The 63,538-nt window shown below is 48.2% G+C and overlaps 1 protein-coding gene across 1 annotated transcript; it reads left to right on the top strand.

Annotated features, from left to right (window-relative positions):
* Positions 1-8,104: 8,104 nt before the first annotated feature.
* On the top strand, positions 8,105-60,220 carry KCNK12 (potassium two pore domain channel subfamily K member 12). Its single transcript, XM_081068416.1, has 2 exons — positions 8,105-9,710; positions 54,957-60,220. Exons 1-2 carry the CDS (start codon positions 9,320-9,322, stop codon positions 55,856-55,858), a joined length of 1,293 nt encoding a protein of 430 aa, XP_080924542.1. The 5' UTR covers positions 8,105-9,319; the 3' UTR covers positions 55,859-60,220.
* Positions 60,221-63,538: the final 3,318 nt, after the last annotated feature.

Genomic DNA, 63,538 nt, shown 5'->3' on the forward strand with positions numbered 1-63,538 from the left:
TCCCTTTGCATGGCTGCTCTCTGGCACTCATATGCCCTCCCGCTGGTCCATGCAAGCACATCTCAGCCCCGCCTCGATCAACTCTCTTCATAGGCATTTTCACAGACCCATGCAGTTCTCCTTCGGCTATCGTAACGTTTGTTTTTCATTTACTTGTATGATTTTTGATTCTCCAGTGGCCAAAAGCTCTGTGGAGGCAGGAACAAAGTCAATTTTAGCTCTTGTAGCCAGCACCTCGCAACATACCTGGTATGTAGTTGTTGCCCCAAAATATTTGTTGGAAAAAGAAATGAGCAAATACGGGGCTCTTTCCCTGAACCTGGGCCCCTTTGAGACATAGTTTCCATTCAGGGCAGTGGGAGGAGGAAAGAGTCTTGGGAATCTTGGCATTTTCATGGGGGTCTTCCCCACCCCTGCCTGGGCTTTTCTCCTGATAAAATCTGCTTATGAGAAATACCAAGGGCGGCCACAGTTCCCAAGGTGAATCCAGCCAGTGCTTCGCTGGCTTATTACTCTCAGGTTACAGTATATTATACTTTTTTACGTATAACATAATGAGGACTCATATAATGAAAAAATACTTTCCAGATTGCAATCAACCTGTAAAAGTGCATTTATTCAGCACCTTCCTCCATCAACAAGCCAGGAAGAGACTGGAACTTTCTGGAAAATCTTTCCAGAGCTGGTCTCTTTCTTCTTCCTTTTCATTCTCATCTCTCTGCCTGACAAATCTCAATTGTTCTACTACACAGCGTGAGTTGCTAAATGCTGAACAGAGGGTCTGCTTACCACCACTGGGAGGACAGGCTCCCTCCCTGGGGCTTCAGGCCCACATCCTCAGGGGCCCTGGAGATAATACAGACATGTATTCATGGCTGTGCTCCTGGGAGAGCCAAAATCCAGGTTCCTAGGCCTCCAGGAACCTCCCTGATAGCAGGGCAGGGAGTCTGGGATAGAAACAGAATTTTCTTCAAACTCTGAAGAGGTGTCTTGTATGAGTCACTCATAAAAAGGTTTTTAATGACATCACCCCTTTGCCCCTGAGCTGAGCATCCAGGATACTTAGATACAATTACAATTCTGCAGCAAGAAAGAGGATGTTTATTGGTAGATTGGCTCAAACAATAACCCATCGGTGGCATGAAGAAAGGGAGGGCTGAGGGCAAATAGCCAAGGCCATGTGGCAAGTGAGTGGGAAAACTGGCCCTAGACCTCACTTTGCATTTCTTTTGCCTTTCCTCACAACACAGGAATTATGGCCAAATATTTTTTCAGACTCTTAGTCTGTAAGGCCCGTTTAAATTGATCCAAGGGCCCAAGCCCAACTTCCACAAATGCCAGGGTGCAAGAGATTCACCTGGGAAGTCTGCTGAGCCTGCAAATTCCCAGGTCCGATGCCCAGCTATTGGGATTCTGCAGTTCTCAGCTGGAGCCTTCGACACAGCGTATTCAGTTAGAGCCCCAGGAAACTTGGGTGCAGGAAGCCCCAGGACCACACAGAGAGAGAATACAGTCCACTTCAAGCCCAGCTAGTCCAATGGATGTTTGGGTTGGTGGAGATTGCAAGTGCACTGGGGATGTGAGTAGCTCTGACTGCCTCTCTGGGATCTAAGCTTCTTTATCTGTGATTTCAACTGTCCTCAATGCACTCCCACCCTCCTTCCTGCCCCGACCTAAAATAAAGGCAATTTGTAATGAGTCAGAATCCTTAGCAGCATATTGTCTGGCACAGAGTAGAGGTTTGAAAATATTTGTTGCATAGATGGAAGGAAAGGAGGGAGGGGAGAAGGAAAGAAGGAAGGAAAAAAGGAAAAGAGGAAGGAAGGAGGGAGGAATAAGGGTAGGCTCACCACACATACACATTCATTTATAGAGAAGACTTTCTCTCCACAAGGAACACTGCTTCACCCAAAAGCCCTACCTGGAAAGGGATCCCCAAGACTCTTCTCCCCATCCCATCCCCACACCTACCTCCATTAATCCTACCCCCACCAATATTATCCCCAGTCACACACCCCTCCTCCAATCTCCCTACCCACCAAGCCTCATTTCTGGGCTCTTAGTAAGGGAAACAGTTAACTGTGATCCATCTTCAGGGAGGTTTAATTGATGTCTAATGAACAAATCTCTTGTCTTTGCACGTGCTCCGCAACCCGCAAGCCAAGTTAATAATATGAAGAATGGTTTGGTTATAAGAACAATTGCTTCCCAAAACTGCCTGGTCTCCAATGCCACCTTCCACTCCTCTCTTCTCTTGGGTTCAACCCTCTTTCTTAGAGATGCTTAGCTGAAACAAATGTTCTAATCTTGAAGATTGGTTCAATAGTCTCAAACCTCTGACTCATTTGAACAATGAAATATTAGCCATGGCAACTCCACACCATTCTGTCCTTGTGCCCTCCTTCTCTGTTTTGTTTTTCCTTTTGGTTCTGGTAAACTAATGTTTTTGAATTAGAAAATTTGGTGACATTTTAGCTCTCCCAACTGCAAAAACATGTAAGAATCAAGTGGAGGGTGGGGAAAATGCCCTTACAGGAAAGTCAACCACAATGAGACCACAGGACACAAGGTACCTGAGAGAATAGGGGAGATTGAGGCATGAAAAGGAAAAATTGAAACCGATGAAGGAGTCAGGCCTGTTAATTGTCTCACAGCATTTGAAGGTCTAAATTCTTACCTCAGACTGATTTCAAGCTGGGACTTCTGAATATTAGGAATATTAGTGAAAGATAATGGGAAACAGTGGGTTAAATACATAAAGGTTAATTCTGTCCCATAAAGAAGACTGGAGATGTGCTTTCCTCTGTTATGCAAGCTCATTTCATCATCTTTCTCCTCCACAATGTGGCTTCCATCTTCAAAGTCACCTCATAATTCAAAATGGCAGCTGGAGCCCCAGCCATCACATCCACATTCTAGTAAGCATGACTAAGGAAGGATAAATGGTAGAAGGGCAAAAGGGCACCCCTTTCTGTGGAATTAGCCTCCTTTACACAGCCTTCCTGAAAGTACTACATACTATGTTACTAGAACTTAAAAATACAGTCTCACCTAACTACAAGGAAGGCTGGAAAATGTAGTGTTTTAACTGGGCACATTGACACCCCAAATAAAACGGGTGTTCTGTTACTGAAATAGAGGGAGAAAATGAATTTGGGTGGGATCTAGCCATCTCATTGAGAAGCCAAACCCAAACACTTATTGATATTTTAATGGAGATGGAAAGAGTTATGAAAAAATACAGGGTGGGAAAAAGAGGGAGGAACCTAAAAAATCCAAGGACACCTGCAATGTGAAATTCAGCTGAAACTTCATTTGGGAAGACGCTATGCCAGCAAATAATACCCTCTCTCTATGTATGAAAGTAATGTAAGCTCCAGGTTTACTAATTAATCCCAGCTACCTGGAACAGTTTTGGGCACATAGTATATGCTCAAAAACATGTTTGAATTGAAATATTTAAAATTTTTTTGAACAACCTATATTAAATAAAAAAGTAAGTTGAAAGTAGTATGTACAGTATTCCATGATTTTAATAGCATTAACTATGTGCAGATAGATTAGATAGATAGATGATAGATAGATAGATAGATAGATAGATAGATAGATAGATAGATAGATAGATAGATTGACAGATAGAGCCAGCCAATGAGGCAAGAAACTCATTAAAATGACTGATAACAGTAATTCTGGATGACGGGATGGAATTTGGGGTAATTTGTGTTTTCTTCTTTTTTGCTTTTTTGAATTTTCCAATTATTCTAAGTTAATTATATCTTACTTATATAGTCTTTAAAAAGTTATATCAAAATCCATTTGGGACAAACTGGATACTTGTATGGTCTTACTTGTAGAACAAAAAATATAGATCAGATTTTAAAATTAGAAAGTTGAAATAGATATTTAAAAATTACTTCTTTTTTTATTAGTTTCAGAGGTACAAAACAACATGTTGATTAGATATGTATCCACTCACGAAGTGATAACCCCAACAAGTCTATTACCCATCTGATACTGTACATAGCTATGAGAAAAAAATCACTTCTTAATAAAGAGTGGTTTGGACTGGAATAGAGGGCTCATGGAGGCATTCAGACAAGGAACCCATAGCTTTCTGGAAAAGAGAGAGCGGAGGCACAAAATGATCCCCAGTGGTCTCGTGCCCACTCCTCACCATAGGATTCTGGGCTTCATTTCCTAGCTCCTTGTAAATAGACAGGCATCAGTGGCTTTATTAATCCTCAAGCTTCATAGTGACATAAAGATAATGTGGTGCATTCTTTTGAAAGACAGATATGAAAATGAACCCAGGCAAGTTTTAATACTAGAGCCCCTGAACTCTACATCCAATGTGTTCCTTGCTGATCCCTCTTTTCCTCTGCAGATACCCCTCACTGTGGCGGTGTCTGTGGGGAGACAGAAAGTTTGCCATAAAGTTGGCTTCAGTAGGCCTAAGTCCACTATTTTAGATGTCTGATTCTCACTCTGGAAGAAAAGCACTCCCCTTTGGGTTTCACGGGGTCAATTATTGCATGCACTGAAGTCCTACTGAGAGGCTGAGAGGCCAGCCAATGAGGTTGTGGATTATAAAACACAAAGACTCTTCCCTCTCCTCTCACCCACATCCACTGACTGCTTGCCACAGTGACTTGAACACAACATGCTTCCACATTTGCACCCAGGTCAATTCCCTCTCTTCCAGTCCACATGAACCCTACCTGACCTTCAGGACCAGTCTGCACCTTTCTCTGACCTCCCCTGATCAGCTCCTATCTGCTATGTATGGCATAGTCCTTACTGCTTCATATATGTATACTTTGTCTCCTCAACCAGACCTCAAGCTCCTGTGGGAAGAGCAGAGCATATAGAGCTCATCTCACACACACACACACACACACACACACACACACACACACACACACAGAGTTCATAACATGCTACACAACTAACTGCTACACAACTAACTTTCAATGAGTAATGCAGATATTGAATATTAGTAGAGTTCTGAGATCAGGAAGATCAAAGACATTTGGAAGCACCCTGGACATTTTTAATCTGCTACTTGGAATGCATAATTCTTTTCATCAAAATTTTACCTACACCATTTAATTCTTAAGAGAAAGTATTTTTGGAGCAAGCACCTTTAACTTCATAATCAATTTTCTCTTTAGCAAAGCTAAATTGTTTCTATTTTTTAATTTTTTTCTGGGATAAATTCTTTTCTGTTCTTTTTTTTTCTCCAAAAAATATTGGTTCAATTAGCTGCATTTGTTTTTTAACAGGTTTATTGAGATATAATTCACCTACCATACACTTCACCCATTTAGCACATAAAATGTGATGCTTTTTAGCATAGTCAGAACTATGCACATCATCACCACAATCAATTTTAGAACATTTTTATCATCTTCATACCTGTTAGCAGTCACTTCCATTCCTCTTTAATATGCCAGCCCTTAGCTACCACGAAGTTCCTTCTGTCTTTATGGATTTGCTTACTCTGGACATCTCATACAAATGAAATCGTATGTCATCTTTTGTGACTTGCTTCTTTCACTTAGTAAAATGCTTTCAAGATTCACTCATGTTTTAGCATATATAAGTACTTCATTCTCTTTTGCTGAATATTTAATTGTATGGTTATACCACATAGTAGTTATTCATTCACAAGTTGATGGATATATAGCTGTTTCCACTATTTATTAATAGTTATTATGGATTATGCTGCTGTGAACATCTATGTACAAGTTTTTGTACGATGTATATTTTAAATTATTTTGAGTATATACCTAGGAGTGGAATTGCCAGTTGATTGCATTTGACCTTACCTCATTTTCCTAGTTAACACTCCTGCCATTGTGTTCTCTTTTATAAAAAACAGAAAGAACAAGAAAAAGAGACAGAAAGAGAAAGACAGAGGCCATACCTGCTCAGGTGTCTTCCCCGAAGTTCCCAAGAGCGTAGCAGAATCAAATGATCTACAAGTTGAAATGATGGCATCGAAGTGGTTGAGTCAAAATATCCTATAAAGGAAAAGTTTACAAATGAAAGGTCTAACCTGAGCTATATATTTGAAAAGCTAGAGAGGAGGAGAAAGATGGCACTGCAGTTTTACAGCTTTGGGGGAGCCATTGGAGACTGCGGTCTAGGGACATCAGTCACATAATCGGATCAAATGGGCATGATTACAGCCATGACTGGCAGGGGCAGGCACGCTGGACCTAAGTGAGGATACACTGAGCTAGCAAGCCCCCATCTTTAGGAACCTGTAGGAGCAATTCCGGGCTGGGGTAAAGGCTTCGAGGATAGCTAGCTGGAAGTCAGTGAGTTAAACGTTGATTCAGTGGGCAAAATTGGCATTCATCATGGGTCTGGTTCCCCAAAGAACCTGTACCTATGTGCAGGGAACTCATCATTTTGCTATTACATAAATTGATTAGGTCATTCAGAGTGGAGATTGATGCCAGGGGTTCACTGCTAATCAAGCTAGAATAACAAGCTGGAAGACAAGGTAGGCCTTCTGCCAACTGGGCAAAGAGCTGGTCCAGAGGCATGAAACACTGCAGTGAAGTACTCTGTCCCTGCCCTGGGAGTCTGAGCAAAGAAAGCCACAGAGAGGTCTGTCAGTGCACCTGGAAAGTCCAGAGCCAACTCCTGGAATGACACGTCTCAGGGCTTCTGTCAGTGCTTCTGACCAGTGAAGTGGAATCCAGACCCAGAGATCCATGGCTGGACAATCTCCCCTGCCTGCAGGAGCTTGTAGAGATGGGGGTATTGTAGGAATGGGGAACAGGCTGGGCTGACACCAGGGTAGGGCCCAGGATAGGCAAAGTCTTAGAGAGAGAGAAAGCCGCTGAAGTGCATTTTGCCAATACTAACAATAGTCTGCATTGGCAATAATTTGTGTCTGTATAAGGTTCCCACCAAGCTCTGGAAACAAAGGAGGAGAGGGCTCCCCTTTCTCCTGGATGAGATGTTCTTCCACACACACAGATTCCCCTGCCTCTTTCTAAGAAGATCACTGCAAAACTCACCACATGCTACCCAGTGCCAGGAAGCTTACTTTGGGGGTGGAGTCTTTCCCCATCGGTCCCCTCCCATCTCCAGTTGGCTCCATCTACAAACTGGAGAAGCATTTCCAGGATGATTCAAGGCTCTAGTGTATGTTGGTTTGGGAAAATCAACATCCCAAGTCAGATGCCTTTCGACTTTCCCATAGCTCTCAGTGCTCCCTCCCCCACACCCAGTCTCCACCTGGGGCATGCGGTCAGAGGACCCTGGTTTCCAGTCCACAAAATGCTCAATGAGTGGTGGAGGCCCATTCAGGGACCACTTTGAGCACCCTGACCCTTAGGGGATTGATGCCACTGCCACCACTTTGGGTCAACCTTAGTTTGAGTGTTTTCTATGGCGGAGGCCAGGTATTTAAGGTGGAGGGCCAGGTCTGCGTTTTGCCACAGTTCACCCAGCGAGGGTACGTAAGCACAGTCGCATTACCTTTTATTTTCTGTTATCTATGTCATCTCATCATCACCAGGGGCCCCCCGCTTGTGGAAGGGGAATGGGCCAGCTGTCCGAAGAGGATGGGTTTCTTTCTGTACCAAGGGCGTCCTCACCACAGAACTTTGTGGCCCCGTCTAAGGTGGCCTGAGACCCACTGGCAGAGAAGCTTCCGCGACAGCGAAGAGCACCCTTGGTGTTTCCCGGTCGCGGAAGGGCAGAAGGGGTGACGATTTCCCCCGGCGCTCAAGAGCACCCCATCCTCCCCGCCTCCAGCCTGGGTGGAGGGGAGCCAGCTAGGTAGCTCCCCTTACATTTCCTCTACCCACCCTGTCGCAGCCAGGTTCTCATCCAGACTCCCCAACGCTGGGCTGGAGGTGCCAGGGAGCCAAACTGGCCAGAGGAGGTCCAAGCAGACGGTGGGCCTAAAGGCTTCCTCGTCCGGGGGCACCTTGGTTCCCTACTGGCTCTAGCCTCCTCCTGTCTCCATTCTGCAGCATCCCCGCCCTGTCAGCACGCTGCTTCAGCGATCCCACCGGCCTCCGACTGGGGAGACACGCAGCACGTAGAAAGGGAAACAGTGCGTTTGGGGAGCACAGCCCGGCAGGGTGACCGGCCTCGCGGGGCGCCGCGGGCCCCGCAGCCCTAGAGCCTCCTGCGGCGGCTGCGGCACAGATGCGCTGTCCGCGGTGCTGACGCCGGCCGCCCGCTCAGGGAGAGCCGGGGAGACGCCCTCATTCCTGGGTCGCCGGAGCCCAGTGACCCCGCCCCCACGCCTCTCCAAGCGGGATCATTTCCCCAAAAGAACCATCTGAGACCAGGCGCTGCGGATGGATCCAGGAAGAAGCGAGTAAGAGGGAACTTAAACTTCAGACTGGAGCCAGAGAAACCCCCGTGTCGGCGGAGTCGTGTGGTGCCGCCCCCAGCCCCTGAGACCGCAGGGCACCATCAAGTTGAGCAAAGTTTGGCGGCAGCTTGGAGATAAGGGAGGGATTCTGGAACCGAAGTGCAGGGAGGGGCCGAGCGGGGTTCCCCGGTGGGGTGGTAGCCAGCACTGCGGTCCGGACACCTGCTTCGGTGCCCCGCATTCGTGCCGCCAGAACGACCCGCAGGAGCCGCAGCAGCGCAACTCCCCACCCCTTTCCGCCCTGCCTTACTCCCCCCAACCCCACACCCCGCCCCGGGCGCCGGTGACTCCGCCTCTCCGTGCCGCGCGGCTCTCCGGCGAGCGATGGAAAGGGAGCGCTTCCCCCGACTCGGCTCGGTTCTGAGGCTCGGAAGCCGACGCCGCTAAGTCAGGCCCGGGGGCGGGAGCTGGACTGCTCGTGCAGCCGAGCCCGGGAGCCGCAGAGCCGGGAGCGCCTCATGGGACGCCCCCGGGGCCTCTCTGTGCGCCCTGCCGCCGCGGCCCCGTCCTAGGCGCCCGGGCGCCCCAGCCCGCCCCCCGCAGCCCGCGGCCTGTCTGGCGAGGAGCATGAGGCCCGCGGCCCCGCCGACGCCAGCCACCAGGAGGCAGGGGCCTAGCATCAGACCCCCGCGCCCGAGGGCGGCGGCTGAGGAGACGCGGGAGCCCGCGAGGCGTCGGGGCGGGGAGAGGCGCGCCCCGGCCCGGGCGCCGGAAGGCCCGCGGGACCCGTGTGCGGCCTGAGCGCCGAGGAGCAGGCGGAGGCACCCAGCCGTCCGGGCTCCGGGAAGGCGGCGAGGGGCTCCGCGGCGCCCCCGACCACGGGCCACCATCCTCACGCTTCTGCTCCCGTGGGGGGGATGTCGCGGCCCGGGCCACGAGCGCCGCCCCGGCCCTGGGGCTGAGCTCCGGACCATGTCCTCCCGCAGCCCTCGGCCCCCGCCCCGCCGCTGCCGCCGCCGCCTGCCGCGCCCCTCCTGCTGCTGCTGCTGCTGTCGCCGCTCGCACCTCAACGAGGACACGGGCCGCTTCGTGCTGCTGGCGGCGCTCATCGGCCTCTACCTGGTGGCGGGCGCCACCGTCTTCTCGGCGCTGGAGAGCCCGGGCGAGGCGGAGGCGCGGGCGCGCTGGGGCGCCACGCTGCGCAACTTCAGCGCGGCGCACGGCGTGGCCGAGCCCGAGCTGCGCGCCTTCCTCCGGCACTACGAGGCCGCGCTGGCCGCCGGCGTCCGGGCCGACGCGCTGCGCCCGCGCTGGGACTTCCCCGGCGCCTTCTACTTCGTGGGCACGGTGGTGTCAACCATAGGTGAGCGGCGCGCCCCGCGCGCGTTTCCTCCCCGCGCCTGTCTCCCGCCGCCCTTCCTGCGCCCCTCCGCTCCCCCTTCTCTTCTGATAGCCCATCGCCTACTTTAGTCTCACCCGCTCCTCTCCTCCCGTCCCCCTCCTCCTGCCCTTCTCTCTCTTAACTGGATTTCGACGCGGAAGGTGGCGTGAAAGGGCCATCCTGGCGCTCACCCAGGTGACTCGCCTGGCAGTGCGGCCAAATGGGGAGAAGTGTCCTGCGGGCACTGGGCAGACCGGGGGTCGCCCGCGCGCCAGCACTTGCCCGCTCCGACCCTCTGTGCGCCTCAGTTTTCTCCTCCTGTGAGCACAGGTGCCAAAGGCCTGCGGCTGCCTTCCTATTTCTCACACCCCCTGGGTCTCAGTGTCCTTTTACAAATGATTTGGAAAGCCCCTTCTCTCTTCACTTCCACTCACAGCTTTTTTATCTCCCCTTTCTCTCTCCCTTTCCCCTTTCCACTTCCCTTTCCCCCTCTCCCGCTTTCTCTTTCCCCCCTTTTTCCATGCGTTCTCTCCTCAACAACCTCTAGCCCTTTTCCCCAGGGAAATGCGACCACTTTCCCCAAATCTTTTTGCGAGATCTCCTTCCCACACGCTTCCCCTACAGTCTACACCGCCCCCTCCTCAAAGAAAAGCCCGTGAGACTTGGAGGCCAGGACTTCAGCCACTCTTGTTTTGCCCCCCAGTCCCTTGGCTTTCTACCCCTTCTCCTCGCCACCCCCCCCCCGCCCCCCCCCCATCGTCTCCTTCAATTTCTTCACCTCTCTTTGTTGTCTTGTCATTCTTTCCAACCAATAGTTGCACCAAGGGGTAGCTGGGGTGGAGGGAAGGGTAGTTTCTCTATACTTTCCATCATCCCTTTCCCTAATTTTTGGCATAAACAGTTCATGGTTTCATACACAACCTTGCAAAAAATGCGTTGTAAATACTCCTTGAAGCTCTCCCCTTCTCCCACTTTCATCCCTCTTCTGAGCTTCTCCTGGAGGGCTCCTGGACCCACCACTGCTCCACATTCCACATCTACCATCTCTTCTTGTCCTCTCACCTACTTTTGCCATCCCCTCCTCTCTCCCTGGGCCCTGGGTGTCGCATGAAACAGACCTCCTTCCCAGTTACTGTACAGAGTGCATCACTTATACAAGATTTTCACTTGGGCAAGATTTTATGTGTGTCCCATCCACTCCTGCTTGGAGTCCCAGGGTAGGAGAAGGCATTTGACTGGTGGGACCCCTCGTCACCCCAAGGCACAGTGTCCCGGTGGTTTTGGAGGAAGAGGCTGGATTCACTGGGTTGAGAAGTGAGGGATTTCATAGGCACACCTTCCCTTGGGTGGCTTCTGGGCTGGCTTGATACGCTGCTTAGAGACAGGGACATGGATTAACTGACCAGCATAAGCCATCGTCAGATGGCTGCTGGGAGGCAGAAAGATGGCAGCCATGTGCAGGATAGAGCAGATAGAGAGGTCTCTCTGAGTGTGTATGTATAGTCCACTAAAGGGCTTCCTTTCCTTTAGTGATTTTTCATGTGTCATGCTTTATATGATTACTTTAAATAAAAAAGGCAAATATGGCCCAATTCCAAACCACACATAAATTGGATAAAAATACGCTTTAAAAGCTATATCATGTTGTTATGGTGATTGAAGATATAAAATGACCCCTTCAAAAAAATCCCCTTCTAAGGGCTGCATCAAGTTGCTATAGCAACTAGAGTTTTTTTTAAGTGCTTTAAAAGTACTAGGATGCTTAGTCCTGGAGGATGACATCATGTGTTCATAGCTCATTATTGATTTGCACTCTTCCTCTTGTAAGCACCCTTTTGCTCTCTTCCACCTAGAGGCACACCTGTGCACATATGGGTTGTGCACAGCCACAGCATTTCTCTCCCAGTGACATGCTCTGGCTTTGGGTTCCTAATGGAACTCAAAGGCAAAGGGAAAGCAGTGTCCTCTTCCCCTATGGGCTGTGAGTTTTTCCAGATGGAGCCCTATTCCAGTGACCTGTGGTCTCTTTGTCTCTCTGATGAACTCCTATCAATTTCTTCATTCACTGCCCAGCCACAGCTTCTAAAGCTTCCCTCAGCTCTTTGCACAAAATCAAGTCAGTGTATTGGCAAATTGTTCCAAGCCCCAGCCTTTAATCTCCTGGCAGGAATGGCTGTTATTTAGTCAAGTGGAAAGGAACTACGTTCTCTTTCTTGATTTGTGTTTTTGGATGTAGCCAAGCAGTGTAGGAGGGCTGAAGCATGTGGCTGTGTTACGAATGACCCAGCACATTGTTTCCAAAATCTGCTACAGGAAAACATTCATCTCTGAGGGAGCTGCACTAAGACAAGACTAGCTTGTGGACAGCTCAGCATTGAACTAGCCTTTTGCAGGGGTACCAAGATAGTAGCACAAGTAGCAGGGTCTCTGTCTGTTATCTACCTACTGTCATGGTCTGGGGTAGTGGTTCAAATTGGTCAGATAAGTTCTGCTGAATTCCAAAATAGCACGATTGTCATTTTAGCCTTCTCTTGTAAAATGCACTTGGTTGACATTTAAGTAAAGACTTACTTATGTCAGTTTCTCTTCTGCTTATATAGTTCCTTCCCCTTAAATGCCCTGAGACAATTATCATTATTACTGGATTCAGCTTTTATGGATTCAGCAACTCAGGGAGCCAAAGAGTCCAAAATGGACAGTCAGGATCCTCATCCAGTAAAGAGGAAAATTAGCATGCACTCAGTTTTATTTGATCAGTGAATGTCACAGCGTGAATGGCCCATGCAACAGTGTGGACATTTTTCTCTGTGTGTGTGTATTGTGTAGACCCAGCTAAATGACTCATCTAGAGTTTAGTATAGAAACCCTTCCTTCATTCATTCCATAAATATGATGTATTGTGCATGTCAGATCCGGTGCTATATTTTGAAAAGTTAAAGTTTATTCTACAAGGCAAAGGTTAAAGCACCTTCCAGTATGGGCCGTTGGTGGCATATCTTGGCTATCCTTACTAAAGATGGTTAGAACAAGGAGGGAGCCTTTTGTCCAATCCCATGTGATGCAGTGTTAGGAGACTTGTCTCAACTCACAGTTAATTAGGTGTTTAGCTGGGTCTAGAATCCAAGTTAGGCAATGTTTGTTCTACAGATTTCATGCGTATAATTAGTAGTCACATTCTTGTTTGAGACTGAAGTATTTAATAGTGTGTGTGTGTGAGAGAGAGAGAGAGAGAGAGAGAGAGAGAGAGAGAGAGAGAGAGAGAGAGAAGAGGGGAGGGGAGAGGAGAGAAGAGAGGAGAAGAAGAGAGAAGAGGGCTGGGCAGAAAGACCGATCTGTTATCAGGCCAACAACTGATTAAGTCCAGAGAAAACTCGAAGGAACAGACTTATCTTAGAGGTTATACTGACTAAAAGCATCTGGCAGGTCTTAGATATCTGGGAAGACAAGATCTAACCAAGAAGGTCAGAGACTGGAATGCTAACAAGTGGGAGACTTTCTGGTAACTGCTGGTCCGAGGACAGAAGCCACTTGCTCTCCTGCAGCCTTCTTTTGCATGTGTGTGTAGGGGATGGGGAGAAAGAACAGGAATGGGCCTTCAGCTAAAGGGAGGCATAGAGGAAAAGTTCAGGTGTGGCTGTGAGTACTGAGGGTTAGATGGAACATCATGAGGAGATGCAGTATTTGTCCTGACATTTGGCTTGAACAGAGTCCCACATCCAGAGCTAGGCCGTTTGTGTGTCTACATGGCACAGAACCAGTGAGAAAATTGCCAGTGATTGTCCTGCAGTAGCTAAGCCTGTATAGAAAGTCAACCTGAATAGCTCAAGCAAAATAAAAATCTACCTTGTGGTCTAAATTATTCAATTGATTGCTTACACTGAACTAAAATCCTGGGTAATTATTATTTCTCCCACTTATGCTATGTGACCTATCCCCAAGGGGTTGAAATCAAGTTTGTTTTCATGTGAATGTGCCCTTTTACTCGTCCCTCCACTGAACAAAATCCAAGACAAGCATAACTCATTATATATGCACATGTGGCCTTTGGCGTGCCGTTATCTGCAGCCCCTGTGAGCTCCTAGAGAGAAAGATTGCAGCTTGTGTTCGTTTAGTACTAAGCAATATTCTTGGAGGCAGTGCTCTAGCTCAAAAATATTTAAGCAATCCAAAGAGTATTAATCTATCATTTGACATCCTAAAGGATGTTTTACTGGTTTACTTTGAAAAGATTAAAAGGAAACTCTCCACTGGGGTTTTAATTATGCAACTGCTGTCAGACTTACACATAAGGAAGAACATATTTGAAAGTCTTTCTCAAATGGCAGCTTGATATAAACAGAAATATTTTTGCTTCCTTTTATTAGGTTTTCTGGCAGCATATTTCAGCTATACAGCTAAAACCATGCCGCTATAGATGGGAGGGTGTAGCTATAAGAGTTGTCACTTTTGGCACTGCATAATTTAGCTTGCTACTTTCAGATTTAGGCACACTTAATTATTCAGCTGCGAGATTAGTAACAAGTCCTAACTTTTTTCCTCTTTTGTAACGTGGATTTAATTTTTTTTGTTGTTGTTTTTGCTTCAAAGGAAACATTATAAGACCGAAATGTCACTACCTCATTTACATTGGGACTTTCTTCTAACATGTGTGCAATCCAGCTGGAAGTGGTTCTAATACCAGGAGTGAAATACATTACCCAGGAGAAGAGCACCTTTCCTCACTTATTTCCCTCACCAACTATTTTGTATTGAAAGATGATGCTATGACAACTTTGAAGGACATTTAGGGAAAAGAATATAGCATTCAATTTGAAACATGGAGAGCAGGAAATGTGTTCTCATTCACTGCTCCATCCTCAGCCCCCAGCACTGGACCCAGCACATAGTAAACACTCGATAATTATTTATTCAATGACTAAGACAACAAGTCATTCATGGTCCAACTGCCCTAACCTAACTCTTCCTTTGTGCCCTAACCTAACTCCTTCCTTCCCCTGCAGTTCTTTGTCATACCTTTTGTAGGGAAAAGGAAGGAAATAAACTGGTCTGTGCCAAACTGCTTCCCTTTTGTTAAAATGTTATCATCAATGTGTCCATGTTTACACATAGCCTTCACATGCTAATTTTAGTGGGTGCACAATACGCGTCCCATTTGGTGAATGTTCTATAATTTACTGCCCCTATTGCTGAGTAGCTGGGTGAGTCCCTGTTGGGGACTATTTTGAGTAATGCCACAGTGCTCATCTTTATGCAGATAGCCTTTTCTTTCTGTAATATCTTCTTGGGTTGAATTCCTAGCAGTGAAATTGCTGAGTGAATGGCTACAGCTGTCTTCATGCCTCCGTGGCCGACCTCTTTGGAGCGAGGGGCTGCCTGGTCTCTCCCAAGCTGAGCCTACACCTCTACAAAGCCTAGCAGAGATTGGACCGTTATCCAGCTAATTGTTCCATGGAAACAGGCCACAAATCCACTTGGTTCTCTCCAGGTTGTACTCAGTCCCAGGGGCTGAGCTGCCCCTTCCCACACCCCACCCCCACCAAGGCTGTGGCTTCAGGGTCTTTAGTCTCCCTTGCTTTAAAGAAAAAGCCACTTCCTTTGGGAAGTTTTGGGTGAGTGGAAAAGGGCAGGAAGGATCAACAGGCTGGAGCAGTTTCCAGAATGCGAGAGAAGTGTACCTGGACCCTTTTCCCTGCTGTCCCCTGTGCTCTAGGGACAGTCTGCCCCTACTCCTGGGCCAAGCCAGCTGAGGGAGAGCAGTTTTCCTTTCTGTCCTGACTGTGCCCAGGGGCCCCAGCCTGGAATAGCCCAGAATCGTGCCACATTGAGCAAAGATCTACCCCTAGGGTATTGTAGCTGGATAGCACCATAGAATCCTCCAGGACTGTTCCCAAGTATTTAGACCATTTTGTCAACAAAAGCCAACACACAGCCCAGTTAGAAAACAGACAGGAGCAGAGCTGCTCTAACTAGGGGTGGGGGCCAGAGCCTTGCCCATTGGGCCTCCCCTGGGATGCCGTGTACTCCCCAAAGCCTTCTTTTAGGAGCCCTAGATATCCTCCAAGACCAACTTGAAGAAGCTAACTTAGTCTTGTTCCTCATTTTACAAAAGGTTCAGAGAGGGGGAGACATTGCCTAAAGTTACACAGCAAGTCAGAGGGGCGTTTTCTGAGATCTGGAGCTCACCTGTATGGACTCTGAGGTCCGTGACCTCAAGCCTTGAGCTCTTGCCCTGCCCTGGAAGAGTTTCCTGAATACTGCCAAGGTCTCTCTCTCTCTCTCTCTCTCTCTCTCTCTCTCTCTCTTTCTCTCTCTCCCCCGCCCCTGCAAATGATGGGACAAGTATAGACCCAGATCCTCCAACCATGGTTCTTCTGAGCAGGTCCCAGGCTTCCCAGCAGGGGAGCGTTAAACAGTACATCCAGGAGAAAGAGAAGAGCTTGTAGAGAGGAGGTGGGGCTTCTGAGGAGCGGCACAGTCAGTGCAGTGCCTTGGAGGTGTCCTCCAGGGAAAAGCTCCTGCTCCATGTGAAGGTGGTGCCAGGGCCTTAGGTCTGTGTTGGAAGATGGAGTCCAGAGCCCCCACCAAATGCAGTGGGACTCTCCCTGCCCTTGTGTGGCTGCCTCAGACTCAGGAGCTGGGAGAGAACAAAAGGCCATTGTGTTCCTGGGGTCACCCCCCGCCCTGGGTCTCCCTCTGTCTTTTGGTCCTCCCTTTGCTTCTGCCTAGCTCCACTGACTTTCCCAGGATCCAGGGCTGGGACAGGGGCTGCCAGCCAGACAACCAGAATGTGTGAGGCTGAGAGGGGCCCACTGGGCAGTCTCAGCCTCTGACCTCACCCAAGAGAATGGCAGGATTTTTATGCAGGGAAGGTTGGGGAGGCAGAGGGTCTTGAGGATATGAGGTCATAGAACCTTCCATGGGATGAAGAAAAGCCTTTTCACAGTACATGGGAGATGCTGGAAGAGAGTGGGGACAGAACCAAAGACTGTTGGCCCTCACCCCAAGCCAGCTCTTGGCTGCCACCACTGCTGTCAAGCGCTGGCCCCAGAAGTTCTGTTCTAAAACCTGCCTTCCCCTGGCCAATCGCCAGGTCGAGCTCTTCCTCAGGAGAAGCTAGGCCTCCTCTGGCAGCCACAGGTGGCTTAGCTGGAGGCTGCTCTGGACTCTGTCTGTGAGTGTCGCCTCCTCCCTAAGCTTGAGTTCCAGTCCCAACTCTGCCACTTACAAGCTGTGCGCTCTGGGCGAGTGGACGTACCTCTCCTTACCCAGGTTTGCCCTGTAAAGTGAGGATAACGATGGTTCCTGCCACATGGGGTAACTTGAAGGACTGAGTGAGCTAGTCTGTGTACAGGCCTGGCAAGCCTTCCGTAAGCGTTAGCTGCCCAGAGCTGGGCTAGCCCCGTTGGTGAGCGCTGTGCTGCTCGCTGCACAGGAGGGAAATCGAGGCACTGTTCATCCCCTGCAGTTCACCCAGCCACAGCACTCTGTGCACAACCCTCTGGGTCGCTCCCACCCCTGCAGTGTGGCACCCATCGCACTCTCAGTGGCCACTGTCTCTGGGGTGTTTTGCTGTCTGACACTGTTACATAACTGGCCTGGGAGGGTGCTTTTTAAACGGCGTTTTCTTTGGTTCCTCTACTAGAATGTCTTAATAATTCCTCACATACGTATGTGTGCCCTGCAATCTTTTTAAAGAACATAGCTGGCAAATAACTGAACAAGTGATTAAGTGGAGGGTTAAACCAGTATGCTTCTCTGCTCCCCACACCCAGGACAGGGCCCTGGGAAGCCACCGCCTGCCCACCATCTTGGATTCCAGGTGGGCTGGGGCCCCTTGGCCATGCTTGGACTTAGGGAGAGGTGGTGGAGCTGAGCCCAGCAGCGAGGCCAGAGGTGGCGGAGGCCAGGCCCCCAGCGCCACAGGTGGATCTGACGTAAGGACTGCAGTGCAGGTCTCGGGGGGTGGCACTGGGGCAAACAGTCCCATTGTGGTGGGAGCCAGGGTGCTGCTCCGGGTCCCAGGCCCAGACTTCACCCCTCACCTTTCACCCAGGGGCTACCACAGCTCCCCTGATGAGTGGAGAAAGCATTGTCCATTAGAGGCCTCCTGGAGCAGGACAGGGGCTGCAGGCCCTGCCCGCACCTCCTCTTACCAGACCCCACCATGCTGGCAGCAGGACCTTTGTCTGGGGAGCAAGGGCATGATTGAAACATCACTGGTGGCACTGCCTCCCCACACACACGTGTCCTGCTTGCCAGTTTCCTGTGTTTCACCCATGGTCCTCCGCACCTCCCCCAAACCCTGGAACAGCAATGAGGATGCTATTACCCTATTTCACAGATGGAGAGAGAGACTCAGAGAGATTAAGCAACCTGCCTGGGGTCCCACCACAAGCGAGTCAATGGCAGGATAGAGGATTCAGGGCTCCTGACTGCCCAGCATCCTCTCTGCTGCCCCTGAGCGTTACCTCAGCGGGGGCAGAATCACAGCCCAGTCAGGTCTGTTGGGGGGGAGGGCTGGAGGAGGAGAAGATGAGGTTGTGAGAGAAGCACTGGAGCACAGTTTAGGGACTTCTATTTGGCTGTGTTGTGCTCCTTGCAGCCGCAATGGCTACTCTGCACCGAGGGCTGCCTGCTTTCCATCCTTCCCATCCCTGCACCTCTCTGCAAGGGAGGCTGCCAGGCAGACGGAAGAGGGTAGACGAGCATGGTGCTTTGTGCAGAGCTCACTAGAGCTCTGGAGCCTGTGTTGAAGGGAGCTTTGAAGCCCCACTGCACCAAGCGCCTGCCCAGAGAGGGAGCCCTGAGGGCCCTCAGCCGTGCACTTGGAATAGCAGCAGTGGACATGGAGAGGAGAAGAGAAAACCAAACAACCAGAAGGTCTGCACTGGAGCACACCAGCCAGGAAAGTCTGAGGGCACATCCAGCTCAGGACTGGGTTTTCCGAGGGCCAGCTGGTTTGTGAGAGACTCTGCCCAAGGTCACGTCCTGGCGGCAAACCTGCCCAGATGTTAGGGAAATGATGAAACCAAGAACCTGCCAATGTACCACCCTCTCTACCATGGTTCCCCGAAAATAAGACCTAGCCAGAGAGTCAGCTCTAATGTGTCTTTTGGAGCAAAAATTAATATAAGACCCGGTCTTATTTTACTATAATGTAAGACCAGGTATGATATGATGATATGATATGATATGACCGGGTCTTATATTAATTTTTGCTCCAAAAGACACATTAGAGCTGATTGTCCGGCTAGGTCTTATTTTTGGGGAAACAGGGTAGTCTCTCTTAGCTTCTGGCCATGCCCCTTCACCCCCTGCCCCACTCCACCCCTCACACTCCCCGCCACAGCCCCAACCAGTAAACTCAGGCACTTTAAGCTTCTGGGCCATTGCTTGTGCTGTTCTCTCCACCTGGAACGTGCTTCCCATGCTCTTAATTTTTCTACTGAGTAAAGTTGGTCTTCAAGGCCCAGCTCAAATGGGGCCTCTAGAGTGAGGCGTTTCGTGAAGCCCCTCTTTCTGCCCCCAGAGCTGTGATAATTCCTTGTTTCTACGCCAGTTTTCCTGGCAAGCATGCAGGCCTCTGTTCAGTGAGGTAAGTTATGTCGGAAGCTGGCACGGGACCCAGTACACAGTAGGTGTCAGAAATCCCTTTCCTTTCCTCCTCTTTCAGGTCAGGAGCTAGGTCTCAGCAGTGCTTGTCACTGCCACATGAATAACAGGAATAGCCATCATGGCACTAGCTAGGCCCTGAATGACTGCTATGAAATGGGCACTGTGTTTGGAGACGGAGATAATTCAAGCAAAGTGGTAGTTTCTGTAAATCATGGAGCATAATGGTTGGCATAAAGTGGGTGATTAATCAATATACGTTGAATGGAATAAATGAATGTAACTGTAAACCTTGGACTGATGGAAATAATTTTTAAAAAGAATAGACAAGGCTGGGCTCAGGTTGGTCTCCAGGAACTTCCCAGTGCCTTGCTCCCCGTCCCAGGCCCTGGAGCCAGAGGGTTGGGCTGTGCACTGGCCCCTCTGCTGGACCATTGGGTTAACGATCTCTCAGCCGCTCCGCTGGCAGGTGTGCAGCAGGCAGCCAGCTCATTCTGGCTGGGGCTCCCCTGGCTGACAATGCTGTCTCCGTGGCTCTCTGAGTCAGCTTGGTCCTTGTTCTACCCTGCCGAAGGCCCGGCAGAACCTTAGAGTGAAACGAAACCTGAAAATTGTAAGCTTCAGCTCCTATGGCCCCAGGTGTCGTAGGAAAAGTTCAGTCCTGAACGAGGAGGCCAGGCTTCCCACACTCCCCCTGACTCAGATTCCCCCTCGGCCCCGCCTTGACCAAAGCCCTAAGCCCTCAGGAGGCCCTGCTGAGTTCTACCTCGTAACCCAGTCGTTCCGTTCCACCGTGTCTCTCACCTGCACTGGCTCACCCCTTAGAAACCAGATATGGGCTCAAAAATGGGACACAACTTTTACTAGTAACTAAACACAATTCCTCAAACGAGGAAAGAAAACACCTCCATCCATACTACCCAGCACCATCACAATGCCTCCAAAAATATTTGGGGAGGCTTTTATTGGAATCAGGTATCCCAGCTTTCTGGAAAGTTACAGTTGAGATAAACACAAACCCCAAATTCCACTCTGTGTGACTTCTCCCTAAACCTTTCCAAATGGCCACGATCTCATTCCTGGCTGCCAAATGCTCTGAATTCTGAACTACTAACACCAGTATCTGCCAGGAATGCTGCAGGGACAGCCCAGGCTGAGAGGGAAAGGAAAACACAAAACTCTGCCCATGTTGTTTGTTGGCATTTCCTATGGGGGCAGGGTGCATTTTGGAGACCAGGCAGTTTTTGATTATTGGATTCTATTTTTAAATGGAGGGCAAGGAAGGAAAGCTGAGATGGCAGGTGAGCCAGTTCTGAGGGAGGTTTGGAAGCCTCAGGCAGCAGGCAGGAAAGAGGACCCTGCCTTTAGCAGGGCTGACGTGGAACTCTGGGCCCCCGGAGGCCTGGCTCTTCTGTTCTCTGCTGTGTCTCCCAGTGCTTGGCACAGGGCTTGGCACATGCGAGGGGCTCCAGGAATATCTGTGGCATGAAGGGCTGTTTCCCAGATTCTCTACTCTCCCTCGGCACCCGTTTAAGAAAAAGTAAAATGTGAAAATCCCTATTTACAAATCAGAGGATGGTTCATCTTGTAAAAGAAAACTTCAGTTTGTGAAGGAATTCATTCCAGGGTTTTTCTGTAAGTAATCAAGCGCCCAGGTGCATTTAAGGTGCGGTGCAGCATACAACCAGCGAGTCAGGAACCCAGCAGTGGCACAAGTCCTCTTGACTAGCATTGCCACCGTCATACAAGCTGCAGGTCCCCAGAGCAGCACAGCCCCTAACGTCAAGGGGCTGTGGTCAAACGTGTGAGCAAAACGCGACCCAGTGGGCAATTCAGAAGCGTGTACGACAGGAGGTCGTATGCTGCCCGACTGATTGAGTTGGTCAGGCCAGCTGAAGACGGGATTGTGTGCCTAACGTACAGAAAGGGCCTTCCACAGCTCTGATACGCATTGTTACACGGGGCAGGGGGATTGTTCCCCCAGGCAGGTGGGCATTCTTCAAGTCTCCATTTTAAGAGTGAAGAAATCTGCATCACCAAGAGACAACTGCAGTGTGATACAGCAGTTAGGGAGAGGTGCTGAGGACCAGGGGCAGGTCTCCCATCCATTCACTGAAGAAGTCAGACTCACTGCCTTCCCCCCACCCCTCTCCAGTCTCCCATGCATGACGCATCCAAGACTCGGAGCTCACGTGTTTTTTTTTACCATCTCATCTATAACAATGTTTTCTTCAGTCCTGCTCCAGGAGGTACTATGTTCTACCTATGGTCTTGCCATGACTGGTAACTACACTGCCTTCAAAGTGTTTGACTATAAACATCTCTCCTTCTGACCACCACCTCCTGTCCCTCCAGCTCGTCTCCTCTATTACCCTAATAGAACAATCCTTGGACCACAAGACCTGCAATCTCCTACTCTTACATTTCCATCATCTTTGGGGCCTCACTTCTTTTCTAATCCACCTTAGATTTTATACTCTTTCAGCAAGGACTCTTAACGTCCTTGTCCTTCTCTCCTGTACTATATATACCCTTGTCCCCACTCTGCCACCATCAAAATGCCAGCTTTCACCTATTCCTTACCTGCACCTAAGTAGCTGAATGTGACCGAGAAAACCGTGCAAATATGCTGACTGGTCCAACTTTTAAATCAGAGGCTCTGGGTACCAGCTGGATGCTCCAATTGGCGGACTCTCCTATTACCTTCCTACTGTGTTCCCTCTTCCCACCGCCAGCCTCCCATACCCCTCACTCTCTGCTCATACTTCATTGAGAAAATAAAAGTAATCAGACAGGGACGCTCTTAGCTTCACCCCCAAATCCACTCATCATGTGGAGCTGCTTTCTCTCTTAAGACAGCAAATGAATTGTCCACTTTCAAATGCCTGCTTCACTGGGTCCTGTCCCCCTGACTTTCCCAAGGACTCTGTTCTTGTCATTACCCAGTCCCCTTGCATTGTTCATTTGTCCTCCATTAGTATGTAAACAGGCTGTATTTTCTTCCCTCTTATTAGACCCCTCCCATGACCCCTGCATCACCCTCCAGCTACCTCCCATTTCTCTGCTCCCCATTACAGGAAAACTTCTCAAAAGAGTAGTCCACAAAGATCCCTTCTCCTTTCCCTTCTCTCCTGGATCCGCGTCAATCAAGAGTCCACGCCACATTTCTGAGTCTGCTCCTGTAAGGTCCCCAGTGGCCTCCTGCAGTGTCAGGGTGGTCCGAGTGTCTCTGGTGATTTAAGAGTTGTTCTTCTCTTTCTGGTACAGTTGAAGGGAGGGGGGACATCTTCACAAAGGGAAATTTATATCCTACATTTAGGCAGATAGGAGAACGGTAGAACGCTTTTCTTATGTCTGCTGTTTCTCCATTGGCTTCCGCTCAAAACAACCCTTATGCCAAAGCCGCATATGTTAGGTTGGCAAACTCTGATCCCTGCACACCCATGGCTTTATATCCCATCTATCTGCTGATGGCTTTCAGGTGAATAACCCCAGTCTTCCACACTAAGCTTCAAGACCATAGGTCCAACTGTCTACACGACATCTCCATGTAGATGTCTAATATGTGTCAAACCTCAGAAAAACCAGAATAGAACTCTTGACTCCTGTCCTATCCCAGCCTTCCTCATCTCAATAAATGGCACCCACAAGAGGAACTGTCCTGATTCCTCTTCCTCCCTCACCTTCTGTATCTTATCCATCATCAAATCCCTTCAGTTCAATCAGCAAAATACATTCCGATGTCATGCCCACATCTCCATGCCCGTCTCTACCAGTCTACTCCAACCACCACTATCGTCCACTGCTGGGGCCGCAAAATCACCTATTAACCAACCCCCAGCTTCCTCCCTACGTCTTGACAACCTCATCTCCACACAGCAAAGAGATCTTTCAAGGTGTAAATCAGATCAAGTCCTCCCTGTACTTGAAACCCTTCAAGGACTTCCCATTACAGGAAACCTGACTCCTCCCATGACCTACAAGGCCCTGCATGATATGATCCGCCCCCACCCCGCCCCGCCCCTTATTGGTACTGCTTTTTGCTCAACTCACAACAATCGAACTGGACTTATTAGGCCTCAGGGCATTTGCATTTGCTGTTCATGCTTCTTGGAGCACTGTTCCATGACACTTAGCATGGCTGATTTCTGAACTGCATTCAAGCCTCGATGTCTAAAGCTAAAAATGTCACCCTTGAGGAGCCTTCCCTCACCACCCTGACTATAGTAGTATCCCCCACTCACCTCCAGCCACAACCATTGCAGTTCCTTGTCTTATTAGAGCATGTACCACTTTCATAAACCATCTGGCTCATGTATTTGTGTGTTGCCTAATTGGCCACTCCCTGCTCCATGAAAGCAGTGTTCTTGTTTCATCCATAGTTTCATTCCCATTGGTTGGCACAGTACCTGGAGTTTGTTGAACAAATGAATGAACTTTCAAAGCTTCAGTTTTAACATCTATAACGTAGGAGTAACAATAGTGCTTGTCTCACATGTTTGCTGGGAGAATTACACGAGACAATGTAGGTGCTTAGTCTGGCCCTGGTGTTCAATAAGCACTCTCATGTAAGCTAGTGTTTTTATTAATACATAATTGGGTTGAGGTCCCACAGTGAGTGGCAAAGCTGGACCCTGAGCTGAGGTCTCTGACCCCAGGTCTGTTGCTTATTCCAGTGTTTGATGCCACTTCTTGGCTTCCAGGTAGGCTAGGGGAACAGTGTGAGCAAGGTCAGGACCAGCCTCCATAGGCATGTTAGGGAACAATAACAGGTAAAACTGGTTTAGTAGCTCTAGGTCATATTGGAGGGCCTTGAAAGCCAGACAGAAATGTTTCAACTTGGCCGTTAGGAGTAATAAGGCTTAGCCATTAGATGTTCTTGAGCAAGAGTGTAATGTGATGATGAGTGTTTTAGACCAGCATTCTGGCTGATAGTCACTATATAGTTACACCATTAGGTGAGGTATCTAGTTAGTCTAAATTGTTGGTCTCTAGACTGCCTGGGAACAACCAGATAATTGTGAAATCCCTTGTTTTGGCTGTTCACCTCGAACATTTAAATCAGCCCACTACCAGCTGTCCCATCCACTTTGTGGGGGAGCTTACATGTCTCTATGGGTGGTGAATCCTTGAGAAGTGTGTACTTAGTTTGTATATTCAGCTCTGAACTGCAGTGTGATTCCAAATTCATTCAAAAGGATTGCCAATGTGTATTGTTTCTTCATGATCTCTAAGTGTCTCATGGTTTTTGAGTTATAATTTTACTTTATAGCTGCTGGTGGACACACTTCAAACAAAGAGGTAGCAGAATTTGGCATGTTAGACTAAGCAGCTATATATATAAATCTTTTTCCCAGAGATGTCTGCCTCACAGGGTTGTGGGGAGGATGCTAACATAGTAGGTCGAGGGTCAATAAATGTTTGCTCATTTGTTTATGTGGCAACCCAGGATGCTGAATGTTTATATGCAGAGTGAGTTGGGGATAGGGATAGGGGCCAGGGATCCTGTGGCCTTTGGAAAGGAGCAGGAGAGACGCTGTGAGAAATGCTTTCAGGAGCCAAATGACAGGATGTAGTGATTGGCACTCAATAGGACTCAACACGACCTGCACTAATCTTGGGTGTGTTGCTCTCTGTTCCTGCTCCATTTCTTGACATCAAGGCCACACAGGCAGATCCAGGGAAAGGGGCTGTGGGCCTGGGGATCTCTACAATGCATCTAGAGATTTGGGATGAAGGTTGTTGAGGAGACTGCAGCCACACATGAGGTGAGGGGTGAAGTCAGGCTGAGGCTGGAGGAGAGATCCCCTTCCCCAGAGCTGGGCTCAGCTGGCAGGCCTCCCCTCCCTGCTCAGAGGTTCCTTAGAGTAGCCTCCTGTGTCCTGCAGGTGAGAGAGGCACTGGGGGGGGGGGGCGGGTAGCAAGAATGCAACAGAGGTTGGTATTTAGCAGTGACCTTAATGCATTGCATCTTTGTCCCTAAAATTACCTTCACCTTCAACTACATCTCTGCTTTATTTCTTTTTAAATGTTTTTACATAAAACTTTTTTTTTTTTTTATGTATGGCTGTTTATGACAGAATGGCACCCTAGCTGCAGACTTGGAGCCGAGTACTGATTAATTCTATCCCAGTTCCTTACCCTAACCCCCTCCCCAGGGTGGAGAGGGGAAAGAGGTGATTCAGACCCTGCAGGGGAGGCCCAACTTCTCTATGTAATATGATCAGTGAGCCAGCATCTGCAAGGCCCTCGCTCTTCCCCCTTGTAATGTTTCCAGTGTTTCCATCCCCAGTATGGTGCCACAGTAGGAAAACACATGTCATTTAGAACTCCTCTTTGCTCCATTTGAGCAAAGTACAGGGAACCAAAATGTTTTTGTGCATCAAGGAGTCCAGAACTGGAAAGCTCCATAAATTTTGAGGTATGGATGCCGTGCGTGTGTGTTTGTGTGTGTGTGTGTATGTTTCTAATTTCACATACTATATACAGCAGTGAACAAATAGACAATTTCTCCACTGTATGGAGCTAACATTTTAGTTAGGAGAGATGGTCAGTCAACAAACAAACAAACAAACAAACATCTTATGTTGATAAGTGCTACAGAAAAAGAAAAAAGAAAGATTAGAGAATGGAGAGTGATAGAAATGGGTGCTATTTTTAACAGGGTGATCTAAAAGGTTTTCTGATGACATGACCCTTGAGCAAAGATGTGGAGTGAAGCAAGGGAGTGAGCCGTGTGGCTACCTGGAGGAAGATTATTCCAGCAAGTGCCAAAGTCCTTAAACAGGAGCTTTCGTGGTTTGTTAGAGGAGCAGCTAGGAGATCAGTGTGTCTGGAATAGTGTTTGGAGAAGGGTCAAGTGGGAGAGTGTTAGAATGTGAAGTCAGATGGCAAGTCATTTGTATTTTACTCTGAGTGAAATGGGGAGCCACTGGAGGGTTATGAGAAGAGGAATGAGATGATCTGACTTATATTTTAAGAATACTCCAGCTACTGTTCAAGAAAAAACTGTACGGGAGGAAAGGTAGAGGCATGGAAACAAGTTTTGAAATATTCCACGTGAGAGATGATGGTGAGTTGGACCAGAATATGATTGGCAGAGCCAGGGAGAAGTGATTAGATCTTTCAGAAAAGACATATTCACTGGGTATAGAAACCTAGGTGGAAGTATAGTTCTTTTGTTTTTGTTTTTTCTTTCAGTATTTTAAAGATTTTCTCCCAGCTTACATGGTTTCTGAAAAGAAGGCTATGATTTTTATCTTTGTTTATATGTAAGTAACGTGCCTTTTCCCTCTGGATGCTTTTAAAGTTTTCTCTTCATTCTTGTTTTATAGCAATTTGGTTTTGATGTGCTTTGGTCTAGTTTTCTTTGTGTTTATCCTACTTTGGGCTTATTGAACTTCTTTAGTCTGTGTATTTATAAATTTTATCAATTTTGGAACATTTCTGACATTTTCTTCAAATACTGTTATCCCCACAATCTCTTTTTGGACTTCAATCACACATATGTTATACCACCTGATATTATCGCACAGGTAAATGAGGCTCTTAGCTTTGCTTTTTTTTGCTTTTCAGTCTTCTTTACTATTCCTCTTTATTTTGGATAGTTGCTATTGATGTGTCTTCAAGTTCAGTCTTTATTTCCTGCAGTGTCGAATCTACTGTTAATCCTATCTAGTGAAATTTTCATTTCAGACATTTTTTTATCGCTAGAAGTTCAATTTAGTTATTTTTTATTCTGTCCATTTCTCTCCTCATTATGTTCATCTTTTCCTTTATGTCCTTAAGCATATTTAACACAATTATAATAGCTGTTTAAATGTCTTTGTTGTTTATTTCCCAGTCTCTAGCATTTCTGGGTCTATTTCTATTGATTGATTTTTTTCTTTTGTTTGTGGACTACATCTTCCTGCTTCTTTACATGTCTGATAATTTTTTATTAGAGACATTGTGAATTTTATTCTTGATGCTTAAGTTGTAGTCCATTAAAAAAGGTTGGACTGTGTGCTGGCAAAAGTTGTTATTTATAGATGTATTTATTTTTTCCAGGTTTGCTTTTAAGTTTTTTAAAGGCAGATATAAAGGAGCCTTTTCTCTGGGAAAAGCCACACTATTAAGGCATAACCTTTATGGGGTCTCTACTGAATGCCTTGTGTGTTTAGTAAAACCTTGGGACCCTGGCAGAGTGATTTCTGGATCTGTGAGAGATCTGGGAATTGTTTGGCTTATAGGTCTGGCAATTGTTCTTTCCTAGAAGTTGTTATTTTCTTGGTCTTGAGTTTCACCCTATACTTGCACAGGATTGTTATTCAGCCAAAGGTTCAACAGAACCCCTATGCAAATTTCTGGAGCTCTTTCTCTTGCTAGTTTCTTCCTCTCCAGTACACTACCCTGCAAGTACTGCCTTTGTTTTAGCTTCCTTGCCCTCCTTGAACTTAAATCTCTGTCTCCTCAATTCAGCAAGATTTCTGGGCTCTATTTAGATTCCCCGTCTTACTCTACTGCGGTCTGAAAATTGCCTCTAGCAGAAAACCAGGGTGAGACCAAGGTCTCACGTTGTTTGCTTCCCTTCTCTCAGGGATGATAATCCTATACTGTTTTCCAGTATCTAAATATAATTGTTTTGTAGATTATTTTCCAGTTTCCTAATTGTTGGTGGTGGGAGAAAAGTCTGGATCCATCTCCTCCCTAATGTCCTGAAGCAAAAGTCAGTGGTTAGATTCTGGATATGTTTTGAAGGTAGATTTAGGATATAAGAGAAAGAAAAGAATCTAAAAGGACTCTAAGACTTTTAATTGAGTTGCTATTTGAGCCAACTGACCTTGTCATTTATTGGGATGAGGAAGGCTATAGTAGAATCAAGGTGCTGGGGGCGTTGAATCAAGGGAGAGGGGAGAGTGGTTGGAAGGAAGAGGAGAATCAAGAAATTAGTTTTGAAAATATTAATTTTGAGATATCCCTTAGACTTCAAGTTGGATATCAGTTATGCAGTTGGATATTTAAGTCTAGAACTCAAGGGAGAGGTCAGGGCTGAGATACAAATTTGGGATTTGTGATCTGTAGACCACTGGTTCTTAACCTTGGCTACAGTGGTATTAAAATCACTTAAAAAACTTAGAAAAAAAATCAGTGTTCAGACTTGACTCTAAACCAATTCAGTCAAAATCTCTGGGGAAGCACTCTTAGGAATTGATATTTTTTAAAGTTCTCCAGATGATTCTAATGTGCAGGCAGGGATGAGAACCACTCATAAGTGTTATTTAAAGCCCTGCCCAAGATCAACTAGGGCAGTGGTTATGACCCTGGCTGCATCTACATGTTAAAATTACCTGGAGAGCTTTAAAAAGTCTTAGTTTCCAGGCCCGCCAAGTGGCTCAGGTAGTTGGAGCTCCATGCCGGTAAATGCCGAGGTCGCTGGTTTGATTCCCACATGAGCCAGTGAGCTGCGCCCTCTACAGCTAAGATTGTGAGCAACAGCTCTCCCTGGAGCTGGGCTGCAAAGAGCAGCCGGAGGCTGCTATGGGCTGCTGGGGGCTGCTGCACCCAAACCAACTGCCCCTCAGCCTGGGGGAGTGCAAGGCTCATAATACCAGCATGGGCCAGGGAGCTAGTCCTACACAACTAGATTGAGAAACAATGGCTTGAACTGGAGTGGGGGGGGATGAAAAGAAGTCTTAATTCCCAGGTTGGCTCCCCCTCCCATCCAATTGCATCATACTGTCTGGGAGTAGGGCCTAGGAATTAGTATTTTGTTAAACTCCGTAAGTGAGGTTGGAACCACTGAGTCCTGGGGAGTGATCATGGGACCCAGAAGAGATCTGAAGACTGAACCTTAGTGTCTAAAAGATGAAGGAGTGGCTAAGTTAGGAGGAGAACAGAGAAAGAGAGGTCACAGGCTTTTCTCAGATGTCTGAGCTCTGGCTGTCCATTCATATTTAAGAATTAAAAATAGAAAATCTGACTGGAAACTCAGTGTGCATAGGTAGGACTTGTAGACTGAAGCTTCTCTGTAGGTCAGTGCGTGAGCAGCCTGCCATTGTCTATGTGGTGTTTCCCAGGGTTCTTTGAGGCACTTCATGTCCTTCCCCTCCTCAGCTGTTGCGCTCTCTGAGCTGTACCCACCTCTCTGAGCTGTACCCACCACCTGCTGTCCGTCTTCCAGAAGCATGTTGAAATTCCTCATCCACTGGAAAGCTCCCTCCCCATTCTCAGTGGTGTTGCTGGTTTACACCTTTATATTCTTTTACCATTATTTTAATAGGGTCTTACAGGGAGAGCAGATAAATTTAGGTGATTAGATGATCATCTTCAACCAGAAGTCTACCATCCTTTTAAAATCTGAGGACCACTTTAAATGCTAGAAATATTTTTATAGAACCCATGTGATAGAAGTTACATATACTTTCAAAATCCATTAGTAGGGAAAATACATATTGATATAAAGCCCTTTGAATTAATTCAATACCACTTTTAAATGCATTAATGGTTTTACTTTTACGTATATTTGGAAACTAATAGCATGAGCATGTAGGAGAATGTTATTATGTCTGAGAACAATACCCAGTGAACAAATAGATTCAGACACCCTTGCAGTAATTGCAGAGTTGGAGGAGTCCAAGCCAGATAAATGGGTCCCACATCTCTGGGCCCTGGAAAGCCCTTGGAAATGTTTTGGATGGGGGAAGCGGGGAGCTGTTCCTGGGGCACTTATGTGTTGAGTCATTTACAGCTGTTGCCTGTCCACAGTGGTCTCTTTCTCTGGGAGATTAATGTGGGGTGGGTTCCTCCCCAAGAAAGCATGTAGATAATGCCAGCTGGCCTCCTGAGCAAATTATTTATCCAAAGCAAAAAAAAAAAAAAGAAGCTTAGTGAAATTCAGTCTGGGATTTTTCTTCTACCACCTTCCTCTTCTCCATTCTTCCTTATTCCCTGTCTTTAGAAATTCTGTTCCTTGTTCTCGAACAGTGCAAATGGCCAACACTTCCACGCCCTGTGCAAAATGCTTCACATACTTTATCTCATTTACTCCTCACCACCATCCTGTCAAAGTCGGTATAATTTTAAAGATTTTTTTTTTTTATTGGGGAAGTGGAACAGGACTTTATTGGGGAACAGTGTGTACTTGCAGGACTTTTTCCAAGTCAAGTTGTCCTTTCAGTCTTAGTTGTGGAGGGCACAGCTCAGCTCCACGTCCAGTTGCCATTGTTAGTTGCAGGGGGCGCAGCCCACCATCTCTTGTGGGAGTCAAACGTGCAACCTTGTGATTGAGAGCCCACTGGCCCATGTGGGAATCGAACCGGCAGCCTTCAGAGTTAGGAGGCTGGAGCTCTAACCACCTGAGTCACCGGGCCGGCCCCAAAGTCGTACAATTTCTGTCCTCACTTTACAGATGCGGAAACAGAAGCAAAGAGAAGTTAAAGGGCTTTCTCAGATCAAAGACCCAGTGAGTGACAGAACTGAGATTCTAATCCATGTGTCCCTGCCTCCTCTGCCGTTCCACCCCCAACCCCACACCCTTCCCATTGGCAAACTTGGTGCTGCCTGAATGAGGAATTTAGAGACATAAAAGGTACTTAAATGACTAAATGAGGGAAGGATATCCAGCTGTCTACAGACCTCCCAAAGGGTCCATCCTCTGTCAGTAGCCTCCTGGGTTTCCTCCAGGCTTCTACAAACTGGCCAAGTTTGTACAAACCCTCCAAGTATGAGTGTAGCTACCCTGTTTCCCCAAAAATAAGACCTAGCCGGACCATCAGCTCTAATGCGTCTTTTGGAGCAAAACTTAATATAAGGTACTTATCATATTATATAAGACACAGTCTTATATTTTATTAAAATAAGACCGGGTCTTATATTACATAAGACCCGGTCTTATATTTACTATATTATATAAGATCCAGTCTTGTATTATATTAAAATAAGACTGGGTCTTATATTAATTTTTGCTCCAAAAGACGCATTAGAGCTGATGGTCTGGCTAGGTCTTATTTTTGGGGAAACACGGTAACACTCCCCTTGCTGCACTTTCAGCTCTTGTCACACAAGACCGGGTGTCGTATACTTCTGGGTCTTTACCACACACACCTCTGCGCAGAATACCCTGTCCTGCCCTCTCCCCTTCACTTACGCAAAATCCCCTTAGCATTCAAAAGCTACTTCCTCTGCAGAGCCGATGCTAATAATTCAGGCTACACTGATCCTCCTTCTTTTTTCAGTTGCTGCCAATGATGATCTGACCACACATATATGACTTCCCTCCCCACCAGACTCTCAGACCCTGCCTTTAAAAAATAATGACAAAATAAATATCTTTAATTCATTAAATTATTATATGCTCATTATAGAACATTTGAAAAAGAGAGAAGCACAAAGAAATGAAAGAAAATAAATCCCCGCATTTCCACCACTAAAATAGAATTCCGGAGATAATTCTTTTTTCTGGACAAAAATTTGGGGTCTTTTCATGTATTGATACGTAACATAGAAATAAACTTTTTAAAGCATCCCTGTTGTTGGAAGCACAGTATTCCTTGGAGAAGATGTGCCATAGTTTGTCAGAAGCACAATTGCATCTCCCACAGGACCTAGCCTGCAGAGCCCCCCCAGAAGGGCCTTGGTCGAATGGGGGGTGGAAAGGGGCTGGGTTATGTTTAGTGCATGGTATATGTTAGCTACGGGGGGGCGGGGGGACCATTTAAGAGGCTGGAAAACTACAGAGTGCTCATGCTGAGCCCACGTCTGCCAACAAAGTGCATTTAAAACAAATCACATGCAATTTCAGCTTTTGCAATCTGTGACTTACTCAGATAAGAAAGTACACAGGACTGATGTGTTTTACTGAGAACACTGGGAATAATGGTGCTAGCCATCTCTACGGGTTTGAAAGAGAAAGGCACCCCCAGCTGCTGTTCTCAGCAAGTAAGCAATCCCTGTCATGTAGAGCGGATGCAGTGGGGGCCCCTCACAGAGGTGCCAGGGCTTCCCTGGGCTACAAGGCTTCCTGGAAGGACAGGCTGGGACTTCACCAAGAACTGAGACGATGAGAATTCCTTTGGCCTCAAGTGACCCCTGCAACATGCTGTGTGTGTCCACGGGAGGGTGTGGGAAGACAGGGCAGTGCAAGGGGAATGCTGGCGTGTCTGTGTGTCTATCGTCAGGGTAGAGGTCAGTCTTTGCTTTCTTCTGAGATAGTAGAGTCAGTCCAAAAGGAGAGGTGAAATTGGTGGTGGTGTTTCTAGAATGTTGCTTGGCTTTTGACTGCCACCAAAAGCTGAGGGAAGACAGGCCCTGGGGACTTCGCACCACATCTGGGGGGCCCCTGATTCCAGGAACAGTGATGGGGCATTGTTCTAGCTCATTGGTGGCAAGAATCCCGGCCCTCCTACCATCAGAGGCAGAAGTGGCTATGAGAACTGAAGCTGGGTAGACGATGTTTCACTTGTAGGCAGAGAGATGGAAAACAGAGACTTACACATCCTGTTACAGACCTCCAGAATCACAGCAGTAGGGAAGAGAAGGAGGCCCTGACCCATCCCCCAGCCCTAGCTTGCTGGCCCAGCGCCCAGGACCAGTCCATGGGCCCAGCGCCCATGACCATCCTCATCCTCTCTCTGTTCTTTTTCCCAAAGAGCCCATAGAGCACATGCCTGGCAGAATACAGCCCATTGCTTTCTGGGGAACCTGGCTGGCCACAGGGCAGGTGCACCTAGGGGCCCAACTGAGTTTCCCATGGGTTTCTGCTCTGAAAGTCCCAGACACAGTGTTGTCCAAGATCGGAGACCTGCAAGGGGAGGGTCAGCCACTGTGTGGTCACTGACCCCAATTCCGATACCACCTCCCCCACTTTCTTGCCTTATACATGCCTTTGAGAACCGCAGATTGTGCATCTGAAAACAAGATAATAGCACTCACCGCATAGATGGTTGGGAGGAAAGGTAAACTGTGTTGAAAATGACCTTTAAAACCATAAACCCCCTGGGGTGACTAGATAGCTCAATTGGTTAGAGTATGGTGCTAATAACACCAAAGTTGCTGGTTCGATCCCCACATGGACCACTGGGAGGCAAGTAAGGAAAGTGACACTGTAGTGATCAGAGATTTAAAAAAAAAAGAAAAAAAATTCTGTGCTTATTGTGGTAGGGTTGTTGCTCTTTGTTGCGGTGGTGGTGATGGTAATGGTGGTTGTGACAGGGTCTGCAATATACTACCCTGTGTCCCCGAAAATAAGACCTAGCCAGACAATCAGCTCTAATGTGTCTTTTGGAGCAAAAATTAATATAAGGCCCGGTCTTATTTTACTATAGTATAAGACTGTGTCTATATAATATAATATATTAATATAATGTAATATATTAATATAATGTAATATATTAATATATGTCATATATTAATATAATAAAATACTGTGTCTTATATTAATTTTTGCTCCAAAAGATGCATTAGAGCTGACTGTCTGGCTAGGTCTTATTTTCGGGGAAACAGGGTAATGCTCAGGCAGTGCTCTTTTTCAGTTATAGTGATATGCCTGCTCAAGTAAATTAAAGTCCCCACATCAAATAATTCCTTTAAAAAGATCATATCCACATGTCCATGTATAGACTGACCCATATATTTACCCACCCAGGAATATCAAGTGTTCTCACTAGCCCGCACTGAAAACCTGTAACTTTTCTGTATTTTCTGGCTGGTCACTGTGGCATGCACTGGCTCCCCGCATACTTGAATTCTTTGCAGGCAGCAGAAGCAGGGGCACCTTCACCCGGCTTTGGTACTCTCATCTCACAGCAGGTCCCCTGCTGAGGACCTGTGCACTACTGGTTTCTCCGATAAAACAAGAATCTGTGCAGTGTAGCCAGGCTCCAGCTGAAACCTCTCTTAGGTCCTAGAAAGTTCAACCCAGCTGTAAGACCCCAGAACAAGCCCAGGGTGGCTGGCACCCACTGCCAGGAGACCCTCCCCCTGAGAGTTCCCAGGAAGGGAGGATGGGGGGCAGAGACACTTTACAGTTTATGAAGGTGTGAGTCTAGATAACTGTAGTCTCCCCTTATCCTTGGACGCGTGAAATGGCAGATAGTCCCAAACCCTACATGCTGAGTTTTTTCCTGTACCTAATACCGTTTCACTTAAAGAAAGCTTTACGGCTTTCTTTAGCTTTACAGCTACTCCTTGGCATATCTGAATTGACAGCATCACTACTCTTGCACTTTGGGGCCATTATTAAAATGCAAGCACTGCGCTACCACGACAGTCAATCTGATACTGGAGATGGCTGCTAAGTGATTAATGGACGGGTAGCGTATACAGCCTGGATATGCTGGACAAAGGGGTCATTCATGTCCTGGGCAGGGTGGAGACGGATGGTGTGAGATCTCATCATGCTACTCAGAACGGTGTGCAATTTAAAATTTACTAATTGTTTATCTCTGGAATTTTCCATTTAATACCAGGGGCGCCAAAAAAATGTATACATATGACTCGTATTCATCTTTTGTTATCGGTATATATTGAGTATTACAATTTTAATACAGTTTTTTCCTGTCTTAAAATGTGTATACATTTTTTTGGCACCCTCTGTATTTTCAGATGGAGGTTGACTGCAGATAACTGAAACAACTGAAAGTTAAGTCATGAATGTGGGTGGACTACTGTTATTTTTAAAAATCAAAACTCCTTCTTATTCTGTTTCTTGAGCACCTACTAAATACCCGGTATTGTGTTAGATCTGAATGAGACTAGAACTGTGACTCATTTGCAAAGGCACCAGTCCTTGGGCTGTGCACATTCCGGAGAGCTTGTGAGAAGCAGTTATTCTCTGTGCAATCCCCCTGTGCTCCAGGAAGACCAGACTCCACTCCTGGAGTCCAAGTCCCGTGTGGGGGTGAGGAGAGCTGGCATCAGAGAGAGGCTGAAGGAGGTGGCACATGAGAACCACAGGGCCTGAGCATGTGCATGAGGCGGGAGGAACCCAGCAGGCCTGACAGAAGCAGCTGGTTCCTTGGCTACCCCCATCTCGCCTGGGAGGTTATTGCTCTGGGTATAAACAGTCCCCTGCAGTTAGCAGGATAAATATAAACACAGCCTCCTGATCAGGGCTCAGAAACTAAGCTTTGCATCTGAGCTCCCTGCTGCCACGGCTGCAGTAAAACAGAATGAGCAAGGTGCAGCAATGCAGGGCTTCTGCAGGCGAGCAAACGGGCTGCATTAGACAGCTCAGGCCACCATAACAAAGTGCCACAGGCTGGGTGGCGGCTTTTCTTACAGTTCTGGAGGCCGGAAGTCCAAGATCAAGGTGTCAGCAGGGTTGGTGTGTTTTGAGGCCTCTCTCCTTGACATGTAGGGGGCTGTCCTCTCTTGTGTCTTTACATGGACTTCTCTCTGTGTGTGTCTATGTCCTAATCTCTTCTTATAAGAACACCACTCACATTTAGGGACTACTTATATGAACTCATTTTACCTTAATTAGCTTTTTAAAGGCCCTATAAACACATACAATCACATTCTGAGGTACTGGAAGGTTAGGGCTTCAGCATATGAATTTGTGGGAACAAGAGTTCATGAGGCCATCCCCTGCCTTCAGACTGAAACACGTCAGAACCTCGCTGAGTGAAGGAGAGTCGGTATGCATTTTAAAGACCATCTTAGAGATAGAGATGCCTGTATTTGATGGGACTACTGTGACTTGAAGAATTCTGAAAATTGCTCTTTCTTATTATATATGACTAAAACCCATCTTATTTCCACAAAGGATTAGAACAAATTTAAGTGATGAAACCAGAATAAATAGAACTGTAAGCTCTGAGAGGGCAGGGCTGAATCCTAGCACAGTGCTTGCACATAGCAGGTGTTTAACAAATGTTGTGGACAGAAGAAAGAAGACGAGGGAAGGGGGAGGGAGGGATGGCAGAAGCTGAAAAATAATTGAAAATGGGTGAGAAGTATACCAATTGCTGGGACACGGTCCTAAACAATTAATCACTACATTGGCTCGGAACTTCCATTGTGCAGGCAAACTAGGCACTCAGCATTCCAGAAAAGAGAGCAGGGGCCCAAGTGCCCCTGGGAAACCAACACTTCCGATCCTGAATTCAAGGAGAAATGAATTTCATGCATCTTTAAATAAGGGACATGGGCAATGATATTTTTTCTTTGGTTTTGCAGAAGACAAAGAAGTCACCTTTTCAAAAAGGTGATTCCACCATCCCTCCCTAAAGGCTGGAAGTGAAACATTAAACCATAGTGAAAGCATTTCTGTATAGAGCAAGGATAACATGGTCCATCGTTGCTATTTTTTGGTGACCTGACTTAATGTCGAGATGACATTTAGAGTCCCTACAAGAGGGGATTTCCCAGGGTCTCCAGCCCCCAGTGGGGTGACCCTGTGCTCCCCATTTCCCAAGCCAGACAGTAAGCTCCTCAGTACAGTGAACATACCTCATGGCTGGCACCTAGTAGGTACTTCATGATATTATAAAAGTGAGTGACCAAGTGAGTGTAGATGTGAGTGAGAGGCTATGATCTGAATGTTTGTGTCCCCTGTGCCAAAATTCATATGTTGAGACCCAACCCTGAAGGTGATGGTACTAGGAGGTGGGGCCCTTGGGAGGTGATTAGGTCATGAGAGCAGAGCCCTCATGGGTGGGTTTAGAGCCCTTATAAAGAGGTCCCAGAGAGATCCTTCCCCCCGCCCACCATGTGAGCTTACAGAGAAAGGACGTTGTCTGTGAACCAGGAAGCGAGCTCTCCCCAGACTCCAAATCTGCAGGTGACTTCATCTTAGACTTCGTAGTCTCCAGAACAGTGAGAAATAATTTCTGTTGTGTATAAGCCACCGTGTATGGTATTCTGTTATAGCAGCCCGAACAGACTAAGACAGGGAATGAATGCCTTCAAAGGAAGATCTGACACTTGATATACTGTTAGGAAATTTTGGACCATCATTTCTATTTTCTCCAAGACAGAGGTCTGCCCAGCTAGGCCTTCTCCTTTCTCTGTCCTTCGTGGGGTGAGTAGCCTTAATAATGAGCATATTTACTGAGTATTTATGCTGCCAAGCACTTTGCTGAGGACAGGTGCCGTCCCCTCTAAGCCGCACAGGCACTCTGTGAGGTAATCCTGTCTCCACTGGCTAGATAAGGACATGGAGTTGTGGCAAGTGCTCTGAAGGAGCGGTGGGGACCAGACGCAACCCGGATCTCCCACCACAGGACCTGGGATTTTAACCGCCATATTCTGAAAGTTGGGCAAGTTATTCAACCTCCCTCTCTTAGTCCATTCAGGCTGCTATGGCAAATCTACCAATAGGCTGAGTGGCTTAACCAACATTGATTCCTCACAGTTCTGGAGGTAGGGAGGTCCAAGATCAAGGTGCCAGCAGATTCAGTGTCTGGTGAGAGCCATCTTCCTGATTTTCAGATGGCTGCCTTCTCACTGTGTCCTCACATGGTGGAAAGAGAATGAGAGAGCTCTCTGGGTCCCTTTTGTAAGGTCTCTACCCTCATGGCCTAATAACCTCTCAAAGATCCCACCTCCTAGAGTCGTCATCTTGGGGGTTAGGATTCCAACATATCAATTTTGGAGGAACACAAACATACAGTCCATGACGCTCCCCGAGGTTAAGTGAAACGCCTGTCTTGACCCTGAGCCTTGCCAGGGGTGGGTGTAAGCTTAGCCTTCCCCAGGAAGCTGCTTCAAAGGCAGTCTCCACTAGCTTGTCCTTTCCTTCCCCTCTCAGCATCTTCTACAGCCCCTGCAATCTGGCATCCGTGAGGCTGTGCCCCCTCCCTTCGTGCTTAGAGCCAGCTTCCTCCTAGTTGCCAAAGCCCAGGGGAACTGTTAGGTTTCTGTCTTACTAGATCCTTCTAGAAGTTTTCTTGCCCCCTCATTCCTGCTTCTCAAACCACTTGCCTCCTCTGGCTTTGGTGACTTTGTTCTCTCCTGCTTTTGTGTCCCTTCTTTAGTCCCTTTCTGCTACCACCCTGCTGTGGGCCACCCCCACCTGCCTGATGCCCCCGCCTCCCAACTGGACTCCTTGATCCTGACCCTGCAGGCTGTCCTCAACAGAGCAGCCAGAGAGACTGGCTTTTTTTTTTTTAAATTATTATTATCACTGTCATGTAAAATTTTAATAGATAAACATTGACTGAGATCATATACACCCCTGCATACAAAACACAAACTGATATGCTGTCAAGTATTTCCTTTGTTATAACTGAAAGATGTCAGGCTTTAGAGATGAGACTGAGAGATAGGAGGCAACAAATTTGGGCGCAGACTCAAAGTCACATTACTTCCCATGGATTCAATTTGATCATCTATAAAATGGGGACAGGGATGACATTCTCTTTCCTGAGTTATAGTGATGAGCAAATGTGATAAGATCTAAAACTTTGCCCTATTCACTGTCCAGAGCTATTTAAAATGTTAATCGTTGTTCTTACAATCTTAATTCCTTCTAGAATGGCATGAAATTCTGCTGATAGAGGAAAAAAGACAGTCATCGTTTGTATTCAATATCTCCATTGTCATTTGAAATCTACTTGAATCATTTATTATATTTCTTCCTCTTTTTATAAAACCACTGGTTTATCTGTTTATCTCTAATTCAAAAAAAAAAAGAGAGTGATAAGTTTTTCTCATATTCTGGGCATTTCTCTAACTTAACCTTTGCCCTGAGAGTGTCCATGAGAGAGCTGCTGACTAATCTTTGTCCAGTGTGTTATTTCTTTTTCCCTCTTCTCTTGTTCTCCAGCTGCTCTGCCTCAGGGCCTTTGCTCTGGCTGTGGACTGGCGGGAAACACTCTTACCCCAGATGTCACCTCCTTCCAGTCCTTCATCAAATTGTACTTCCTTAGGAGGCTTGTCCTGACGTACCCCACTTAATACCACAACCCGCTTCCTTGAATCCCACAGCAACCCCCAGCCATGTAGCCAGCTCTGGTTTTTTTCTTCTTTTCACAGCACCTACCACTTTCGAACATAGCACATAATTTACTTGTGTATTGTGTTTGTGGTTTATTACCCATCTCCCATGCTGAAGTGCCAGCCTCAGGAGGCAGGGAACTCTGTCTGTTTGAATCACTGATGTATCTCAAGGGCTTAGCACCGTGCCTGGCATATAGTAGGTCCTCAATAAATATTTATTGAGGAAATTAAAGCATCCTCACAGGCTCCTCTCTGCTGGTTAAATGCTGGAATTCCCGAGGCCCGTGTTCTCATACTGCACATGTTCCCTGAGCAGTCTTATCCATATGACCCCTGAATCCTCATCCCAACCCAGACCTCCCAGGCCTTTCCCCACCACCTCCACCTGCTTGGCCAAGCATCTTTATGACTCAGCCAGCAGTACCTCCTTTGGGAAGCCTTCCCAGGCCTCTTCCCTTGTTTCTGGTATCCCACTTCACACATGCTCTTGTTTTCATAGGGTATCACGGTCACTCTTTTGAGAACAAGGACCTTATCGTATTCATTTTTATAAATTAAAAAAAAATAATAACAATGCTTGTTGGAGGACAAGTTATGGTTTCAAAAGTAGTAACTACCCTGTTTGTACCACAGGAAATGTGAAATATTTATAAAAGCATATAGAAGAAAATAAAAATAAAAATCACCCATATTTCACAACCTAGAGGTGTGCTCCATCTATGGAATTAAATGCATGTGTGTGCACACACATGCACAGATATAACCAAATAAATTGGAAGACTTGGAAGGAATTTCTTTAAAAACAAACAATGAATGGCATCCAATAAAATGCTGTGATGGAATGCTGAGTGAAGAACCATTTTGAGAAGACAAAAGCAGCCCCTGAGAGCAGGGAACTAACCAGCCTGGTGCTCACAGCGAGGTTGGGGTGCTCTGATGTTGGACATAAGCCATTTCACAGGACAGCTACGTCAGACAAAGCCACTTCATGGCCATGATGGAGGGAGATGAAAACAAGACCACTCACCCATAATCATCTCTGAACACAGACCAAATAAGCACACCATCCAAACCACAAAAATGACCAAACACCTCTCTCTGATTAATATGAGCAACTGCTGCTTCTTCACCAATCACAGCTCTGGTCTTGCTCCATTATTCCCATCTACTGGGTAAGAATTATTGTGACACCCAACCTTAGAATTATCCCTGATCGATGGCAGTGGCCAATCCAGAGCAAAGCCTTGCTTCCTTGAGCCTTCCCCAAAATCACTTCACCAAGCCCAAATCCAAAATAAGTTCCTTCTCCTACCTGCTGACTTAGATGCCCCACAGGTCCCCATGGTGCAGTCTCCCTTGTCACAATGAGTCGGTACACTCAATTCTGTTCAACTGGGGGTGTGTTCCTGGTGGCCTTTGGCTGCAGGGCATGGACAATACACATATCAGCATATGCCTTCGCCAGCCCCATGCCTGGCACGTAGCAGGCCTCAAGAACACGTTAGATGAATTAACTAAAACTAAGATGGAAACCATATTTCTGTTACAGTACCTGCCTGTGACCATGCGACAAACTGCCAGTTCTGTCAGGAATTTAGCACTTACATTATAGAGGGCGAGAGGGCATGTAAGACATGGGTTGTGTCCTTATTGACAAGACAACACAGGAAAACTCAGAGGGTTAACGAGTGCTCCGGGACAGCAGTCACTAGTGGAGGGGCCATGAGCTGAAGGGCTGCCCGGTGATGAACGGGATGTGTATGGCTGAGATGGAGCTAAGTGGTTGCAGACCTGGAAAAGTGTGGAACGGTGGGTGCAAAGGCATGGAGGAGAGAACATCCCTGATAACATTTGCTGGACACTCGGTTCTGTGCAGGGAGGGGTTCTGCCTGTCTTGCTCACCTCATATCCCCACAGGGCCTGACACAGAGCAGGCTTTCAGTAAATATTTGACAAATGAATATGTGTGTGTGTGTGAATAGATCACAGAGGGAATCCAAGGGCCTGAAGAAGAAGGTTCAAAGAGAGGAGATGGTGCAAAAAATAGTGGGTCAGGGCCTTGAATGCTGGTCTAAGAAACACTAGATCCTCCTGTCAGTTAAGAGCTCGGTATGGTATGAGCAGGAGAGTAATCCCAGCAGAACTGTGCTTCGCCAGGGCTGATCTGGGACAATGTGCAGAACGGAACTGTAGGAGAGAGAAACCAGTGAGTCTGCCTCCCAGGTCATCAGAGCCTCTCTGTGTGAATAGGGGAGGGGCTAAAGCCACGTGATGAGTGAAAGGAAGTGGGACTTGGAGTTGGCCAGAGCTGAGTAGGGATCCCAGTTGTGCCATTTTCTGTGATCTTAGACAAGGTCCTTGACACCACTGAGCCCCAGCCTGTCTCCTGTCGCTCGGAATCTGGTGCACTCATGCCACGGACCCAGGGCAGGTATTTTGGTCAAGTCTCTGGCTTTGTCCAATTGTTTCCATGTTTCAGAGCAAAATCACAGTTGCATTCTCTGAACCAAAGGCTGAATCGGACCTCAAGAAGTAGAATGGAAAGAGAGACGTAGGTGGGGTTTGGAGCTGCATGCTGGTGGTGTTATTTCACTCATTACTTCTCTGAGCGTTGGTTTCCTCACCTGGATAATGACCATGACCCCGCCCCCCACCCTCCAGGAGTTGCTCTGGGAATAGGACTGTGAAAGCTCCAGCAGAGTGCGGGGTGAGCGGGGCCAAAGGCTCCATAAATTCAGCCCCTCCATCCCTCACTTCCTGTGAGCCAGGGATCAACCTCCCTTCCCTGTAGGCAGCTGAGAGCGGAATGTGCCCTGGGAACTGGCCCCCACATGGTGTGGAGGAGGGGTGCCCCTCACCCCTTAGCCTCAGTGTAGGGGCCACAAGTCCAGACCGCCCTGACCCAGCCAGGCCCTAACAGAGACCCTTCGGTTCCCTGACCTATAGGGGAGGGGGCGTGTCAGCGTGCCAGCACTGTTGATGTAGGGTTCTGCAGCGACCCTCTAGAGAACTTTCCTGACTGGAGCTTTAAAGTGTGGGTTTGTTTCCATCATGCCTTCTCACCTTTATCACTCCTCCCTGCAGACGACCAGGCCGCCTGCTGTGAGAAGAGGTGGGGGGAGGAGGCAAGTGCTGGGACAACTCCTTGGCTAGATAGATCCAGAACCTGAGGAGTGGACCCCAGGCCTGACTGAGTGTCCAGAAGGCTTGGAATTTAACTTCTCAGGCACTCGGCCCCTTTCCGTACGTCTCCCCTCAACCTGGGCACGGAGGCCCTCCTCCCATTGGTTGGGGATGAGGGGTGCTTCTCCAGTTATATAAAAACTGAACTGACTGAGAAGAGTTGAAACTGTCCACATGAGAGCAGGAGTCTTTGCTAAACAGGAACCACCATAGGTTTCCTTTTTAAAACTCGGCTCCTCTATGATAAATGATTTGAGGTAAAATGTGATTCACTTGACCTTGTATTGACACTTCCAAGGAGAGGTGGATGGACCTGTCTTCGCCCCACAGCCAGGTCTGTCTGCCCTTCTGAGAGGCTGCATGTGCCCTACCACAGCCTTGTGGGGGGGACCCTGTGGTAGGGGAGCAAGGAACAGGGACAGGGCAGACATCGGGCTTTCCTCATCTCACTGCCCCAACTCCAGGCTCTTGGCCAGGCCTCTGTCCCATCAGGGACCGTCCCTGCCTTCCCTGGCCATGGATTCCATTTTCTCCCAAAATCCTGGGCTGAGGCTAGGGCTCTGCTCTTTTTGTGAGGGGCAGGAGGGGTGGTGATCTCATCCCTGAAAAGGATTAGTCATCAGAGAGACAGGGACAGATCTGGGGGGGATGGGGAGGGAGGCAGGATGGGCTCTATGTAAATGAGTCATCTTTCAGCCAGCTCCACGGGGCCTGAGCTTGACAGCTGCTCCCCAGGAGAGGTTGTTAATCAGAAGCTACCCGGAGGCAGGAGTAGTTAACCAGCTTTTAATAACTCATTTTGCTGAATGATTTCTGGTGAGGAGAGAAAACCTTAATCCCACAGATAAGCCCAGACTGGGGGGAGGTTCATGTCAGCCCCACTGGTGAGGAAAGCAGTGCCACGGTTCAAAGCCGATTCTCGGTGTCGCTTACCCATTGCTCATAATTTACCAAAACCTTCCTAATGTTAAAAATCACCGGCCTGCAGCCTATGGGGTTCAGTCTTCTTCTCCAAGCCCCCCTGCCCTCTCAGCCACCCCTGCATGCTCTCCTGCTCTCATCAAACATAGAAGGTCAACCCTAAAAGGCCCCCACAGAACAAGTCAAAAGCAAACAGGAAAATGGGAAGAAGCCCATTTTTTCCAAGTGTCTTGCTGGCCAGTGCCTCTTTGGCCTGAGTCATCAAGCATCCAATATGAGCCCAGCCCCAAATCCGCTATGGAGTGAAGGAAACCAAGCTCACAGCCCTCAGGAAGCTGTCTGTCCAACTAGTTTGCAATATAGACAAATCCACAAATGCCAACAATTAGAGCAGCCCACAGTACTCATTTTTCCACAGCAGTCCCATTTTCCAGTATCCCCCACCCCTCAGCCACACTCAATTTTGGGATTGGAGAAGGTGGGGCCTCCCTCTAGCTGGACGCCCCACCCAGCTCAGAGCCCTGAGTCTGAAGCAAGCCCAGAACGGATGTTGCCAGTCACCGGGAACAACTGAGGAAACTGAGGCCCAGGGAGGTGGAAGGACAGCAAGTCAATGGTAGAATTGGTTCGGTCCTGGGGAGAGCTTTTCCTTGCTGCCAAAATTCCTAATCAGCACTTGTTTATAGCCCGTGTCAGGTGAAACAGCGTGGCACGTCAGCTGTGATGCAAGGGCCACGCCTCGCCTGTGGTGTTTCCTAATTAAGCTTGCTGCGTTTTGAGTGCTTACCATGTCCTCGGCACTGTGGGAAGCATGTAGGAACCACCTCCTCATTCACTCCTCACAGCAACCTTCCAAGTCGGCAGTTTTTAGAAGGAGAGGTAACATTTCTACGTTGCCCCACTAGCAAGTGGAGGTGCCGTAGTCTAATGTCAGAGCCCCTGCTCCCATCTTCTGCTCTCAGCTCTCCAACAAAGGTGATGTTGGCCCTTCCCAAGCCACAAGAATGGAGACTTGCTGACTTTATCTTCTGCAGCTGGAGGCTTCCAGAGCTTGTCAGTTTCTAGAAAGCAAAGCATGTTGCCAAATGCTAGGCTCAGGTGCTGGAGAAGCTCCTAGAGGCGCCAGGTAATGCTCTCACTCCCACAAATCTCCTGTAAGTTCAGCCCCAGTATGAGGTGGAGAGGAAGTTCTGTCTTGTTCTTCCACAGGTTCACCCACTCCATTGGCAGAAGGTACTGCATGCTGTCTGTGGGCCAGACACCGAGCTGCACATGGAAACTGGCCATGGTGAACCCCTCACACGGCTGGTCCTGTGCACTCCCAGCGGGGCACACCTTTCTCAAACCATGCCTCTACTTCCTCTCTCTCAAAATCCCACCTACCCTTCCAGCCTGAGCACAAATCCCTCTTCCTCTGTAAGTCTTTCCCAGTCACTCCGCCAGGAGGGCCTCAGCTGATTCTGACCTAAGTTGGTCTGCGTGTACCCGGTCCTTGGGGATGGTTTTAAGTTTCCCAAGTGATTCTGTTGTGTAACCAAATTGAAAACCTGCTCCTTGAGCCAGAAACAACCTACTTCTTCTGAACTCTTGTGCATTTGACTTTCTCCCTCATCACAGCGCAAGCTACTTCCTCTACTATCAAATCTGGGCTCTGCCACTTGCTTGTTCTGGGACCTGGGCAAGTCATTTAACTGCAGAGTCTTTATTCAATCTCAGTCTGTTTATTAATGTTACAATTGGGGATGACAATAATTCCCATTGTCATTCATTAAATGTAAAACACCGTCAATTATAAATGCACCATTATTGCATGCCATTAAGAATTCAAAATATTATCAAATAAACTATGCCAGGTCATTGATTGTAAGATGCATCCTGATTTCAGGGATGTTAAAATTCAAGGAAAACGCTGTGACTTAAATGAATGAAACCCAGTGCCTCATGGAGTTGTTGTGAAGATGAAACGCACTGATATACATGAAGTCTTGGCACAGTTCCTGGAAATAGTGACGGCTCAACACGTCAGCTATTATTAACCCCTCCGAGGTTTCATTCCTCACTGAATGCCTTAATGACTTTGCCCAGCCGTTCTTCCAGACCCACCCCTCCCAAAAAAAAGGTTTGGGGCTTCTCCAGCCTGGTTGATTGTCCTCCCCAGGGAGTGACTTAGATAAGGATGAAATGGGCAGCCGTGGGGTTCCAGGGCTGAGGCTCATGTCCCAGGGATGTCTCTCTGGCTCAGTGCTCTCTCAGGTCCCGCCCTCCTCCATGGAGTGTGGCCAGTAGCTTCCTCTTTCTCCCCGAGGAGCGCCAGTGTCATGGCTCTAGCCACAGAGCAGGCTGATGGCAGCCCCACCCTCCCCCACACAGCCCACCCCACATCTCTCTCTGGCCCTGTTTGGAGAGGGAGGGGCACTGGAAGGCGTGGCTGCTGGCCTGGCTTGGGGCAAGGCCCAGCCTGCTCTGAGCTTCAGACTTCTTGATTACCATGTTTCCCTGAAAATAAGACCTACCCCAAAAATAAACCCCAGTGAAGATCGTCAGCCAGACGGACGCATTTAGTACGTGATGACGATGTTCCAGAAGAAGATGGCATGACTGTATTTGAATAAATGTGGATTGTTGTACATGAAAAAATAAGACATCCCCTGCAAATACTCCCTAATGCGTCTTTTGGAGCAAAAATTAATATAAGACCTGGTCTTGTTTTCGGGGAAATACCATATAAGACCTGGTCTTATTTTCTGGGAAACACGGTATTAAAGTGAGGTTGTTAATCCCTCCTCCAGCCAGTCACGAAGGATCAGGTGATATGGGGATGTTGGGAAAAGCTTCTCAGAGGAGTGAGGAGTGTACCTAGCAGACAAGTGGGCCCATGGGTAAGATTGCCAGATTTAGCAAATAAAAATACAGCACTCCCAGTTAAATTTGAATTTCAGACAAACAATCATTTTTTAGTATAAGTTTGTCGCAAACATTACATGGGACATACACTAAAAATGATTCATTATCTGAAATTCATATTTAACTGGGTGACCTGTGTTTTTATCTGGCAACCCTAATGCGTCCTTTCCCATCCCCTGCCCACAGACCCCACACCTCAGCTTTCCCTCACTCTCTCTGATATTTAACTTTCAGCCTTTAGAAGTTCTTAAAATGTTTACTCCCAGTCATTCATCCAGCAAATAACCATCAGTGCCTAATTTATACAAGATTTCTTCATTCACTGTAGAGAGTAGAAAGATTCATAAACCTTTATTAAGGGTTTGTTAATGTGTGAGGTACTGTTCTAAGTGTTTTACATATATTAACTCTATTACAAAAATAATTGAGATAGGTATATTATTATTTCCATTTTACAGAGGAGGAAATTGAGGCATAGACAGGTTCATTGATTTGCTCAAAGACACACAGCTAGGGAGTGGTGGAGCTAGAATTCAAACCTGGGCAGCCTAATTCAAGATAGTCAATATGAGGTGGCCCTTACAGGGTTTCCAATATCATGGTGAAGACAGGCCCCAAAATGTAATTAATATTAATTTTAAGTAATTAATATTAAGTCATCTGTGCTTGCTACTCAAAATAAAGTTCACTGACCAGCTGCAATGGCATCACCTGGGGCCATGTTAGAAATGCAGAATTGTGAGCCTCACCCCAAAATCTAATCTAGGCATTCTAGTCTGAGAATCACTACTCCAAACAAGCAAAGTGAGAGTCTAGGAGTATCCACTCATTCAACAAACGTGGCCAAAGCACATTCCACATACCAGGCACTGTTCTAGGCATTGCAGTGTCACGGTGACTTTTCTAAAATGTGGGAAATCCTCGTGTATGTTGTTAAGTGTCTCATCCTTAATTCTTCATGAGGGTAGAGTGCAACATTTCCCAAAGATTATTCCTGGAAACACTCAAGTCACATGAGATAAGTGTTAGCATAGCCCTCTTGGATTCATAAGTCACAACACAGTAAACTCCCTGAAAAGTCCTGCAGTAAATAAACTTGTTTCACTTTGTTTAATCCATTTTTTTAAAAAAATCATGGGAATTCTCCCCACCTCCCCATTAAGTCTGTTATCTCTTCATGAGGAACACACTTTGGCAGAGTATATTACAATTCACAAAAAGGGTTCACATTGGGAGGTTTACATTTTACAGACGAAGAAATCAAGGCTCAGAGGACTTAGTGATAGGGACTTGCTTCAATCACTTGGCTGATGAAGGCCCCAATAGAAGTCAAACCTTTGAGTTCAAGTCTATGCTATTTCCTTGGCACTGGGCTGCTTAACCAGGCCATTAATCATTGGCACCAGTTGGAGTGTGTTCGGTTGCGTGTCACAGAAAGCTTAAGCAGGAAAAGGGACTTATGGGTTCATGCAACTAGAAGTTCAGAGGTAGGTTGGGCAGCACGGCTAGTTTGATTTGATAGCTCATAGGGTCACTGAGGCCTCATTTCTTTCAGCCTCCTATACGTAGTATCATCTTCATCCTAAGGCTGGCTTCTCCTCATGGCCACAGATGGCTGCCAACCACCCCTGGTGCTATCTCCTGCTCAGTCCGCAAGGCAGCTCTCCTTTAAAGAGAGAAGTTTTTAACCCAGAAAGTATCAGAGAAGTTCTTCTCTCATTTGATTGGCCTGAATGGAGTCACATGCCCATTCCTGAGCCAATCTCTCTAGCCACAGAAATGCCCTGCATTGATTGGCTTAGGCCTACCCATCCTTGAGCCAATCATGGCAAAGGACTGGATAATCCTGATAGGCCTAGACTAATGGTGCCCTTCGAGTTGAGTCAGTTCTCTAAGAGGACAGGCTGCTATAAGGTTAATGGTGGGGGTAATGGTTATTAAAGAGATAGATAACAATGTCCATCACAAGGATTTTAGATCACTTGAAATATAAATCAACATAGCATCGTGATGTACACTTTAAATATCTTACAATTTTATGCCAGCTATACCCCAATGAAACTGAAATTAAAGAAAAGAAATGCGAATCAAAATATTTGAAATTGGGAAGACTCCAACCAGCAAGGTCACCAGGGATAACTTATAACATTGTTTCTTAAAAGAAGAGCTTTAGCCCATTTGCATCAGAATCATCAGGGGACGTTTGTTAAAATGCAGATTCCTGGGCCCCTCCCCTGGCCCACTAAATAAACCTCTGGCATGGGGCCTACCTTGGAACCTGCACGTCATTCAGACACCCCAGTTGCGTGGAACAGCTCTGGTTACACATGCTGTCCTTGGGTAATTATTAGTAATGCCCTTTTACTCTCAAAAGTATCCTTGGACTGGACTCTCAGTTATATTTCTCCTCCTCAGAGTTGACACTGACACTGCAGAGCCAACAGGAAAAGGCCCCCAATGTGATGGGCCAAAACTTCCCATCTGGCGCAGTGGGAAGGGCTTCAGGGTCCGCTTAGCCACTTACTAACCATAAACTCGGGCGAGTACCCGTACCTCCCTTGGCCCATGTCCTGGCCTGCATTGTTGGGGTTGATGAGGCCTCCCTCACAGGGTGGCTGGAGGGATTGTATGTGTCCACTGGATATGGCTCCAGTGGAGCCACCTGATAGAGATCAGTGCTGGGCTCCCCATCTCCCTTCCAGGCTCTTTGAACTGAATTCCGGAGGCCCTGTCACTCGGGGCCCCATTTGCGAAGGCAGCACCAGGCAGGCTGTGGGAACGAGCTTCACAGCTTTTGTCAAAGTGGCATAATAAAGCCCCCAAGTGTCTGCTCTTTGCAAACTGGGATGACAGATCAATTGTGGCATAAACAAAATAGCAGGCTTGGTGTGAACCCGGGGACAGATTACGCCTCTGCAGGATGTGACTGGGGAAGGAGGGGATTCTCAGGCTGGCTGGGTTTGCCTTTTCTCTGCCTGAAGCTTCAAGGCCCCTCTCCAGAGCCAGCCTGGACTCCTGCGGATCACCAGAGCTTTGGGTTTGGCTCCTCCACCCTGGGGAGCATCTAGCTAGGCAGCAGCCCAGGCAGGGACCCCACTGCTCTCAGCAAGAAGCCTGACCCCAGGGCCTCAGCACCCCGCCCCCCACCAGAGCTCTGAGTCTACTGATGGGGACGGAGGATAGACCGTGCCCTCTCTACGTAGTCTCTAGAGCTGAGCTGACAGTGTGGTCTGTAGGGAAGCAAAAGGACATAAAGCAGACACAGGAGTCCGACCTCAGGAATTGGGGCAGTGAGATGGACACTGGCATTGGGTGCCTTCCGTGTTGTCAGAGAACCTCATGACCTGCCTGGCCACTCATTCTGGGCAGACAGTGCCACAGCCAGTCAAGCATTTGGCATCATTTTGGGCCTGTGGTCATGGAGGAGACCCGAGGCCAAGTTCTGGCCCAGCCTCCATGTGGGGGAAGCAGGGAAAAGCTGTGCCTTGGCCCAGAGATGAGGTGCTGACAGCAGAGGGGTGAGGCTCTGTACAAAATCTCCAAGGTAGTCCAGAGACTATGAAGGCAGGAACTACATCTGCCTAGTTTTCTACCGTATCCCTGAGCCTAGCGAGAGGCTTGCCAAGTAGGTCCTCAGTTAGTGTTTGCTGAGGAATGAGTGGGTGCATGTTGGTCTCCCAGCTGCATATCTGGTGGTGCTGCCATACAGAGGCACTAGCATAAGACCATCCCCTGTGGGAATGGAGAATGGTGGGTGGAAAAACAGGTCTCAGGTCTAGTTTTGTCATCAGAGATATCCAGGAGGACAGATCCTCAGTAAGAAACCAGACTTCAAAGGGCTCCCTGAGGTGGAAGCCAGGAGTCTAGACATGGCGGAGTTTGGAGGAATCTGAGGATGCTTCCGGAGATGGAGGAGATGACCTTTGACTCAGAGGGGGTAGGTCAGGCAGAAGCAGTCCTGTGGGGACTCCAAGGGGCAGATGAGTACCCTGCCTGTGAGCAACCAGCCCGACTGTGAGCCAAAAGCAGTGGTGTCCTCTGTGTCGCATTCCTCCTGTTGTCCCCAATCCCTGGGTCAAGTCCCGTTTGAATAGTGCCACCTGTCTTAGGGTGATGGATCCCCCTTCGTGGAACCATCCAGGAAGGAGCAGTGGCCCCTCTGCCCAGCAACAATCAGTGGGAAGATAGCCACCAGAGGACAGAGGGCTCTTGGGGACAGAAGTTGTGACTGAGGCTCAGCTACCTTCCCTCCATGAAAGTGCTCTCCTGGCTGCCAGCCCTGAAGGACTGCAATTCGGTTTTCTAAGAGGCATGGAGGCCCTGCCGTACTGTCAGAAGACAGTCTGGGGTGGTGGAAAGAACGTGAATGTTAGACATCAGCCCTAACATTTCTGGGCTGTGGGCCCTGGCAGCTACGTAACCCCTTGACCTGTGGTTTCCTGTTAACTGGGGGCCTGCCTCCCTCCCAGGTTGTTGTGGAGAAAGGTGACATGATACCTGGGAGCGGACACTGCTGGGTGGGAGGTAGGCCTTCGCCACAGCCAGAGCGAATGTAGGTGGAACCAGTTTATTAAATGGGCCAACATAGGAAGTGGCTTTATCTATTGTCTTAAAAAACTCCCCCTTTGGATCTCTTAACAACATCTTGGGTAGAAGCTAGACTTTTCCAAATAGTGTTTTTATAAAAGTGTTTTACTGGCAGTTTTAAAATCGAGACTCTTTCTCAAATGTTCAATCTAAATCAAATCTTTGAATTCACTTCTAATCAAAGCTCAACCTCTCCCTCCAACTCTGGCCGACCCATGGCTGAGGGACCTGCAGGGACCTGCAGTGCTGGAGGGGTAATCCGTTTGCTCTTGGCCTTATGTCACTGGTGCCACTATCCTAATTTCTTGGCTTTTGCTGGTGGTACAGCAATGCCTACTGTTAGGACAGACATGTCCTTTCATGGGGCCCATGTATGAGTCTTTGAAGACACCCCCCACCCCAAGGACCACTGCCCTGCACCATTCCCTCAGTGGGTGGTGTCCTCTCCATTGTACTTCCTTTGACTACCTTGCATTCTGTCTGCAGCCCTTTGCCCATCAGCCTCTCACTGCTAGGGCCTCTCGATCTCTTCAGATCTGGCTGCCTTCCGCTATGTCCACTTGACCCATGTCACTCTCACACACCCGTGAGGCAATGAGTCCTAACAGTACAGATGCCCCCACTGCCGCCCTCTTCCTGCCTCTGTGGGCTGCTCCAGTCAGCCTGCCACCCAACTCGCCAGCACAGGAGCCACCCCTGGCTCCCCCAGGACGCTCACCATGCTCCACTCCAGGGCCCCTGGGTGGGCTTGAGAATGTCTGCAGCTCAGGGAGCACCCATTGGGAGGTGAGCTGCAGTCTCTCCTCTTGCTGCAGCCTGAGGTTCTCGTGACCACATTCCGTCACTTGGCGTGGGTGTAGGAGAAGGGTGCCACAGCACCCCCACACCAATAACTCTCCTACTCCACGCCCATATCCCATTATCCCTGGGTAATTTCCATCCTTTCAGTACAGCCTGGAGGTGGGTGGTGGGGGGTGCTAGTTACCAGACCCATTTTGCTGTGCTAGTAATTCAATATGGAGTTATCTAGAACTTCTCATTATAATGGGGGGTTAGCGTACCACATGTTACTCTTAGCTTTGAGCTGAAAATCCTAAATAATAGGAAAATCCCAGTCAACATTCTGTTAGTTAGGCAAAGTATTAATTTTCCAGGCTCAGGATTGTCCATTTTGGGGGGAATTTAGCCAAGTGATCCCTCTACCAGAGGTGCTGTTTACCCTACATGAGTAGAGCAGTGCTGTATATAATGGTCTAAGCACCAGGCTAGAAGCCAGGACACATGTATGGCGCCTATCTCCCAAAAACTATAGGTCATGTCCCCTATGCCCCTGCTCCCTCACCTATATAGTGAGGGGTAGGTCAGAATTAAGGTCTCTTTTACAGTTAGAACAGTTTAGGAATTTTAAAAAGTTTACCTTATCATGAGATTACCCCCTCAAAAAACCCTCATAAAGCACAGAGTTTCACAAATTACTATGCAAATAATATCCATGTAACCACCACCCAGGTCAACAGACCATTTCCAGCATCCAGAGGCCCCCTGTATCCCTTACCAGTCACTGCCCCCTGCCACCCCTAGAGGAAACCCCAATTCTGACTTCTGTTAAAAAATCTTCCTTGATTTTTCTTAATAATTTTACCATCCAAGTGTGCATCCCTAAAAAAATTATCATGGTTTGGTTTTGCCTGGTTTTTAATTATATATAAATGGAATCCAGAGTGTATTCTTTTGTGTCCAGCTTCTTTTGTTTAACATTCTTTTTACGAGATTTATCCATGTTCTTGCAACGAGCTATGGTGCGTGCTTTTTTGTTGCTATATAGTATTCCCTTTTATGAACAGACCGTGAGTAAGTTATGTTGCTGGACTTTTGGGTTATTGATCTAGGACTCTTTATAAACGCACATACACACACACACAAATACAAACACTCTCACTCCCCACAGAGCCATATACAGTAGTCCTTCTTTATCCCTGGGGGATATGTTCGTTCCCAGACCCCCAGTGGATGCCTGAAATGCAGATAGTATCAAACCCTATATATACTGTTTCTTTCTTATACTTATTACATACTTATGATAAAGTTTAATTTATAAATTAGGCGCAATAGAGATTAATGATAACTAATAAAATGGAAGTTAGAATACACTTATAAGTTATGTAAATGTGGCACTGTTACATAAAATAAGGTGACTTGAACACAGGAGCTGCGATACCAGGACCATCAACCTGATAACCAAGATGGCTCCTAAGTGACTAAGAGGCCGGTAGCAGGTATACAGTGTGGATACAATGGACAAACGGATGCTTCATGGCCCACGCGGGACGGCACGCAATTTAAAACTTACACGAATTTTTTTATTTCTGGAATTTTCCATTTAATATCTTTAGATCGTGGTTGACCATGGGTAACTGAAACTGCGGAAAGTGAACGTACAGATAAGGGAGAAATACTATAGATTCGGAGCTGATTTTTTTTTTTTTTTAACAAACTCAAGAATTTGAATTTGGCTTTAAAGTGTAGCAAAATCCCTCTATCAAATTCCTGGTTACACTGCTAGTTTGGGTTTTCATTCTCTTGTGGACAAATCCTGAATGTAAGGATATATTCCATCTTCCTCAACATGGGTGTCATCATAATGTTTCCTCCTAACTTGAATCATTAGGCATAAGATCAAAATCATGGTCAGGCAAGTGGGCATTTCCTCCAGGGAATCTAGAGAATGACCATGTGTTTCCCCGAAAATAAGACCTAGCCAGACAATCAGCTCTACTGCGTCTTTTGGAGCAAAAATTAATGGAAGACCTGGTATTATTTTACTATAAGACCGGATCTACAATATAATATAATATAATGTAATGTAATATTATATTATATTATGTAATATAATAATGTAATACCAGGTCTTATATTAATTTTTGCTTCAAAAGAAGCATTAGAGCTGATTGTCTGGCTAGGTTTTATTTTCAGGGAAATGGGATTAGCACACAGGTTTAAGGAATTACTCTGAAAAAATATTTTCTCTGACCCTTTTAAGGAAATAGTAAGCCAAAGGAGACAAAACTCTCCTCCCCCGTTTCCCAGGGCTGGCCAGAGGCAGCCTTCTTGACATTGGTTATGAATTAAACTGGGGTGCCCCTGACCTTTTGCTGCAGAGGTGTTGAAAGCTGCTCAGACAGATGATCCATTTTCAGCTCGGACTCCAAGCAGAAGGGAATCTTCCTACCAAGATTTTAAACCCCCTCCCATAACCAGAGTCAGGCAGCCATGGGTCCATCAAAGAGACTAAAGCCAGCAGCAGGTTGAGCTCACAGTTTGGAGGGACTGAGCACACTAGTGGTAAGCCAAGCATTACGCAAAACTCAATTCATAAAGAATCTCCCTTAAAGACTGTGCACTGAGCAAGTGTTGGACTTATTTTTAAGAATTCAAAGCAAGAAGCAGCTCCCCAGGCACAGAGCCGACCTCCTAGGACAAAGGCGACCCCATTACATGCAGCACAGGACCCCACTGAGCCAAAGCCTTTCCCTTGGCCACAAGTGCGAGCAAGGGTGATGGTGGTCTTTGGGTAAGAAGGAGCGACACCCAATGGCCCAGCCACATTCACTCGGAAGGTTGTGGACTCATTCTCAAACAACCCTTTTGTCAGTTTCATAAACCCCTTTTCAGAGACCATCCAATAGAGCTACCTGGACTGAACATACTCTCCCTGGTCCTCAGAAATTCCATATGATGAAGACTTCATGGAATTCTACCCTAACAAGGCCCAGATATGCCAATGGTTACCTTACAAAACTGACTGAGGGGTGGGAGAGCAGGTGACACTTGCTTTGTAGGTATTGCAGCGGTTTCTGTTTCGTTTTGCCCCACCCATTTTGATTTATAGATCCCCAACAGGAGGGGCCATGAGTTCCCCATCAGTTTACCAGTTGCCAAGATCAGAAACAATGTCAAGTGCCACCAGGGAGAGAAATGTCTAAGTACTGTGGCCCCTACACTTGAGTGATGCCACTCAAGATAGGAGCCATGTCATCGCCTGCATACGCACAGCGACCGGGCCCAGAAGGGACCTCGCTGACCCTTGCCCTATCTCCACAGGTTTTGGAATGACCACCCCCGCCACTGTGGGTGGGAAGGCCTTCCTCATCGCCTACGGGCTGTTCGGCTGCGCAGGGACCATCCTGTTCTTCAACCTCTTCCTGGAGCGCATCATCTCGCTGCTGGCTTTCATCATGCGCGCCTGCCGGGAGCGCCAGCTGCGCCGCAGTGGCCTGCTGCCCCCCACCTTCCGCCGCGGCTCGGCGCTCTCGGAGGCCGACTGCCTGGCGGGCTGGAAGCCCTCGGTGTACCACGTGCTGCTGATCCTGGGCCTGTTCGCCGTGTTGCTCTCGTGCTGCGCCTCGGCCATGTACACCAGCGTGGAGGGCTGGGACTACGTGGACTCGCTCTACTTCTGCTTTGTCACCTTCAGCACCATCGGCTTTGGGGACCTGGTGAGCAGCCAGCACGCCGCCTACCGGAACCAGGGGCTCTACCGCCTGGGCAACTTCCTCTTCATCCTGCTCGGCGTGTGCTGCATCTACTCGCTCTTCAACGTCATCTCCATCCTCATCAAGCAGGTGCTCAACTGGATGCTGCGCAAGCTGAGCTGCCGCTGCTGCGCGCGCTGCTGCCCCGCGCCCGGCGCGCCCCTAGCGCGGCGCAACGCCATCACCCCGGGCTCCCGGCTGCGCCGCCGCCTGGCCACGCTCGGCGCTGAGCCCACAGCGGGCGACAGCGACGCCGAGGGCCGCCGCCTGTCGGGCGAGCTCATCTCCATGCGCGACCTCACGGCCTCCAACAAGGTGTCGCTGGCACTGCTGCAAAAGCAGCTGTCCGAGACGGCCAATGGCTACCCGCGCAGCGTGTGCATCAACACGCGCCAGAACGGCTTCTCGGGCGGCGTGGGCGCGCTGGGCATCATGAACAACCGCCTGGCCGAGACCAGCGCCTCCAGGTAGACCACCCGCCCACCCGCCCGCCCCGCCGCGCCAGGGACCCTCGCCAGGCTGGCGTGCCACCGGGCGTGGCTCGCTTTCTTTCTCTCAGACGCTGGCGCTTTCTTAATCTTTATCCAATAAAATGAAACCAAAAAAAAACACAACTTTTTTTAAAAAAAGAAATACTATTTGGCCAGGCCTGATGTTATCAAGAACAGGTTTAGGGGGAGCCTGTTTTCCTTGTGGGTCCCCTCTTGGAGAACCGTGACCCCCAGCAGAATCTCCAGGGAGAGAAAAAGTGGCACCCCCGACCCTCACCCGGTGCATACTGCAGGGAGGAGAGTGCCAGCCCTGGGTTTTGCAGACTGGCATTCAACCCGGCCCCCATGCACATAAGCAGCCGGCAACCCCAAAACATATGGTGCAACTTTTCATGGCTCTGAATTACCTCCGCAGCATTTAGAATCCTGGCCCAGCCTAGCAGATTCCTTCTGGTCGTCAGAAGTGATATAGTCACAGTTTTGACAGGTGGGGGTGGGGAGAGCCATCTGTTACCTCCTGCTGTGTATGTATAGAACAGCGGCTACACACACAGAACGCTGTAGTATTATGCAATGACATGAAACAGCACCAACTTGCGGACTGTGGCATTTCCCTGAGATTTGGAACTTGCCTTGGTAAGGGGCTTAGCTGGCCTTTCTCAGCCTGGAGTTAGTCCCCTCAGCACAGCACACAGGGCAGCCACTTTTAATGAGGGAAGCCCAGGATGGCCTGCTGGGAGGGGAACACGGCAGGAGGAGCTCTGCTCAGCTTCCCCTGCCTCACCTCGGAGGCTCCAGATGCATCTCTGAATCCCCTAATTCTCCTTTCTTTCACCAACATCATCCACCGGAATGCTTTTCCTCATTAACCAGGAACGTCTGAGTCTTCTCAGACAAGATTTTGCTTTGTGGGTGTGGATTTTTCTTTCTTAACTCCCGATTATCAGTTCAATGCTTTCTCATTTTAGAGAGCCTGAGGGTACAGACAGCAGCCCCCAGCCCCCTTGAATCAGAGCTGTGCCAGCTGCACCCTTGGAGCACCAGGGCCTGCAGCACCAGAAACCCAGAGCAGCCATCCTACACATGTCAGAGAATTTGCCTCCAGATGTTTTTGGGACACATCCCATTCTAAACCCTGTTCTAAACTCGTTATCAAGTGAATTTGTTTCCTCCACGCACAGTGTGTACTAGAGGTGGAGAAAGGCGGGAGGGAGCAGCTAGCTGATAGGACAGGTGGATGGAAGCAGTATTAGGATTCAGGTTTTGCTCAAGCTGAGGGACAGTTTCTCCCAGACTTACCCTCTGCCACAGAGGAGTCACTGGCCTGGAGGAAGACCAGATGCCCATCCTTTCAGCCCAGTTTCTCATCTGAAAAGATGACTATCCCAAGGATCAATGCCAGAGTCTAATCAGACACACTGGGACCCCCCAGTATATACAGCTTCTGACGGGGAGTCTTAAAAAAGAACCGGACGCCTCAGACCGTCTGCAGGAGAGGCATCGAAAGCAGTGAAATCTCCCTCCCTGGTAGTGAGGGAAGCATATGTGCCTGGAAAACACACACACACACACACATACACACAGCATTAAGAGTCACGCTTGATTGTCACCTCCTCTTTCCCCTTCTAGTTCATGGCAGGAAAAAAAAATGCGTTGGGATCTGAGTGATTCTCCAGCTACTTTGTGTGATTTCTAATTTGAGTTGGGATTGGTTATTAAACACAGGCCCTAACCTGGGGATAAAGCTAGTGAGGCAGAGCGGTGAGGAGAGAGGTGAGTGTTGCTGCGTCCTGAGAGTAGGTTTCCAGATGAGCCCCGCTCCCTGGATCCATGGTGACTGTCAGTCAGGCCAGCTCGTGGGCACCCCCGCTGGTGCCTGAGTGAAGGCTGCCGTCACACTGAAGGGACTGTACGCTCAGAGAGGCACATGTTCTCTAGGGCAGGGCCCTCTCACAGTGTCAGATTTATCCCCTTCAAAGAAGGAAAGATGCAAAGGAAAATGAGAAGTGTCACCTAGACAACGAAAAATAACTTGGGGATCTGAACCCTCCAGAGAGGGAAGTAGAGATCCCCATAACAGAGGCATCTAGATTATGAGGACTTAATAGCAGGGGAAATAGCAGCAGCCTAAAGGAAGGGCACCCCAGAAACAGCACAGGAGGCTTCAGACCCAGCCATCGAGGCTCCTTGAGCTAGACAGGCCAAAGAGGTGTCTAGGGGACCCTGCTGACCAGCACACAGAACTGCACAGAATTCCATCCCCAGAGGAGGGAACAGGACCAGGCTCCAGAGAAGAAAAACTCAGTACCTTCTTTGGCAGTCTTCTCTGTCAGCAGTGCTTCCTAAAGTCTGTTCTAAATCACTCATGCTGCAGCCTTAGCATTGTGACTTCTTTTCCTGTGGTTTGCCTTTGGAAGAAATTGATGGTAGGCAGCTTGGGCAAGCTTCTGAAGAAATCCTAGGCATAGTTTGAGGGAACAGGGAAGGACCCTTTCCTCTCACCAACCTTCCAGAGAAACACCAGTTCTCCAACGTACAATGGTAGCTCAGGATCCAGTGGCACGTGTGTATTTTTGCCCATGTTCCCCTGGTTCCCTCCTCCCATCTCAGAACATCATCATCCTTCACCTCAGGACAAAGACTCAGTGCCCTAGATGCCCGGGATGCTCCCTGGGAAAAGCCGGACTCCCAAGGTCAGGGGATTAATGGAGGCTAGACCCACATCTAAAGGGCTTCTTTGACATGCTGCTTGAGGGCACGCATTGAGAACCGGAACTCCTTGACAAGCACGGATGGGGTCCTCCCATCATTTCAGAAACAGTGACATCGATAGGGACCCCTTTCTTTGGTGCAGGTTCTTCAAAACCTCACGCTAAGGGCTCCATTCTCTTAGATGCTGTGGCCTCTCCCATCACATAGGGGGCTCCAGTTTGACCCACAGCTGTCTGCTCACTGCATTCTACCACTCCCCCATGCTCCAGGAGTCGCTTCCTAACTTCAGGGCCACACTCACCCCTCCAACACCGGGGCAAACTCCGACACCGGGCTGTGGCCACGCAGTGGCCAGGGTCTTGGTGAACAGCCAGGCCTTCTCAGCTGAGCAGGCAGGTAAAGAAGCCACTCGTAGTGTCCTTGCTAGTTAGTAAGGCCAGGTGGTCAGCTCTCTGTATCCTCTGACTGTAGCCAGAGCCTGCCTGTCTGATGAAGGAGTCAGAAGACTCAGTTTTGGGTCCTTAGCCTGTGGAAAATGCCTGACAGTCCTGGGCATTTCGCACGAGCATTATATATCACTATCTCTCTCTCTCTCTCTCTCTCTCTCTCTCTCTCTCTCTCTCTCTCTCTCTCTCACACACACACACACACACACACACACACACACACACACACCAGCCTTACAAAGAGCGACCAACCCCTTTCTCCAAGGAAAAATCCTTGTCTGGGCCACTGTAAGAAGAAAGATTTCCCGTTTTTAACTCCCTGGAGATCTACTAGAGCCTGGAAAATTCTTCTCTGCCTTGGGGGAGTTTCATGTACACTTTGCATGAATTTGTGTTTTACACAGAAGCCAGCATCCTAACCCAAGCCAAGCCCTGGCAAATAGCTGCTGAATTTACCCAGGCTCCTGCATCCCTCAGTCAGGCCTCCTAGCAGATGTCCTCTTCCTGAGTGCTTTGTCGTGAGGGGTGACTGAGACCTCATGGCCAAAGGAGAAGCTTCTGGGGAACCAAGGCAGATGGCAGCCCACAGAAGTGGAGACCACAGGAGCTGTGGGCCAGGTGGTTCCATCTTACTGTAACTTTTTACATTCTTAATAAACAAAAAGCACAATTCCACACGCACACTGTTTGGAAAGCTCATCCAGACAGATTGCTTAGGGCACTTCTGAGTCCAGAAGAGGCGCTGGGGCTTCTTTGTTGCAATGGTTGTTGTATAACATGCTTGCTCCATTCTGTGGGTGGGAAGGCATAGAAGGGCTGCTGACCCCATCCCAGACCACAGGACGGCTCAGCACGGACTCGCGGCCTGGACTCTTGGCCCTGGAGCAGCTCTGGCACCTTCAGGCACATGCAGCCCCTCGTCCAGCAAGTCTCATTATGCATCGAGAAGCAATGAGATCTCTGCACTAACCTGGCCCAAGCCCCTCATCCCCTTTCTTCTAGCCTCTTTTCCTCCCCTGGCTTTACACATCATTTTCTATGCTATGTGTTCTCTCAGGAGGGGTGGGTAGAGCATGTGGGGCAGGCCAGCAGGGTGTCTTAAACAATACATTTATTTTTCTGAGCAGCGCTAAGAGAGGACTTGAAAGGTGTTTAAATTAACGATGAATAAAATGCAGCCTGCCACCCCCTGAGCTGTTTGCTTTCTGTCTGTCAGAGCCACCTGCCTCCCCATCTCCCTGCTCACACCTCTTCTCAGGGGGCCCCTGGAAACCCCAGCTTCAAGGATTGGACCTGGGTGGCAGCTCCCCAAAGGAGTTACTCTGCAAAACAATAGTGACATCCCCCTGAGCCAGGAGTACAATGAACCTCCAAGGCAGCGTGGCCAAACTGGTCCAAGGCCAGTGTCTGATAGCCAGGGCCAGAAAGAAGGCACAGTGGCAACGGGTACCGGGGGAGTCGGAAGATGGGTGGCAACTATGGCTGTGATTTCCAACATTGTGCACTGGGCTCTCCAAAGGAAGCTTTAAGATACTGATGTTCGAGTTCCACCTCCCTTCTCCTGCACCATCCCACCCCTGAGATTTTGATTTCAATGGTCTGAAGAGGAGTGTAGGCAAGCACGGGAATATTTTTTTAAAAAGATTTTATTGGAGAAGGGGAACAGGACTTTATTGGGGAACAGTGTGTACTTCCAGGACTGTTTTTTCCAAGTCAAGTTGTTGTCCTTTCAGTCTTAGTTGTGGAGGGCACAGCTCAGCTCCAGGTCCAGTTGCCATTGCTAGTTGCAGGGGGCGCAGCCCACCATCCCTTGTGGGAGTCGAACCGGCAACCTTGTGATTGAGAGCCCACTGGCCCATGTGGGAATCGAACCGGCAGCCTTCGGAGTTAGGAGCATGGAGCTCCAACCGCCTGAGCCACCGGGCCGGCCCCAAGCACGGGAATTTTGAGGAAGCTGCTGAGGTGATTCTAATGGGCAACCAGGGTCTTGAACTGACACCCTAAACACAAAGCATTCACATTGCCATGTGGAAAGAGCACCCATTTAGGAGTGCTAGGAGGTCTGAATCTCCTAATCCTGCACCTGGCAGTCACTCTGCTTGCTCAGATACTCAGTTTCCCCATCTCTACAGTGGGATAATGATATGATCCCCGCCACCTTCTAGGAGTCTTATGAAAAGTAAATGAGAGGCTGGGAACTCTGAAAAGTATAAAGTGCTCCATAAATGCAAAGTGTCGCCATTATAAGAGGCATTTCATGATAATAAGGCCCCAGGCAGCCCCTATTGCTTCTGCAGGGGACCATTTCTGTGTTGCCAGCTGGGGAAGAAGGCTTCATCCAGATGACTACTTCTGCCCATGATGCTTTTGCAAACCTCTCCTTTCTGACACCATCATAACAGGACCAACCCTACTGAGACTCTTTCTCCTCTTCACAGACCCTGCCCCAGATCATCCTTTACCTTCAGGTTGCCCTAAAGATGAGACGTAATTGGCAGGTCCCTCAAGTCCTCACCCTACCCACCTCAATTTGCAAAAATCACCAAAGTTTCATTCAACTGCAATGACATGCAGTGTACTATTTTCTAGTCTGGTCTTTTGGTCTTCTTAATGCTGGTCAAAGCTACTAAATTGATCTCATGGTCTGCCTATGAATCACCCCCAGCAGTCTGAAAACCACGAGCCTACAGTATTTCTGTAAAGAAACCTCCCTTTTATGCGGCTTCCAGCTAAGACCCATGAGCTCACAGTGGCAGTGGAGGGGTCTGGGCTCTGGCCACCCATCAGCCCTCCTTTCTCTTTGGGTCTCCTGCCCCAGCTGTGTAGTCAGCTCAGATAGGTGTTTCGACTGCACGAAGTGGTCCTTACCTTGCCAAGTTCTAAGGCCTGTGATTCCTACGACATTTTAGACTCCCAGCCAGCATCCCTGGATGGACTGCCAACCCTCTCTCTTCCACGATCAGTTACCTTTCTGTGCATATATTTGTTTTCCTAACGAGAAGATTAGAAAAAGGAACTTATATTTATCAATCAGGCCCATGGACAAAAAGATTTGCCTGTTTATCTCACTATCCTCTACCAACCCTAGGAATTTGGTACTTTCCCCCCATTGTGTACTGGGTCAGAGAGGTTAAGTAACTTGTCTAGTTTGGGTCCTGCACCGCCACCACCACCCCACCCACCCACCCCCTGCCGCCCAGTGTGAGGGGCTGGAGAGAAAAGGGTGAGAAAGACAGCACAGCCCCTGCTCTCCTGAACTCCAGGCTCGTGAGAGGCTAACAGGAGACAGGACAGGGCACCCACTATGGCAGGATGAGGGCTGTACGCCATGGGGCAGTCTGGGCTGTCAGGGGCACCCAGGGACAGCCAGCCAGCCTGCCTGGGCAGTCAGGAAAGGCTCTCAGAGGCAGGCTGTCCATGCTGAGCCCAAGAGGGAGCCTCAGTGAGCCTGCTGATGGGGGCAGGAGGTGTCCAGGCAGAAGGAACAGGAGATGAGAAGATCAGAAAGGGAACTGCATGCAGTTCCACAGGACTGGAGCCTGCAGAGTACTTTTTTGACTATAAGAACTGGAGTCTGGGCCAAGAAAATGACATTCCTGGCCTTTTCCTACCCCATTCTGAGGGAAATGTTCACAGAAGGGATGTTGGTGGAATCGCTAAAGAAAGGCTTAACCATAAGGCAACAAACGCTCGGTAATGAGAGCTCGCTTCTGCTCACTTCTGGCTGACTGTGAGCGGATCCCTTTCCCTCACTAACCTCCTTTTCCCCGTCAGCAAAATGAGGGGCTATCCTTTCTGCTCTGTTGCTCTAAGGCTCGGGAGGGTGGGGAGGAGAACTATAAGAGTTCCACAGGGATTCCTATCAAGAACCACCCTTAGCAAACATCTGCCAAGTGTCTGAACCAATGTGAACAACGTATGCCAGTTTTCTTTCCATGGACTGGGCTGAACAGGACCGCCATCTGGATGCAGGATGGAAGGATATGTGTCCTGACCAGCTTCCTGCTGAAAGCTGCAGCTTCAACTCACATACGCAACCCTGCAGGAACCTTTCTGAGCTCCAGGTCTCTGCTGTCGTTTATCTCTGCTTCCTCTAGGACAACTACAGTCCATTTTCTAGAGCTGTCCAATGCAGTAGCCACTGGCCATACACAACTATTTAATTTTTAATGAATTAAAATTAAATGAAAAGTTTAGCTCTTCAGTTGCACTAACCACACTTCAAGTGCTCAATAGCCACATGTGGTTAACGGCTACCATATTGGACAGCACACAGAACATTCCTGTCATTGCAGCAAGGGTTCTTACATAGTGTTGCTCTAGAGCAGGGGTGTCCAAACTGCGGCCCGCGGGCCAACTGCGGCCCACAATCCATTTTTAATTGGCCTGCAGCAAATTCCAAAAATATATTTAGTTTACTTAAATAAACCAGGTGAGGCAATATGTACTTCACCTCGAGTGAGTGGCCCGGCTGTTTGTGTATTTTACCACATATGGCCCTT

The sequence above is a fragment of the Rhinolophus hipposideros genome (genome assembly GCF_964194185.1).
Source record: "Rhinolophus hipposideros genome assembly, chromosome: 12".
In the NCBI taxonomy this organism is placed as follows: Eukaryota; Metazoa; Chordata; class Mammalia; order Chiroptera; family Rhinolophidae; genus Rhinolophus; species Rhinolophus hipposideros.

Coding starts and splice junctions, on each gene's coding strand:
- KCNK12 (XM_081068416.1), top strand. CDS start 9,320: ATGTCCTCCCGCAGCCCTCGGCCCCCGCCCCGCCGCTGCCGCCGCCGC. Junction 9,711..54,956: donor CACGGTGGTGTCAACCATAG/GTGAGCGGCGCG, acceptor CTATCTCCACAG/GTTTTGGAATGACCACCCCC.